Source organism: Styela clava, chromosome 12 (genome assembly GCF_964204865.1).
Source record: "Styela clava chromosome 12, kaStyClav1.hap1.2, whole genome shotgun sequence".
Taxonomy (NCBI): domain Eukaryota; kingdom Metazoa; phylum Chordata; class Ascidiacea; order Stolidobranchia; family Styelidae; genus Styela; species Styela clava.
The window spans coordinates 11,997,918-12,058,865 of record NC_135261.1 but is presented as its reverse complement, the minus strand read 5'-3'; the positions used below and the strand labels follow the sequence as shown (position 1 = coordinate 12,058,865).

General features: G+C 34.2%; 5 protein-coding genes and 1 pseudogene across 8 annotated transcripts in view; 1 reads left to right on the top strand and 5 right to left on the bottom strand.

The window, feature by feature from the left end:
• Window positions 1-2,083: 2,083 nt before the first annotated feature.
• Window positions 2,084-6,621, bottom strand: LOC120329562 (serine/threonine-protein phosphatase CPPED1-like). The gene is made up of 6 exons (XM_039396217.2): window positions 6,378-6,621; window positions 6,110-6,199; window positions 5,532-5,648; window positions 4,763-5,042; window positions 3,654-3,879; window positions 2,084-3,205 (listed from the first exon to the last, which is right to left on the bottom strand). The coding sequence occupies exons 1-6, from the start codon at window positions 6,421-6,423 to the stop codon at window positions 3,071-3,073; spliced, it is 894 nt and encodes a 297-aa protein (XP_039252151.2). The 5' UTR covers window positions 6,424-6,621; the 3' UTR covers window positions 2,084-3,070.
• Window positions 6,622-6,767: 146 nt separating this feature from the next.
• LOC120329563 (SAP domain-containing ribonucleoprotein-like) lies at window positions 6,768-8,598 on the bottom strand. The gene has a single exon (XM_039396218.2). It carries the CDS (start codon window positions 8,536-8,538, stop codon window positions 7,840-7,842), a length of 699 nt encoding a protein of 232 aa, XP_039252152.1. The 5' UTR covers window positions 8,539-8,598; the 3' UTR covers window positions 6,768-7,839.
• Window positions 8,599-14,273: 5,675 nt separating this feature from the next.
• LOC120330402 (uncharacterized) lies at window positions 14,274-20,244 on the bottom strand (annotated as a pseudogene). The gene is made up of 10 exons (XR_013479557.1): window positions 20,117-20,244; window positions 18,997-19,124; window positions 17,740-17,947; window positions 17,370-17,436; window positions 17,115-17,162; window positions 16,518-16,642; window positions 16,237-16,440; window positions 15,778-15,900; window positions 15,026-15,133; window positions 14,274-14,510 (listed from the first exon to the last, which is right to left on the bottom strand). The product of XR_013479557.1 is annotated as an uncharacterized LOC120330402 (transcript).
• Window positions 20,245-25,353: 5,109 nt separating this feature from the next.
• Window positions 25,354-49,636, bottom strand: LOC120330169 (uncharacterized). Of its 2 annotated transcripts, XM_039397024.2 has the most exons (5): window positions 49,458-49,636; window positions 29,610-30,146; window positions 29,175-29,392; window positions 28,955-29,022; window positions 25,354-27,395 (listed from the first exon to the last, which is right to left on the bottom strand). In XM_039397024.2, the coding sequence occupies exons 2-5, from the start codon at window positions 30,117-30,119 to the stop codon at window positions 25,933-25,935; spliced, it is 2,259 nt and encodes a 752-aa protein (XP_039252958.2). In that variant the 5' UTR covers window positions 30,120-30,146; window positions 49,458-49,636; the 3' UTR covers window positions 25,354-25,932. The 2 variants fall into 2 exon arrangements, with proteins under 2 accessions (XP_039252958.2, XP_039252957.2); XM_039397023.2 differs by lacking the exon at window positions 49,458-49,636 and having other exon boundaries at window positions 29,610-30,212.
• Window positions 49,637-52,929: 3,293 nt separating this feature from the next.
• On the top strand, window positions 52,930-55,541 carry LOC120329683 (uncharacterized). The gene is made up of 4 exons (XM_039396428.2): window positions 52,930-53,084; window positions 53,338-53,426; window positions 53,705-53,768; window positions 54,909-55,541. The coding sequence occupies exons 1-4, from the start codon at window positions 53,031-53,033 to the stop codon at window positions 55,014-55,016; spliced, it is 315 nt and encodes a 104-aa protein (XP_039252362.1). The 5' UTR covers window positions 52,930-53,030; the 3' UTR covers window positions 55,017-55,541.
• A 3,873-nt stretch (window positions 55,542-59,414) lies between these two features.
• LOC120330401 (transient receptor potential cation channel subfamily A member 1 homolog) overlaps window positions 59,415-60,948 on the bottom strand; it is a 3,948-nt gene continuing 2,414 nt past the window's right edge. For both annotated transcript variants that reach the window (XM_078118869.1, XM_078118870.1), the window contains exon 8: window positions 59,415-60,687. In XM_078118869.1, coding sequence (XP_077974995.1) covers window positions 60,511-60,687 — 177 coding nt within the window. In that variant the 3' untranslated portion in view covers window positions 59,415-60,510. The remainder of the gene's footprint in view (window positions 60,688-60,948) is intronic.

The window sequence follows — 60,948 nt, the reverse complement described above, 5'->3', positions numbered from 1 at the left end:
ATCAGTACGTTGCCAAGGGCTTAAAATCTGACTAATCATGGGGCTTTTGTACTTGGTAAAATTGTTGGCTTTTTTTGTGTCTTGATTTGGCTTTTTTTGATCGATCAGGGATCTGGCAACCCTGATGAGGAGTCACTTGAGCTCATCGGCTTGGTCCTGTCCGCACAAGACAATTCCTCCTCTATTTACCGTTCATAGGCCGTCATTCCCATATAGGCATCATCTTGACGTTCATGGATACAACTATTAAAATGATGTGATTTTAACAAACCTCAATCTCGACATCAGGATTAGGAAAAGGACTATTCCCAGTCGGAATAGTTTGAAAATCAAAATTGTTCTGCAAATAAATACAAATATCTACCGATGGTTTAGTAGTGTACGCTAAAATTGTATTGCGGACCGCCGCTGGCCCGTGGACCGCAGTTTGACCACCCTGAAATAGCATGTTCTCGATACTGTTGTTGCTGTATGCCGTGTATGGCGTACCGGTAGTCTACTTACTGAATTTGAATGCGTGGTTTTGTTTGCCTCGTTACATTGTTAGCGGTTAATTGCTACAGTTTGTTACGCGTAAGCCCTGTACGCCAAAATGGTGCTTAACGCTAACGTAAATTCTTTTCTATTTTTTGAACTGGAACAGATAATTAGACATACAGCGCATGAACTCTCGACAATATGATCAACGAAGCCATCTGGGATGGTTTTAAATGTTGGCCCCTAATCTAAAATCGGTGAAATTTAGAGTTGAAAAAAAATCACAGCTTTGGTCTTTGGAGGCGTCCCACTTTGAGGTCACAAAAATATGGTAACCCTAATTTTAGTAATCGGAATTATAATCTCGACTTACATTATGACAAGACATTTTAATTTTAAATGCTCGCATCGACCATGGATTGAATATTTTGAATGTAACTTATACCAGTAACTTGGAAAACCGGACACACAGGATTGAATAAAGACATACAGACAAGCTAGCTTGTGTATATCTTTTATACATTGGAGCTTCTTTGAAAAGATTTGCGTTGATCATTTGTATCAAGTGATTGAATCTGAGGGACTTCGAGGAAACAGAAATAATCGACTTAGCTGTCGGCACTGAAATGGTCGGTAAATTCATGCGAGAGAAATAATTCATAGGAACAATCGATGCTCAAGACAGCAGGATGGAAGCACCGCAATGTTGGACGTTGCAAAGACTAAAATCATTTACTCCAATTTCTACGAATTCGAACCATTTTTGTAACATTAGAAGCAACGCCCGAAACTAGTTTTCGTGTATTTATGTTTGTTGTTTACTTTTTAGCTTAATTTGTTTACAAAAAAACAGCAGCTAATCAATTAATTGATATTATTGGTATTCGCATTCCGGCACAGGCACCGTCACGTAACTTCTAAATGTTTTTGTATTGTTCACGACTTTCACTCATCAAAATTATTTACATTACAAGTAGGCTTCGCCCGTGAAATTTATTTTCTCGTGATCATGTACTCTGTTCATTAATTTAGTCTGGTGTGATTGTCGTGTTTTCACTTGTGTGGGTGAATGGGCACAGGCGCTGGTTACAGCGTTCGTTATAAACCTTTATATAGGTTTTGCCCATTTTCCCGATCTTAGGATAGGATTTACATATTTATCCCGGGGGAGAGGAAAGCCGATAAGACGGCTTATTCATATGGCGAACCACGGCCTCTCGTCCGGTTACCATTCCAAGTCGGGTATGGGATTAGTTATATTGTTTGTTTTCGGAAGCATGGACTTGGTGGTGGAGGAAGCCGTAACCGACCAGCGGTTACGTGAACCACCCAACGACGGCGAGGAGTCCAGCAATCCTCTCGCACATAACCATCCCTGCATGGGATTCGAACCTGCGAACCCACGCAGAGTAATTAGAGGTGCGGTGGCGAGCGTATTCCTAACGCTTAGCCCGTTGAGCCACACCGCCGCGCCTTTCAGTTTCTTTCTTTGATCTTTCAGTTGCCTTTGTGTGTTTTTTTACTTGTGTTGTAGACGAAAGATCGAAATAAAATTGTATAAGGATAGTATCATGTGAAACAACCAATTGAGTAACACACAATTGAATACTATTCTTCAGTATTTTCCTTTATATACAGATTTGAAAATGAAAATAAAGTACTGTAGTACATACAGAATAGATCAAGTAACTGGGAGGCCAAACACTACAAATATAATTTCGATCCAGTCATACATCATGAACAAATTAGGATATGGAAAGACATTCAACAGTTAGTTTGTAAATCGAAAAAAATGACAAAAACAATGCAATGGAAAGCATTCAATAAATGAGACTGAATTGCACTGAGAGATAATACAGAAAACCTGATTTTACATGAATTCAAATTCAAAGAGGGTACAGAAAAGCAAATTAAAGATAATTAATCTAAGCTCTTTTGATGTGAGCAAAATACCATGAAATAGGTTGAAATTTCATTGGTCAGAAGGCGGGTGGAGCAACAAACAATCACCTGGGGAGAAAACGTTTTTTTAATAGAAACCAATGTATGAGATAGTTATTTGATAAAACTATAAATATTGCAGCAAATGAGATTTGTTTTGATAAAAATGGTATTGATGAAGAAGGTATAAATGAAAACAGGTATATGCATATGCAATACACATTTTACTTTCAAATATCAATATAAGGAACAATTAATTCAGGTCACACAAATTAAGTAGCAATAAACTGCTAATGATTGTAAGTCAAAAAATAAAATGTTGACAACCGACAAAATAGTACATTCAGTACCACAGGTTATGGAGTGAAGAAAACATTTATAAAATAAGAATAGATTGAAAAAATTTCTGATAAAATATGCTTTTTCAAATAGCCAAGTTATTTTGTGGCCTTTAGTGCATGACATTTGTATGCTGACAATGCTAAAAAGTAAAAGCTTATTCAACATCTAACACCAGAAAATATTATATACCGGTACATCTAAAATTCATAATCCATATAAATTTTCAGTAATACAAACACTCAAAATCCATAATTTCTTGTCGTGACATTGAAGTCATTAAACACAAGAGTAACAGTTTATAATACAAAAATCAGTTTGTTAGAGGAATATCTTCAATGGCATAATATTTCTGTTGAATTGATTGTTGTGATACTTTGACAACACTTAATCCTGATTTGTCTTTTCCAAGTTGTGCTCCGATTGCCGAAGTAACAACACACTCAATCTGCAGACACGGTGATAGCAGTTAGGTATTATTGAAAAGTATGAACTTTCTAACATATTCAGTTAACAACTAGTCTTATGCCCTAAAAAAATGGATCAGGAATGCATCTCACAAGACTATTTGATTTGACCCTAGCCAGTGTCTTATGACAATTGTCGGCAGAGCAAAATATGGTGCCAAAACATTTACTACACAAAAGTACTCACTAAGGATGGCCAGAAAATTAGTGTAGATTCTCTTCTATATATTAATTTAACCTCAATAGCCATTATATTAGGTAATGAAGCAAAATTTATTTTCTGCCAGTAATGTTGAAAAACTGTTTTTGGACAGCCATACAATACAGATTTTACCTCATGTTTAGATAGAAGAGACGTTCATGAAAAATTTTTCTGAATGAATCCAATAATACAAAGAAAACTATGAGGCTCCATTCCAATTTATCTACCTGTTTCATTTTTCCATCAATCTCTTTTTTCCAAAATCCTCCTGCGTTTCTGTGATAGTGGCCAGAGAATACAATGCTTACACCTGCATCAGCAAATTTCTCTAATAAAGTTGATCTTAATGGTTGTGGTATGCTGAAGTATTGATTCTTCTCATCAGGATCAGAGATAAATAGTGGAATGTGCATGAAGACGACAGTGTGAGTTATATCTTGGTTAGATTTCGCTCTGGAAACAAAATAATTGTTAATAGAGTATAAAACAGTGGTTCTTGTGGTCCCATGATCCGTGGTGCCCTTTTAAAGACTCTCGTCACTTCTCGGCCCCCTCAAAATACTGTTTTGCTTTTAACATGTTTCAATCAGTTATTATATGTGACGTTTTTATATTAAATGGTTTACAATCAGATGTGAAGAAATAAATAATTTTTCTAGTTCAACACTGCCTACCCAATTTATTACACCCCACAAGAGGTAGTGTAGTGGGTATGGGATTTGAATCATACATATTCGACCTGCTACATCAACATTGTCCATAGGTCAGGTCTATACAAGTTTCCCAACCACTAGACCAGTGGTCGTCAACCACTGGGCCGCGGCCCATTGCCGGTCCGCAGTGAGGTGACACAAAACGGTCTAGGGCTTAATAACACCTCTACAATCTAACCACTAACCCTACGACTAAAAAAACATCACCCAACAGCAAACCAGACAAACACAACACATTAGTTATTGCTAAACGAACATCACGCAATACCCAGATATCGATACAGGCATTGTTACAGGCTGGTGGTAAGAAACGCGTTACGTGTATCACTGTCAACTATATCTCCGAATTGGAAACTGTTAATGACCACTAAACAAATTGAGATCTGACACAGCATCACCTTTTTTGAATATATTGTCAACGTAAATTTTCACACGCGTGTACTATATTACATAAGCTTAGTCCATTTGTATAAAGGTGGTCCGCCAAAGTTTTGATCAGGATGTACCAGTTCGTCACTTAAAACGGTTGCTTACCACTGCACTAGACCACTTCATAATAAAATCTTACATATTAGTATAAAGATTCCAACGTATACACGTAACACAAACCAAACTTCACTTACTCTTGCAATTGCTCATCCAACCATATCATTTGTTCGTTAGCAAGTTGTGGTAATTCGTCAGGTTCATAAAAATATTGACTGTTTAATGCAATATAAAATACACCTCCTGCATAGAAACTATAAAAATCATCGCCATATTGCTCTGTGTACTGTTCAATTGAAGAAGTTGTAGGTTTGTTTCCGATGTCATGATTTCCACTTATCACAAATATTGGAATTTCACACTCGGATAAAATTTTGATCATATCTTTAGTCTGTTCTGAGTTAGTCGGTTCAACACCTGGTTGAAAATATAACAAAAATAAGACAAAAGTTTTTTACTACAAAGAAATATCGGCGCTCCAGAAGCGTGTGTACCCAAATATGGAGGTAACTAATTTTGTTCGCCTACTTTACATAAAGTTGTGTAAAGAGACTGAATCCTATGGGCAGGGGGTATATTCACTTGGCTAACACAGACAGTCCCCGTACCTGAAATGGAACTAAAATGAGGAAAATCAGAATAATTTGTGTCTTTCCCCCAACCTGGTACACACACCATGGAAGTACCGAAATATCAGAGAGAGTACGCTGCTTAATTATTGGAAGCTGATTAAGAACATGCCCAACTGTACTATCTATCATATTACTAATTATCTCAGATAGACGTTTAATTCCTATCTATGTTGAATCCTCATGTAAGAGTGGTTTATGGAGTTACTTCCATTATAAAATGTTTCACATAGTACTAAAAGTGTTATTTATTTAATGCTGGGGATTGTCGGCATACCCGGATATGCGTCGATCAGATCACCACATATGAAGAAAAATTTAGGTCTTGGTGACATTTTATTGATCGCTGATATTGCATCTTTGAGAAGCTTGATCTCTGTATCCCATTTCTTGCCTGAATAAAAACATATTGCGGTGATCACTGGCAAACTAAAAAATAAACCTATTTTTTGAGCAATCAAGGATCATGTGGATTTTGTTTACTAAAAGAACCTAACTGAATGAATTATTCACTGCATTATACCAAGAAGAATATGAATTACGGTAAGTTGTATACTATGGCACATTCAGAAATAAGCATATGGTTCTATCTTCTATGGTACAACAACACTAGCAGAGGCAAGCCTTTTATTTCTTATATCGATTAATTTTTAATTTATCAAAAGAAGAGACATAGAAAGCATTGTATACCCAAATAAATTCGTTGAAGAGGTCACGTCAGAATTCATATTCTAGAATATGCATAGAGACGGGAAAGTAAAACAACTGGCAAATTACATCAGCTAATGTATTGACCCATACAACCTTATCCAAAAAGAAAATTAAGAAAAAAAAAAGAATTATTGAAAACATTACCTCCTCCACCTTTAATGAGATCTATAAATCCAAACTGTGGATCTGATCCATGTATGAACGTATATGATCCACACCATGAATCTTCGCTACCTGGAAAATTGCACATAACAATAGCAAACTGCCAATATACTATAGATTAGCAAAGTTTAAACCTTAAATGTTTTGTATGAATACCAAAAAAGCTTCAATGGTCAAATAGCAATAAAACAATATTCAATCACTTAAAATAGCTTACATATTATTGAAAAAAATGATTGTAAAATCTCACCTTTCGTGTACCCAGGTATCTGACGATTTACAGCCTTTATCAGCATTCTTCATTTGATACAATCAGTTTACTAATTTAGTTTAGTACAGTTTTGCCAGTACAATTTATTACAATATTTGGTGTTAAGTCTTATTGGATAACTAATTTTTTCAATAAGTTAAAGATTCAGACAGAATAAATTACTCATAAGCAAAACATTGAGTGAATTTCAGAATACCACATTTATGGCCCCAGCCCCTACACCACATTTATTTTTTAGTAATGTGCTCATATTTAGTCTAGTCATCTCCTGTGACTTGATACCACTCTCGCTATAATATAGGTTCTCCAATTTTCAGTTTATTTCTCCCATCATAGTTATTATTGAGTAGCCGCTATATTATTATTAAATCTAGACAAAATGGTAACAACAAAGAAATTAATCATGAATTTCAAAGTTTGATGTAAAGTTCGGTGGCGATATTCAATATATCAAGATAAAAACACATTGGATTGAAAATGAAATTCCAAAATAATTTGACCAATATTTTCAAGACTAGTGACGTAACAATCAAGCAGCCAAGTATACAGAATTATTTCCATGGATTGCAAATGATATAATAAACTGTATAATAATCTAAATTTTAGGAATAGGACTGTACAACGCCCAGAAAAAATGCGGATCGAGATTTGAATGCAGATATGTTTGAAGAAAAATGAAAATTCAAGCTGATGTAAAATTAGTTATAATTTACAACAAAGTATTCTTTATTTCAGAATATTTCCATCTAGAGAATTGTCATCTTGATGCCCCAAGTAGGTGATCAAGAATGGACACCAGTTTTTGGATACGTTAGGGAAATAGCTTCATTTTCCATTTACCATATACAAATTTATTATGCTCGAGTCATAATCAGTATTTAAAGAATTTATAGATATAAGAAATGTGATATAGTGCAACAATACCATGTTATAAATCGAATTCTGTTATATAATTTTCAATACTAAGTATAGAATGTAACATCGAGGTTGTAATGTCAAAATAACTGCTAGCGACTACTAGTATAATCACCCTGTTTGTGTGTCATTTAATAAAACAGTAAAATTGGTACCATTAAATATGCCTATTGTAAATTGTACAACTACAATGCAACAGAGGACCATGATGCATACCAATACTTTTTCCAAGGCCAAGGCCAAAGTTACAAAAACCATCACCCAACAGAACAGTTCAAAAGTTGCTATGATTGAGTAGACTAAGCAGCGGTAGTGGACATCAGAGAACTCAAATTCAATTTAAATTCAACTAATATGGTTCTCACTAGTGAGAACAATACAACATTAATAAAACACAGATTGTCTTAAACCAATTTGAACTTGTATGCAGATGAAATTAGGATACCTAGGTGTGTATCACACATACGATCAAAGGGGCCTATCAACAATGCACATGCATGGAATGAGGTAATAAGGTAACTCTGCTTCAAACAGTCAGCCCGAACCTTTCAGCCCTCTTTTTCTTTTTATCAACATCTTCACCTGTTATTGTACCAGATGTTTCAATACCAAACCTAGCTTGTCGTTTCCTCCGTTTTTCATCTTCTTCATTAGTACTTAAGGTACTGGAGACGGCACCCCCAAACCTTTCGGCCCGTTTTTTGAGTTTATCAGGGTCCGCACCAGGTGTAGTACCTATCCCTTTACCTGTTCCGAATCTTTCGGATCGTGCAGCTTTTCTTGCGTCAGCGTTCATGTCAGATACGGTGACACCAAATTTTTGTGCACGAATTTTCAGTTTATCAGCATCAGATAAGCCAGTTGGAGAATGCAAGTCTTTAATATTTTCAGTTAATGAATCCTCTTCTTCCTCTATCTTTTTGTCATTTTCAGTTTCAACGCTCTCAGTGTCATTCGGCACTTTTTCTTTAGTTTGTTCAAGAGGAGCTGATAAAACAGAATCCTCTAGTTTTTGATCATCTATTAATGATTCTTCTTCATCCTCTTTTAATATCTCATCATCCGCAACCTCTGCACCTTCATGTTCCTCCAAGTATTGTTGAAGTCGTTCAATTAGGTCGTGTTTATTGCCTCCAGTCTTCAACCCTCTCAACTGTAATTCCTTCTTTAACTCAGGAATTCTCATTTTACTGAGATCAATCACAACTTCATCTTCTGATGCCATTTTTATTATAGTTTTATTGCTTACGGTAGTTGAAATGATACTGCAAATGAAAGCAATGGTCATTATCCAAAGGTCATTATTCAGATAATACTGCTGTACTGGGTAAATATAAATAACATAACCAGCATTGCTGCAAACAATCAATTGCAAGTGAGTTCCATTTAATGAATTTATGGAAAACAATTTATTAAATGAAAGATGTCGAATCGATATTTTCAGATTTTAGAGCAGGGGTCTCCAACACGCGACCCGCAAAGCATTTTTTGCGGCCCGCGTTGTGAGATTTTTCCAGAAAAAAAAACAAAATAGTATAATGTCAACTATGAGTTTTATCGTGTTATTTAACATCAAGAGTCCGGTACAATAAACTGTTAAAAGTAAAACGAAAATATCAGCCGTTATTCCACTTTACCACGTTCATACTTTATTCTATTGTAATTAATAAATTAGTTAGTTATATACTCTATTGTAATTATTATAGTTAGTTAGTAAATTAGTTATCATTATCCTTGCGACATGGATCTGTGGCTTGAACATCTGGAAATTTTTTCATCTTCATGCACAAACTTTTCCATCTATGTTGCGTGACACAAATAATCACCATTCGAAGTTATATATTTCAGTACTTAGTGGCATAGTGATTGGTCACAGCATTTAATGCAATTAAAACAGATAAATAATTCGATTGATGAAAAAATTATATGCATGTGCCATGAAATCAATCATATCACTGTAATTTATTCCAAATTTGGCATGAATTTATTGACGTAAATATAGTGAAATGAATATGTAAATATTATCTTATAATGATCCTAAGTACAGAAGTACTGCTGTCAACCTGTCCAGAGCTGTGGGCAGTTCATTGGAAAATAACAAGGTCTGACTGTCTGAGAAGGCTAGCTCAGCTTACAGACTTAGCCTAGTTGTTGAACTAGTCTGCAATTTAGATCTAGGGTCGAAATCAAATTCCCTTGTACATCAATAAACATTTTATAATTTCAGAAAATACGGTAGCTTGAATTAATCAGATTGACATTGCAAATTCAAAAATAATAAACTTCAATAAGACTATCTGGGAATGGATTTTCTATATATTATTCCCCACTCACACTGTATTAACTTAGGCAATCTACATCTCAGCATATTGCATAAGATTGTAAAAACAAAAATATCACGGGAATGATGTATTCACCAAACCAGCGACACACTGAGGTAAGTGCTCAATCAGTCGATGCTAAACGACCCACAGACTTTTCAGACCACGAGGTGGCATAAGACGGTTTGAGTTCTGAGTTTGATTTTCATTTGCCTCGGGATTTGATTGCCCTTCTTGGTGACAATGAAGGTTGGAGATTAATATATACTACTGGTATCAGACAGTTGCAGTCAAGCTAGAATAAAGACGCCCCCGAAGCCCAAGATTTAGGTAAAATATGTTTCATGTTTTAAATAGCGCTAGCAATTTGATACGCGTAATATGACGTCCCATTTTCAGTTGCTATGACATTTACTACAGTCATGAGCCTCTTTAATTGCATTTAAATTAAATTCATTACGGGTACCTAAGACACTTGCTCGATTTGCACACGTATCACACCTGTAATAAATAAATTCCCATAATTCAAGTAAAGATTGACTTTTTGTATGACGTCGCTGACACTATTTCTTGCTTTTTACAATTTTATATTGTCACAATCCAATCCAATTTTCATACAGATGTCAGCTTAATTGTATTGTGTCGAATGTAGATTCTGGTGCTGCCATTTAAATAATCTTTTTTATTCTTAAACCCCACATCCCGCCGAAGTGGAAATCGCCATGATAGCAACCGAAAATACAACTTTCAATGGGAAAAGACATTTATGTGGCTCACCAAATGACCTGATGGCTCTACGTCAGCCTATTGCAAACCCATTATTGTGCTAAGGGCATCAAATCAGACAAATCATAGGGCTTTTGTACTTAGTAGAATTGTTAGCTTTTTTCGTCTTGATTTGTCTTTTTCCGATCACTGGGATCTGACAACGCTGTAGTCTCACTGCCCTGTTTTGGCGGTAGTTGTTGGTTATTGTTCGCAAGTCTAGCAGTTTTATGTGTTATATTAGTTAGGTTTACGTCCAGTTGTAGGGATAATTAATTGCCCGTTCTACAGGCTTATGTTATTGGTACATATAACTGCTGTAACTTTTATTGTGGAATTTTAAGTAAGCTAGAAATAGACTATAATCTGATTGATTCCTGAACCGAAATTGACGTTGTTTCTGTATATTTTAAAGCAGTGTTTCCCAACCCGAGTCCGCGGTCTCAAATGAGTCCGCGGAGCGTTTGAATGAGTCCACAACGGGCCAGAAATTCACTGCGGGCCGCAAACGTTTTTGCGAGACCTAACTATCAGCCAAGTTATGATTTATGTTAGAATTTACATAAAACATAAAAAAATAAGTTTATTCATATCACTTAATCCAGTCAATAATTTCTGGTTACTGAGTAGGGCTTGGCATATATATATTCGAATATTCAACTATTAGAATAGCAATTTTCTATTCGAAAATTCGGCAACAGGTGGCGTGACAGGTCACCTGCGCGTCGCCTAACCAAACAATTGCTAATTTTCTACGAAAACACCAGTCGGCACGCGCGTCGATAGATACGTAAGTAGTGTTTCTCGCGAGTGCGAACAACCAGAAATAATTTTTTTTCTGGTAGGTGTCAATGGTGGCAACCCAAATTTTCTAAATTGAAAAGCGGCAATACAAACTACTATAGATAACACGGAGAACACCATAAGTTTTGTTTTATGGTAGTCCGCAACCGATTGAAAACACTTTTTTACATTGCAAATCGCAAAATTTCCGGTGCCACCATAGTATACGTACAAGGGCATTTTCCCTTAGGATACTTTGCTTTACTGCCTCCACATTGGTATGTAGGCTACAGTACTGGAGCGCCGTAAGTTTTGTTTCAGATTTGTCGAATTCACAAGATCGCAAAAATTATGTATCAAAACTAAATATAATCGGGTAACATATTCTCACATTAGTATATTCGCAGATTGCCGTGGAATTTTAATGTATAATGGCCTTTTCTGTCGCACAATATCCAATCCATGACAACTACGAGAATTTAAAATGTCTTTCTATTTTAATTCAATCGTGTTCATGGTAACTCGCGGTTGCGTCCACTTACGAAAAGATGAAAGCATTTTAGGGATAAATTCGTTATTTTAGTTAAAATTCATAGAAAGGTTTCAATTGGATATTTGGGAGTAAGGTATTGAAGAAAGGAATGTGTTGAAAGGTCTGGTATTAGGAGTCGTCTTGATAAGTGTCGTCTCGTCTCTCGATGTTCTAATGTTGTCTTCATCGTTTGCTCTCCGTGTCTGTCCACAACCTTAAACTCATCTACAACGTCAAAACGTGTTTTTATTGGCTAAAATGGTGACGACGTGTTCTTTAATGGCTAAGGCATTACTTCTTTAAAAAATTCGGCCATTTTAACGAACGCTCAATTGCGGCAAATTTCCGATTATGAAATTCGTTAAAATTCCGTTGTATTTGGTTTTATTGCTTCTTCACACAGAGTACGGTTGCAAGAAATGCACCTTGAGTCCGCAAAGGTTTTCGCTAATGAGGAATAAGTCCGCGACCAAAAAGAGGTTGGGAAACGCTGTTTTAAAGTTTAATTTGTTATTGCCTGGCACAAAACGTTTTGGTAAGATTGTAATTTGGTATTCTACATCACTGGTTCTGTTGATATTTGCCTCAGTAGTGATGTCTGGATGTGTTGGTTCGATATTAATTTGTGATCAACATTATTATTGTCTGAATAATAATTACTTTGATTAACAATTTAAGCTTGCAAGAGCTCCAATACATTATTGTTTTACATGATCTGTATTCGAATATTTTTATTTAAAATCAGAAAATCGCTTCGCTATCTTCGCATCGCTATACTACACTTCATTAACTTCACACTACACCTTGTGAAAACCTCATCCAAATATCGCGAACTGTTTGTCTAGATTTTATTGCAATATATCAAATTATTTTGTACAACATTATTGATATTTGTGGCATTGGAAGACACACTGAGAGTTGCGCGTTTTCGAATAGTTTTCCACGAATCAAAGATCAGCCAGATATTTCAGTCACCCCCTTATGCGACACCTGGATTTGCCAGGATACATAAAAAAAAGTTACCCTATGATCACAGTGTAAACAAAATGGTCAAGAGCCTCTATGACCCACAAAAGTCCTACACAATTAAATGTTTAAGTTGTTCAATGTACTGTATTACTATAAAAATCAGCATTATTCCATTCTATTTAACATTGTGTTGTGAAAATGAAATATCTTTCTCTCGTGCTACGAGGCCGCACTTTTCCCGCTGTTGACCAACTAAAAAATATCAACGTTGGCTCGCTGGTGCAATTTTCCCTCCATGCTCGTCAATTTCTGTTTTGACTTAGTCTTCCGCCCCCTCTTATTTCGGCTCCGACCCTATTGTTTTCTTTTTTTCTCCCTTGTTTTTGGCTCAAATTTTTTTTTTGACTTCCTCTCTCACTTGTTTTGGCTGCGACCCTATTTTTTTTCGTTTGTCTCTTGTTTTTGGCTGCGGCCTTGTACTTTTGTAGTCATTTTTATCGTTTCACTTTTTCCTTTCGGCAAGGCGGCTCATGGTGCTACTCGTCAGGAATACGCTCGCCATCGCACCTCTGATTAGTCTGCGTGGGTTTGCAGATTCGAATCCCATGCAGGGATGGTTATGTGCGAGAGGATTGCTCGACTTCTCGCCGACGTAGGGTGGTTCACGTAACCGACCAGCCACCATCAAGTCCATGCTCCCGAAAACAAATAACTAACTAGTCCCGTACCCGACATGAAATGATACCCGAGCGAGAGGCCGTGGTTCACCTCAGTTCTTCAGACTTCTTTCTAGCGGTTTTGCCTGACTGCATCTCTCTATAACTCCGTCTACGCTGCGGGATGATTTTCTGCGTTCCACAGAATGTGTATCCCTGTTCGAAAGGCACATTATGAAGCGGATCTGGCCCAATACGAATGGCGTTCAGCAATTATTTAATTGTACAATACAATTATTCATTATCTCAATGTTATAAAACTAACAATGATACAAGTTGTTTCTTGTCAGACGGCACTTACTTTTCGCAAAATTATTGGCTTGCGTTGGCTTGAATTTGAACACGGGCAGGCGAGGATACCTCTACTTTCTACGTGGAACTGAAACAGCCGAACATGTGGACGGTCTGAAAGAATGTACGACAACGCGAGTTGATCAATATTTCGATACGACGAAAAGCCATAAAATGTAATGGAACACTTTAGTAATGAAATCTGTGAGCCAACCCGATGTAAAATCTCTGTCAGCTGTAATGAGCATCAGAAGTATCACAAGAAAAGTAATCAAATCTGTTTGTTCGGACTGATATTTTCCCAAAAAGTACATTGAAAATGGGTGTAGCATTGATTCCAAAGTGAATAAATTCAATTTTGGTTATATTGTGCTTGGGGCAATTTTTATCATTTCTTCAAGGCTCTTCACATATAAATATATACTTTTAAGAATATCAGCTTAAAGAATATAAACTGCCTGTCTGAGGAAGTATGATTTTGGTCAGACGAAACGTTACAGAAATATATTTGAGTTAGTGTGCAGCAGGACTCTTGAATTGCATAAACATGTATGTGCCCATGAAATTGAATTTTTATTCCACAAATTTAAACTACTGCCAACTTTTCTACGATTAAATAATTTATACTATGGCAATGAATTAAAATGCTAACATACGTTAAAATTTAATTGTAATTTCTAGTATAATTGTCGAAAGTATGAATCAACGTCATCTAAAAAGTGCTACGATTTCCAATTTTAAGTGACTCTACTACTTTTCCAAGTTTACTTGCTAACACCATGTATTTGCTTTTTAAATCATCCATGTCAAGGTAGTATCCCTGAAAATAGAATATAAAACTGAGACAAGGCATTCAAAAAACAAACATTAGGTTTGAATCTTCGTCACAATTTCAAAAGCATAACTGTACGTTCAACCCTAATTTATTAGCTTGTCTGAGACTGGATTTCATCAAAGGTTGAAAGTGATTAAATCTAAAATGTTTTAAAAAGTCCACCGATGTTGGGTAACCAAATTTTCCGAGATGTTATTAATTTTTATGCTTGTTGCAATGTTTAAGAAAGTATATGTCTGTTTATACCTGAGAAGTTTACATATATTTATAAAAAAAAGTGTGCATTTGTTGTAGGCGATTGAGTATTCCACATCGATCAAACTAATGAAAAATTATTTAACAAAAACTGATCAGCTAATGACAAAAATGACGACGGTGCTGTTTGATACCCTCTACAAACCATGTACCTAACAAAGCTAATTTTTTTTAAAAAAAAGTTCAGAAAAAGTTGTATTACGTGTAACGATATTCCACTATTTTATTGCTGTTGACGTACTTACATGAAGATTTCTGTCTCCATCTTCTACTGAGGTGAAAGCCTCACGTGCGTGCGCCATTCGACGGTTGTTCATGACCAGCATATCTCCTTTCTGCATTCGAAAGATAAACTAGAAAATAAAAATTTTCCATTTATCTTGGTCGTTTTTATGATAATAGCTACAAAAAAAGCAACTTTTTCTTTTCTTAACAACAACAAGAAGAATTTATCAAAACGATTCATCTATAATATATATTTATAATGTGGCATAAGGTATAGCCAACATGAATATATATATAATTGAATTTTTTTTTTAAAAAGTTTAAAATTATAAAATTTATGCACACACAACTTCGCGTTCGCGTTCAAGAAAAGTCTGTTGTAGTTGAAATGAATATATAGTTCCCCAGCGCTTGAAATTTCAAGATGAAAAATCGGTTTTAAATTCATGTTTGTGAAAATTTTTAATTTTTTTTGTTAATTCTGTATTACCCGAAGGTGCTGAAAAAACGATTACTTATTTAATTTCTTTCTTCAGTTTTAAAAACCCTACGAAGCTTGATATTTTGATTTGAATGTTCAGAAAAGGGATTTCAATGTAAATTGTCAATCATTAAGGTTCTTAATGTTATTTGTATTGTAATTGCTTATTATCGTTCGACCTTGACGTTTTAAAATTGTCTCAATCTCCTCAGACCTCCTAGCTAGATAGTAATCTTGAACTATTTTGAAAAAATATTTGGTGTATCCCCCGCATAGATTTGTGTATTTTACCTGATTCTCCGCATTGTGAACGATTTTCATAAAAGCTTTATGTGCTCGATAATAGGCATCGACATCACATTCTTTTATTTGCAGAGTTGTCTCAAAAGATGGATGCCAATTTACAGCAACTATCTGAATAAAAACTTAAATTTGTACGAAAGGGTACGAAGCACTCAGAAGCAGCCACTTACTGATGCCACAATCAAATCTTACGTTGGGCGAGATAAATCATAGTCTTTTGATATATATTTTACACAACTATCAAGCCAAGTTCTTATAAAAGGAAGGCATATGCCTATTTTGTAAATCAGCAATTATACTAAGCTAGTTGTATATAAATGTGCAGTGGTCGTGTATTAGAGATATTACGTTACTGTGCTTATCAAATAATGTTGGAATAATTCCCCACTATGTGTATGAGCATCACAGAGGCAGATGTATCCTTGGAAAATGAGTACATAATGTTACCTCGTCAAAGTAATCTAGTTCAATATGTCTTTTTGTATTCTTGAACCAAAGTGGTACTTTTCGATTCATATCGATTGTGTCATTTCCACCTGGAACTCGACATAAGGTTTCAAAATGGCTCCTGGCTCGGTTTTTCTAAGAATTTCGGCACATCCGAATAAATCAACTATTTTGCTTTCACCTCCAATAACTTCTTTGTCAAATCTATAAAATTACATTAATTTTTTAACATGTATACAATAAGACGACGTGGTTAATGATGTATGTACTATGTAGCCTACCTGAGTGCATGAAGAACTTGGACGCCAGGAGCAGATTCATACCACATCAAATCTTGGTGGCAGGGAAGTGCAACAGATGTATAAGCTATATTACAGGGCTTCACCACGCTACGAACGTCAAAGGTCTAATGTAAATATAAAAATATATACGGTATTAGAATATTTCTTATTGTAACATTGAGCCTCGAAATGCTAATTCAAACCGATAATAAATTCCACAAACATACAGACTCGGTTCATCGTACAAATAATATTTAACCCCCTAGAAGACTCTCAAAATTCGGTACGTTCAAGTTTTCTAATCCCAATTTTTTTTTCTATCTCCATATATTACTTGAATTTTACCTCGTTTGAACAGGTTTTTAGCACAACCGCCATGTTTCGGGCTAATATTTGAATTCTCTCCTACATGAATGGGTTGACCAGTCTACTTTTGTGACTAGATTTTTAAATTTGAATTTTCATGGTAAAAAAGGTTATTGTTATTTCCTAAAATGCTGTGCCAATTTATATTGATCGCTGTTTTGTTATCTAATTGGAATCCATCACGTGAGTCTAATTCAAGTAGAGCATGTATATAAAAAAAAATGATCATACCTCCCCATAGGGTGTCGACCTTATATGACTAAAAGTCTTGCCGAATTCCTGAAAAGGTAATTTCAGATGATAAATTTTGCGAGGTGAAGCACAATAATATATATATATATATACTAAGTGATTTTTAGTAGTAAATCCTGTAATGGAAGGTAATGCTAAGGGCAAACGTGGCAAATATTCAGAATTTCACAAAGATATATCGAGATATAGATGCTTACTTTAAAATATTCAATCGTTTTGAAAAACTCACCAAACCCTTTTTTTACTTATTGGAACATTTCGAACTACACAATATCCATACTTCATGAATTTTTCCAGAAAGCTGAGCAATAATCAGAGAATTTAGTGTCATATTCTAGAAGCGTTGGAGAAACCTTCTCCTTTACAGATTAATGATAATAGTAAAAAAAATTATCGTGAGGACTAATTCATGGACATGCCTTCATATGCATGCCTCCAGCACGGGCTTCCAACAGTTTTACTATAGTTTAGCCGATATTACCGTGGTCATATTAGCTAGTGTTTATATATATATATATATATAGTACCATTGAACTCTTGTTTTTTATAGCAACAGAAAAGTTTTTTGGAGCAGACATGATAATGTTGAATTTGGTATATATACCTGAATAATCCTTCTTCTGTTAACGTACTATCATAGTCAGCGTATGGAACTGAGCTTGTAGAAGGGTGAGGCATGACGACCCTACGTTTTGATAAATCATTTTTGATACAAGCATCACAATTGCAATTCGATAATAAATATCCAAGAGATATTTTAGTCACGTGATTGGGGTACACATCCTTCGTAATTTTGCAATGCAGTTCTTCATCTGCGATATAAAATATAGACTGAATATTTTACAAATCTCGGCCTGGGGAAAGTGATTTACTGACCTCGTATAAATCTTGTTTTTACATTTTTCTCATTATTGACTCTACTTAATCAATAGGTTTACGGAATTTTCTATTCAGTAATTTATGTGTGGTTACTGGTTTACTCGAAGACACAAACGATCATTAAATGCAATGCAACGTTACGATTATTTGACTACATTTTAGTTGAGTGATGAACTTGAGAAAAAAAATTTGGCGTTATGAAATTCAAGAATATTTTACATTTATCAGTGTCTGATATATATATATTGTTTTGTACGCAGATTCGGTTTAATAATACTATGATCCATCTTACAGCGGAAATCAATATTCATCAAGTTTATCAGGTATTGAGCTACCGAATCGGAATTTGATTTGTTGTAAACGCGCTTTCCCCACCATGGCTATTTCAAATCAAACAATCAAATCGTTTTTATTAAACACCCATGCCAACGGGCACAATAAAATGAAAGCAAAATTGAAAATATATACATATTCATGCCTTTGCCCAGAATGGACAGTATAACCGCAAAATGACCATTCGGCCTATTTGTGAGCGGCTACCTTGCAATAGCTGTATTACATAAAATTTATGAATCAAAGTTACCACAACACAAGTAAACGCTTTTATGCGAAAACAGCATAGCCTCGAGGTGGCCCTACAAGGCAATAAGTTGCCATGCTTTTTTTCAGAATTATGGATACCTCTCTATATTATTTTGATGCAATGCTGTTCTAGCTAGATGTTTTCGAACAAGAATTCAGAAAGAAAGTTGAACATTGTTTAATGTACTTATAATAGATTTAACTGTGGATCAATAGAGAAGTACTCATACTGATATATGACTGAAATATCCCGTGAAATACTTTCTTTATCAATTAATTTCTTCGTCTCAGTGTTCTGTAATTTTCACTATCATTGAGGTCCTAATTATTCTCCAATAATTAGTAGAATGATTCAGTCCGACAATGAAGAATGTAGGTTTAATTAAAAAATGATATTAACCTGATACTATTGCACTTTCTATTATAATATTGTCTTCAAAATCTGCCCTGTCTAACGGATACATTCCTGAGAATTCCGGTCTGCATTTGTCACACATACAATTGAATCGAAGCCATTTGCTGCTGCATCTGGATAGATAGTAAAAAGCGTTGATAAGTATGCAGTTTTCTAAATGTTTTAAGATAGTGTTTTACGTTTTATGTTGCTATGAATCACTTTGTGAATATACGGTTCTTTTATTTTTCTAAAGCAATAGAGGCCTCCTGTTAAAACGAGGGCTTCTTTTCAAATTATTTTTTTGTTTCTTCTGTATTTTTTTTATTGAAAAACCCATTTTATTACGGTGAAACTATGCGCCAAATTGACTTCTTAACAGTTTCACACACTGTGGGAAGAATAATCTCAAATAGGTATGAAAAAAAATTATGCCTCGATTTCCACTCTCACCGCGTTCTTTTATCGCCAAGTTAGCACCTACATCAAAGTCATAAAAACCATGTTTTAAAACAAATATTTTTGAACAAATCTCCTCTATGCATGTTCCATAAACTCCAGTTTAAAATAGCAATAATAAGAAAATTTTCAGAAAGAATAAATTTATATAGATGGCATAGCGGTGGTGTTTACATGGATGGAAAAACCGCAAAGCAGTAAATTAGATAGCGATGGCAGACCGCCGACCCATCGATCTTCCGCAAAAAAATATTAATCAATCAAATAATTAATAACTCGCTATTATGCGACACATTCATTCAAAATTAATAGGCTTCTGGTCCGAGATATGATGATTGTACATGCTATTAGGAGAAGATTCAACCTCGCTTTCGTGATATATCGAGTAACATACGAAAGTGTCTAACAGGCAGACAAAAACTTATCAACATACTTACCGATCAAGATCGATAAGTAAATATTGTAGCCCAATATAGGGTATAGGGTAATACTTGGTAAGTTGAATATTTTAGTTAATGATTTGCTGCTGTGGTGCACCATACTTGGAACAACCAATTAGTGCAATTTTGTGACGAGTGAATGTAGGTATCTGTCGAAATTTGGCCTCTAACATATATATATATTCATCATTTCAACATAGGTGACATCACATTTATTTTGTACTTACCTTCGTTTGTGTACATTTCCCCAATGAATAGTCAAACTAAGGCCATCCTCAGCAACGTCAATACCTTTTATGAGTATTTCTGGCATTGCAAAAACACCAAATCTTATCAAGCAATGCTCAAACTCTGTAAACTTGATAAAAAATTCGAAGAAATATCAATTACGGAAAAAAAACATATATATATAAACGTATCAAAGGTTTTTGACTCTCACCCAAGTATCTAACATGTAACTTTTTAAAGTGGTTTTATAGGCAATGAATACTGCTATAAACTATACGCAGTAGTTCAAAGTTCGTATAATAACTTGTAGATCTGGATTCAAAATCCTATCAGCCAGTGACCGTATCTTTAAATGTCTCGGTCACTATTGAATTGTTTCATTAATATCGGTGTTGTGATTGTGAACTAAATATAACTTTCTTTACCGGACAAAAATATTTAGAATATAATTCACCTTGGCTACAACTTATAATATTGCATACTTGTGTGTGGCCTACCCTAAAGGTATTGAAACAAACAATGACTTTCAGACTGAAGCCATCTCATTTACCTATTTCTTTAGCGTATGTCGTATTTAAACATGATAGCTTGCACATCAGCAAACACATTCACGATTGGTATATAATAATATATAGTGGTAAATCAGTGAAATCGCAATGAAACTCCGTCAAATATGAACGAATAACCAATGAACTTCGTCTTTAAATGATGAATACAGATGGATACGCGATAGCTTTAAACAAATATTTGAAAAGTTTTTTTGCGGTTAATGATAGCTTGCGAACATCGAACTTTGTACCGCGTTTAGTCCAATAGGTTTCACGAGACAGCATGTGACATGATGAATATTATATGAAGGTGGACGTTTCACGGTATAGTCCGTTTATTTTAGGTTTTCTTGTTCTGTGAAGGTGTTTTGTCAAACGGTAGCCTATCTATGAATATTCTTTCTTATTTGACAATCCGCGTGGCATCTTACTTGCAGCGTACTTACATACGAAATATAATGAAACAGGCATTACAAACCCACTTTTCTCAGAATTACTGAAAAATCAGCCATTGGGCTGGATTCCAGATATGTCATCAGGATCCGTAAAAAATATTTTAACATGCAATTGTACTGCCGGCATGTGTTTTGCCTTTGGTGGTATACGAGCCAAGTAACCGGCTTATTATGGTAACTTTTATATCCTTAACAAATATCGGAGTCATTTAAATTGTGCTTGTTTTTAAATTGGTTCTTGTTTTACTACTTTGTATTTGATTTTCAAGTCACCCATGGCAACGCAGTGCCACTGTAACGCCAAAAATATAAACATCTCAATTTTAGGGCTCAGCTATAGGCTACTTAACATGCTCTCCGTAGACGGCAACCAATCGGTCGTATCGCTTGGAGTTTCGTCTATTGATACTCATTGTGTGTATTGATAATCACGCAAAGTTTGCACAACGTGAGCATGGTAATAAGGATACAGCCACGAGTAACAATTCGGGCCAAATCCTTTAACTTAACTGAATAGTGCTTCAACATACAAAATACCCCAGGTTAGGTTTACTAGGATAGGAGGACAGGATTTACATATTTATTCCCGGGGAGAGGAAATCCGATAAAACGATTTAATCATATGCTGAACCATGGCCTCTTGTCCAGTTACCAGTCCATGTCGGGTATATGGGATTAGTTAGCCAGTTATTTGATGTCAGATGCACGGACTTGATGGTAGAGGAAGCCGTAACCGACCAGCAGTTACGTGACCACCCTATAGCAGCGAGGATTACAGCAATCCTCTAGCACAAAATTTACCCTAAATGAATTTGAACGTGCTAACATACGCAAGGTAATCAATCGGAGGTGCGTGTAAAAATATGAGATTAACTGCCTAATTGTATTTAGTTTTGATACGTATTTTTGCGATCTTGCGAACTCGTTATCGCTGTTATAAAAATCTCAAGATCAGATATAATTAAAATCGAGTGCAATTTAATTAAGTACAATGAAACTACATATAAAGTTTACCAAAAATGCATATTCATCGCCTCGAATCGCCTTGCTTTATTAATTTAATTGTATCCAATTTCTTCTGCAGTTGCACAGACAAAATAAAAATCACGTATTTTTGCCCTTTTGCGAATTCGACAAAACTGAGCTGTACTTGCAACACTGACTCCGTTCAATCGCAATGCTGCCACTCATTATTTTTAAGATAAAATCGTTAGAAAATCCGTATATCTGTTATAAAATCTCACGGAGTGAAATTTATTTTGGTACAATAAAAGCGTACAAAGAGAAGCGTTTTTAATCTGTCGCAGGCTACGTACAACAAAACTTATATTGTTTACAGTTTTATTTTTAGTATTTCATATTGCCGTATTTCAATCAATCTTTATTTATCTTTAGCATCTCGCCGCCGATGTGTGTATAATAACTCTCAATGGAATCACAATTCTGTAGGATCACAAAAATAAAGTAATTATCATCGTTATCGTGGCACAAATTTGTGATTTAGGGACAATAAACACCAACGTAAAAACGTTTACGTCCTGAATAACGCGTCACGCAAGAACTGACCCTGCTAGAAATGGTTCTCTACCAGTATCTTTAGTCGTCTATACATACAGTTATGAAATCACGACTTGTTTCCTAACCATGAGATGCCGAGCTGGAGTAAATAAATGCAAATAATTTTGAAGTGCATAATATCTTGAGTAGAAGAGTTGCAAGGTTCACGACAATGCGCTTTTGTTTTCGAAAATAAACCTTGAGGTAAACCAAATCACAAGGTCATCAAAGTAAGTTGTTATTGAATAATCAATGCTCGTATGTGTACTTTCTAAGGCAGGCTGTAAACAAATTAACTGAATGGTGTCTATTAGCTTTCAATTACTTTTATTCAATAATTACATTTTCGAGGATTTGAGGTATGATATTATCTTCTTTTTCACTCCTGAGGGACTAATTTACTCCAGAATATATACTGAACACGCTATTTTATTTTTTCCATGGAAACAGTGATCTAATGATAATATATATATGTAATTGCATATAATATAATACACCATACTAATGGTGTTAGTGTCCTCACGCATAGGTGATTTTTCAGGATTTTAGCGCTATGATTAATGAAAGTTGTTATATCTAAATTAGAAATATATTGTAATTTTCAAATTAAAAAAATCTTTAAAATAAATATTGATTTATGGATTTGAGAAAAATTGCTTTTATCGAGATGATATATTTCCGTTTTGCCATTAACAGTATTTTTATATGTTCTTATTCAAGTAGGACTATGGGTTGAATAAATGCATCTGTCTACGTCAAAAATGGACTGCTGATTTGACTTGCGGGCCACATTGGTTGGCTTGCGGGCCACGCGACATTTATCAGCACATTTGCGTTTTATTTTAAATGTGTGCATGGGTTTACTTATTCTTAAATTTTGTGAATCCTCTTCTAACTATCTCCAAACCCCTGATCTGTGGTTTTCCAACTAAAGTCAATATGGCATATCTTCCATGTGCCTTTCTTTATTTTGAATGTTACGCAACGTAATATAAAATTTTAAAAGCTATTGAACCGTGAATGTCGTATCAACTAATATAAAACTATGGAGCAGAACAAACGTTATATCAAAAGAGTGAAATTGAATACAGTATATCTGAATTTTTTCAGTGCGGGGTTTTAACTACCTCCAAACAGTATAATCGAGAAGTCGGAAAAACTAGATCCCGCACGACAAAAGAAAATGAATTCTATTGCGTCTCCAAATTGTCAGAGGTGTTACAAATGATTGTAGATAAGAAACCTTTTTCACTTATGGTTGATTGGAAACTACCGTTAGTCACTGTGGTAAAGCTGTATGAATCTAACAGTATTGCATCCGATACTTATCGAATTATATTTCTATATTTGTTTTATTATTTGTTAGAGGCTTTCGCGAGACGCTTATAAATTCTTCGCGCGTCGCAGTTCGTCCGACCCTGTTATAAGTTAATACTGACCAAAAATGCAACTGCCAAATGACAAAATAGGCCCAATCAATATGGCGGACATTCTGTATCTGTTTACAAGTTTAGCACAATCAGATAAACATGAGATGTGTGATGGCCACGGGTCGTTGTCGAATTTTTACGTCACAATCATAACAACTTACCACGACGTCGCGCGCGTCGTGCTGATATTCACAATAAACACAGAATATCAAGATTGAAACAAATAACACGATTATCCAGTATCTATTGGGAAAGAAATAACCAGAATTTCCGGATGGAAACGCGAACAGCACACAAAAAAAACACACGCCGTTACACGGTACCATCGCCGATATTCCCCACCACCTTCATACGAGAACAGATTAGATCAACATACAAACAATTTTCATTTATGTTGAAGAAATATCAAATCGTCACTGATCGTTCAGCATTTCTATTGGTAACTTATGTTAATTTTAGTATATGCAAACTCATAGTTTCGGACAAAACCACAGTTTCGAAACATTCTTGACACTTATTTTCTCTCTCTTATTACTTATATTAATCCTTAAGTCGTGGAATAATTAAATTTTTACTTATTGATATGTCACGATTAATGACGAGCAGTTTTATTGTACACTATTCGCTGAGATGCCAATGTGCCAAATTGTGTTGATGCCGATCACAAGTATGACCTCATTATCTCCATATTTCTAAACAGCTTAGTAACTAATGGTCCCTTAGGCACGACTGAGTAGATTTGATTTTAATATCCTCATTAATTACAATAATGCAGGAGAAACAAACTTTTTGGAATGTTGAACTCTTTATCGCAATGACTTCTTTTCAGCTTTTTCGTTGTAAATACTTGTTTTTCATGATGTTGTTGTTTTGGAAAGTTGTGACAATATCTAGTTTCGTAGTTCCTGAATTTCTGTGCCTGAGAAAACTCGTATCTGCATGTCATGACAAACATCACGCCTAATATTGTCATTGTAATTTCATATCGAATCCATGGTTGACAAACAATAAATATTGTCAAATAAATTATATATTTTCATCTCTGCCATCGATACCCGGGCCGTACCAGCTTAACTGGTTATTTAGAAATGGTCTTTATGTGATATCAATTGTTCTACGTTGTTATTATTTTACAAACTATATTTTTCTTCAAGCTATATTAACTGATAATTTTTATTCAAATTGTTAGATTGATATCTGTTGTTTTAACTACAGGTGTTCGCGTTTGAACCGAGAGCTTCACAAATACATTTTTATTTTAGTATTTATTAACTTTACAAAATGCTGTGCATTGCACGATTAAGGTTATTACTACACTTCATCGATAAACACTGAAATAAAATTAAAAAAAAATACCATTAGAGTGAGATAAAAAGAAAAATAAGAAAATAAACAATATTCAGGAAAAGAAAAAATATGATTGATTTTTTTTGCACCAATGATCGCACTAGTTGGAACAAGCTGTGGATAATGTTGAAAATAGGAGATTGGAATGTGTAGAATGTAAGGAACAGATGAAATGCAATATTTTATTTTGTCAAGCAAATCATTTTTTAAAAATAAAGAAATCACATAAATAATTGTAGAAAAGAAACAAACAATGCCTTATTTAAAATAAAACATGGCAATAAGAATATCGAAAATTAAAGTATAGGAATGAAATTCGAAGACCTTCTGGACAGTATTTTTATATAAAAATATACAAATCTTTAAACGCATTACCAAACAAAAAATAACGTAAAGTACCATGATTCAATACATAATGATTGCTTAATAATTGCACCTGTTGAAATACATCTTACGAAGAAGTCGTCACCTTGAGACATCAAACACTGCTTGGACGACCTGAGTCATCGCTTTCGGGATCGCTAACATCCATTTGGTGGCATTCGCGGGTAATTATATTATCTTCACTTGAGCATTGGCCCCTTTGAACAGCAGGAGGTTTTCCTTCATCTTCAAACACTTTGTTGTATTGATGATGAGGCGATTTTAGGGCGTCGGTTTTCGAAAAACCCGAACTTTCGATACCCGCAGCACGCAAATACTTCCGTTTTCGTTTGTGGTAATCCACATAAGTATCATTAATAAGGGTGTGTTTCTGCGTATTAAGTGGTGTTTCGTTCGTTGATGATACGTGTTGTGCGCCCGGGGCTTCAGATTTACAAATTGTGTCTGATTCTGGAACTAGAATGGAAGAAAATTTCGTAGATTGGACGTCGAAATGCAATTTATTTTCCACATCTAAACCGTGTTGCTGGAGTTTATCATTTGGTTTACATACGAGGTTCAAAGGCTTGGATGCTTGATTAATGTCATCTTCTCCCGTCATATGCAGCCCGTAGCTGCTTATATCAATCACTCCCCCCAATAAATCTTTGGAATTGCTGAAATTTAGTGTGGATGGATTTCTTTGAAATAGCGTTTGTGCATATCGCTTGTCGATTAACGGCGGAGGACACAAATTTTGAGTTGAACAAGCCATAAAATTGGTCTCTGCCTTTGAATCGTATTTTTGACTCTGAAGTTGACGTATCGCGTAGTCGTACTGAGTAGTCGATGGCATAACCTTGTTGTAAAAACCCGACAAATTGTTCAGGTGTCCCAAGGCACCGACTGATTCTATCATAGGATATCCAAAGTATCCATGATGAAAAATCGGTAAAGCTAACGTGGGAGCATACGCGGTTGTCAAATTCTGATTTAGTCCATTGATTTGGGGAAACGACATTGCGGATTCGACGCCCAGGCAGTTTGCTTGCTTATTTTTGGGTAATTGTTCCTCGATGTAATCCGAACTTCGGAATGGCTTTTGAAACATTTTTGCCGAATTAGAGTAGTTCAATTTTGGTGATAGTTTCTTTCCAACAACAGAAGTTGTTTCCATAAAGTTTGTACTAACAGGAATGAAACTATTTGCAACATTTCTCGTTGGGTCAAATTCATGTTTTGGTAGAAACATGGTATCGGCAGTGTTAGATGGCATAAATGGTGATGGTATCCATCCAGTCATTTCCGAATTCAGGCGTGCATATTTTTGTGAATAAAAATTGCTGCCAGAACTTCTTTTGTTGCCGTTTAGAGTCTCTGTTCTACCCATCGTAACTTGTTTTTCATTGATGAAGGTTTCTTCAACAATATTTGGGATGACGTTTCTGTGTTCAAGTAATTCACCGCTTGATGTGTTGGTCCAAGGATATTGTCGCTTTCTTTTATGTTGTGCAACTAACAATCTGCGGACGTTATGCTGGATTGTAGAGTCGTCATGTAACGTGGCACTGTTACACTCTGAAACAAAAATTATGGGTTTGAATTACCATCAGCAGAGTCTATAATTTAATGCAAATATTGATTTACGTTGAATAAAACGCTTGTTTCTTTATACTTTTATGTATAATTGTAATAACAATTTAGTTATTACCTTGTCGTTAAATATACCGCATTGCTTGACTGGATTCCTATTCGGATGAGGGTGTGCAACCTCAACTAAACTAAACTTGGAATTAGTCACCAAGTCAGTTACAAAAATCGTAAACAGAATGAAGGTTGAACTTGCGGTTTCCGTTAGAAGAAAAATATTTCAGATATGCGTAAACAAATCTTGAACAATGTAAAGATTATAGAGAAGCAAAATTTGAATTGTCCATTTTGGGTTACGTCATGATCATGGCCCGTGACTCAGACCTGTTGTTGTGGAGGCGGGAATTCCATATATTGAAGGCTCGTTAAAGAATAAATTGGAGAAATTTAAAAGAAAAAGAAGTTCTGTGACACCATTCCACGTGTTATCATGCGATCTTGTTATGTGTTATTTAAAAAAAGACTTCTATTCTTGACGTCTCATAGAACGTTCACGATAAAATAATGGTTTTGAGGTCGTTCGAATTTAGCATTGTGATATCGAAAATTGTCTCATTATTCGATATTATTGCACGCCATTATTTCAATAGGAAAAATAATCTGGTTTGCACCAATATCATTTTCACGCCGAACAACTTGACATTGAAATAATTTTCGCTCCTAAGGTTACTTCAGATACTCTTATCTTAAAAATTACGCAATAAGATCATATGACAGAAACGTATAGGTTAGTATGTTCGTATTTCATTGACGCTTCGATTTACGCATTTATCACTGTTAGGATATATAATGTCATAATTTTAATGTTTGATTGTTCTAAAATTGTCGGATTCACTTTGATTTTCACAGACAATTTTCTATTCCAACACTTACAATCGGAAACGTATTGATTTCAAGTGGATCAAGTTTTTACCCAACTCGATGACGCCGTTGAATTTGAAACGCAATAAGTAAATTGTCTATTATACCAATCTGCGCTTTCTTTGAAGATTAGTTCGAAAATAATGGCTTCAATTTATTTGGTAATTTTGGCGATGCTTGAACTTAGAAAATCTAGGTCATTATATGGCATGAAATTTAACCGCAATGGAATCTACTATTCCGCAAGTCATGACTTTCGTGACTAAATTTTATTCGCCATAAAATGGAAAAACCTCAAGCAATGTCGTAAAGTATATTTACTTGCATCGTCGAGTATAAGTTAACTGGTTAGAACGTGCAAGAAGATTAATGTTACTGCCTCTTAAAATTTTTCATTTGACAGAAAGATTTATTACCGTTAGGAATGGAAGTACCTATTCATAATTTATGCACAACATAACGTCAAGCGCGATTCAACGTAATTTCGAAGCACATACTCAATACTTAGTCAAAAGGGTTTTGAAATTACCAAAACTTCTAATTAACTAGTTCAAGTATTTTTATACATTTTACAACAAAAACTGAAATTTGACGTAAGTTTTTGAAACTGAATACATCAGACTCACTTGGTCTGCTGGTCTCCTCTGTTTCTTGGCAGATCGAATCTTCTTTCGTATTAGTGTTTATTTTAAGCCTGTAAAGTATAATAGGTATATAGTTCTCTGAAATTTATATATTAATCTGATATCATTAGTTCCAAAAAGCATATTACGCTACGACGTTCTCCATCTGAATATTGATAAAAACACGTAATTATGAGTCAAAAGCACGGAAGTAGACACTCACGGTTGCAAAGTGGTTGTCCTTATTCCTTCAGTAGTCCACGTGACATCTGTTGATGTGGGTGGTACATTTTGAACATGTATGCCACCATGCCGTTTTGAGTTGTCCTCTTTCAAATCTTTAGTTTTGGCAAAATTGTGAATTTTTTCAGATACAAGTGGCGAACGCCAATCAGGTTGCTCGAGTAGTACTTCTGAGCAGAATTCAATAATAGTTGGTATCTGAAAAAAAAGATTGTGTAATAGTTTATATCCTAATTTTTTTTCGACCCCAAACTTAGACTTTATGCGGCTTTAGACTAAAACAAAATAATGTGCTTCTTAAATTTCAAATACGGTTATAATTTATTTGTAGTTATGCCGTTTTTATTCGTATGGACTGATTTTTACTTTATCGTGACATATTTGTAATCTAATCAAATAACTAATTGAATTTTACCTGAAGCAGGCATCCAACAAACAAAATTTCGTTTACGTTTTCGGCTTTCAATGAAAGTTTTGAGCCGTACATGTACTCCAGAATGGGACTGAGTTCTTCCGAGTTGATACCGGGCAAATGTATTGTAGTATGGTTTTGTCCTTTTACTTTACTTGGTTTATGTTGGTCATATTTAATTAGTTTATCACTTTCGTCCGTTGATTTGGTATCATTTCCACACAAGAGCTTGTTTTTTGCCTCATCTTCAAAATATTGACGGAAAAACTCACTAAATGATTTCAAGACAGTTTTGTGACCAAAATGCTTAATTCCCTTTGTCAGCAGAATTACTTCACAGTTTTCAGAGCCATTTTCTCTTCTTTGCTGGTTCATCAATCGAAATATATATTTCTCCGTATCTTGTGGTTTCATTGTGTATTGCTTCTGTGATGTGGATCCAGTCATTGCTCTAGACTTTCTCTTTAAAAGATTGGAATCCAAAATTTTGATGTCTTTCCAAATTTTCTTCATAACATTTTTGAATATATAGACTCTGATCTGTAATATAAATCAATATACTCAAAATATTATCAATTTTCAGAACAACCTCCAACCCTACGCCCTCGTGTTACTAACTCAACGTGTTTAAGTTGATCTTTATATGTGAACGACACATATATTATTGGCTAGAATATATTGGATTTATACGCCTTCTTTCTGAAGACAGATGCTTTTGATAGTAAAAGGTGAAGTGTAGTATAATAACAAATGCGCGGTTGTTCGCCTTTTACTATCAGCTTCCGCTCTCTCTCGTTTCAAACGCATGTAGAAAATCAGGTTCCAAAAATAAACGATAGCGATGCGAAACCTGCGTGACTTGTCACACTGGATTTCAGAAATTGAATTTTTGCGATTTTTATGATCCCATTATATTAACACATTAGAAAACCTGATATGAAAAAATTAATATCGTCCTTCTATTTAGTTTTTTTCGGTGTATGGTGACTTTTCTTACCTAAAAATAAATTTAGCGGTATGAATAAATCTCATAACATTGAAATAAAAAATGTTACGTATTTTTTTTTATATAGGAATATATAAATCATACTCTAAGTTCAGTCGAACGCTTCTGAAGGTCATACCAATGTCGTTGTATTATTTAATATTTCCCGGTTGGTACTTTTTGCGCCTTGAGTTTATTGACTTGCCTAGTAATTTTTTCTGAAAATCTGGTCCAGTACGACTGTAACGTAATCAGCCATTGCAAATGGGAAAATATGAACTTGCCATTCGTCATAGCTTATCTTATTTATCACGTCCAGAATGGTTAGGGTATATTTTCACAGACGAAGTGATACGAGAACCCAACTTGATATGATCTCTGATATCTCTACATTAATCACATTTTTATATTGAAAATAATCATACAACGATCATCAACTTTTCGGTATAGGAAGCGCTAGTGTGTACATGAATTAGTCTTGTGCACTTATACAGCATTGTTGTTGTTCTGCAATTGTTTTCTATTGAAAATGACTTTCCACCGAGATATCACGTACAAATTTACGAAAAAAATGAAGTATTTGCCGATTTTTTCACTACAGCATAACATCCTTAAACTGTTTATCGTAATATCTCCGCCAACTTTAAAGTTTTGTAGATCAATTAATCCGAATGGAGTTATTTGCATAAAATGCCTTAAATTTTCATCGATATGATCTGCAGGAAAAACATCACGCTCTTATGAGTAATGTTGGTACCATCCTTATGACTCACGTCACGTCTGATAAATATATATTCTACAGAAAAAAATTGTTCCTTTGAGTAGCTTATTTCGCAAAAAAAAATATCCTGCGTAGCATTCTTTCCATAATGTCGTTCAGTGCGAGGTACGCCTTGTTCAATGAATGCAAACTTGAATAAATAATTTTTTTTAATCTTATGCTGGTTTTTGGATCGCTGTTCTTGTCAACAAGCGACAATTTGATTTAAGTTCTGATGCTGTTGGAATATTTTTTGATGTTTTTATTATTATCGGGTACCTGTAATAGTCCAAATTATTCTTCAGACTTGGTATGTTAGGCACTGATTTTTTGAAGACGTTGTAACTTAAGACGGCCTCGTTGTGACATCTGAAGAATGTTGGTCATCCGGTTTTTAGCCATATAATTTGTTCAACTGTATATTTGACAACTAGCCAACTGACGAGTAAAACGTCATTTGATACCGAATATTTTATCACGACTATAAAGTTTCTTATCAATTTTTTTTCGTAGGAAAGCTGTTGGATAAAAATTCAAGCGTATTCAAAAAAGGTTTCATTGCACACATAATCACCCAAAATTAATCTGTTGCAACGTCAATTGTCGTTTGCGGCGTGATCCGGTTAAATGAAGACCAATTTAATACCTCCTCCATACATTAGTCACACTTCCTTCTCGTGATACAGATATTTGTAAAGTGTTTCGCAATTTAATGATATTTCTATGAAAAAAATAGCCGGAATATGACATTCAAAACATGTATGATTCAGCCGATGTTATTGCCATTTCTTGCACAATATACCACCGTATATATGACGCGACAAATTATTTATATGGTGCAATACTCATCTTTTTAGAACATGTTTATTGCTTTCCCATATACTGTTTTTTATATCTGTATCATGTATTCAACGTATTCAACTTGAACTAGTTCATTAGACGAACGGTGAGAATGCAACATTAACTGTGCGAGTACTATATCATAATCATTTAATCAACAAAATACAAAAAGTGACGTAACAATGCTCTCTTAAGTCTCTTTTCGCATCCGTTTTTGCGTTTTTGAACTCTATTCGTTAGTTTTCAGTTGTGTTTCGGAAATTTAAATATAAATCAGATAATTCAAGGATCATTCTGTCTTCCTAGGAGTTTTAATTTAATTGCAGTAATGAAAAATTAGTGTAGAAAAAGATGTGATAGACTAGGCTAAAATTCTTTAACGGTATTTAAAAAAAAAAGATTATTGTATGCGATGAAATATAATGATGGTTTAAAACACGTAATCTATTTTACAGGCGCCAACTCGCGAAACTACTCCTAAAATGAGCCCCGAAAATTCTTCAATGGTATAGGTATAGGAAGAATGTTTTGGGGGGGTCAAAGGTCGGGGAAAGGCTCATATTCTTATGCCCGTGGACACACGTATTCTCATATTTCAACATACGTGTTGAAATTTTATTAGTTCCACCTCATTCTGTTTTATGCGAAACGAAGTATCCGAGTTGAAGTATTGTATTTGTTGCTAATTTTATACTCTTCTAGTAGTTTCATAATAGATCACTGAAAGTGTCAGCAAAATAAAACGTTACTCTTCAACGGGTTGAAAGTTTACGATAAGTATTTTCTCGACAATAGCGGAAGACAAAGATGCTTAGACAAGAAACACATCAACAAAACAACCTTGTCGATTTCCACCATTTTGATAAGCGTATTAAGTAAATATTATTATTAATCGCAAAGCCGTCATAGGTCGATTTTGTTTTCCGCTTGATTTTTCGACTTTGGTCTGCTGGATCAAATAAAATGTTGTTATTGCATAGAAATATCAAGGTTTCATGCGTAGGTCGTCCTTTATTTTGATGCATTTGCGATGCTGCTGACAATGTGTTTGTACATGATTGATATGAAATTTGAAAATTCAGCAAAGTATCTTCTCCTCTTCAGTTTATAATGTAGTATTATTATATTGTCACAAATAGTAAGCGAAAACTTTTACTGATAATTAATTTTTTTAACATTTTTCGGTTATTTCTTTAAATTCCTATTTATTCCCAATGAGTGTATAGAATTTACCCACTCAACTGTGACATCCAATATTAACGAAGTTGGGAATATATTAAGATTCTCGAGTGATACGTAAACTGAACATAACGCGAATTCATTAACTAAAAACTACTGTTCGGGGGTCATAAAAAATGAGTTTTCTTTAACTAAATTGATGAAAATTTCGATGTATTCGATCCAGACTGGTGTTTGAATCTTCCTGTTTTGGCCATAATTTTCAAAGCTTTGCAAAAGAATTAAATGTATTGATCAAAATGATGCGGTATTACCAAGCTTAGAATATTACCTGCAGTAAAAACGTTTGAGAAAAACTTCTTTTCGGACACTTCTTTGTGGGTACTTTCATCTCTTCAAGTAATTTTTAAAAAGAGGCGAACGCGGTAAGTAGGCCACTTTATTTTAAATTCATTAATCAAGTTAGGTAAACCTATTTCAGTAGAAAATTCAAGCAATTGCATCATATCTGAACAAAAACGATCTTGGAATATTTGTCAATTTTTAAGAAAGACAGAGAAAAATATTACTTAAAACTTTAATATATTCTTCATTCTACTTATCGGGGTATGATTACATGATAACCTAATTTTTCATTAGTCAAAATTTAAAAAAAATCCTTGACATGTCATTAAATAATATAAAATATTGTATTCTTTATTTTAATTATTCAATTAAAACCACAGGATTCCCTCATAATTGCTATATTTTGGATAGATGGATTTTTATTTTAATATGCATGCTAAGAAAATATTACTTTTATATTCTTACAAACATTTGACATAATCCCATACGACACAAAGTAGTTTTTAGCTCAATTTTAATTTGTTAATACATTGCGGAAATATTATTGAATTCATATATCATTTTATATAACATTCATGGCAACTATAAACCCGTCATTAAAACCTTTATACATCTATGTTTTTTTATATTAACAAAAGTTTCAACTATATATAAACACGATTTTCCATGACACGCGCATGCAATATCGCAGATAGTTAACTTATATAACAATTATTTGTCAGTCATAAGACATCTTACGTAAGTACTCTTTGTTACATTGAATGAATTTGACCTTATTGGTTGTGCAACGCTATTAACTAAAGCGAAGTCATGTAGGTACAATTATGTGAGTCATTATAATTTATATACAAATAGCGATGCAGTTACGACACATTCATGAACATAAAGGAAATGATTTTGATAGAACTTCATAAACTAAAGCTGGAGTCATGATGAGGGTATTTTTTATACTTTTTTAAACCTTAGGCTTGGCATGGTTTGTTTTGTAGCAGTTGTTGGGATTTTTAGGTTGCTACTAAATGTAGATTCATATAATGAGAAATTTAGACGGAGCACGTGTTGAATTTCAACAATTTGGAATTTTTGGCTCTGTTATTTATTGCAGTCGCATGAGATCCGCCAGATAATTTTCTACATATTTTTAAAATATTCTGGTGTACTTTTTTAAATGAATAGTCGGTGGTGCATTGGTAAAAGCGCCTGGAATCGTAATAAAATATATTTCACTAATCAAATACAAACTTAAATTCAGTTAGCATATTTTGATTCTCTTTTTCTCCTATAAAATAAGCATTTGTGCTCATCGACTTAGTTTAGTACAGCGCAATATTAAATATAATTTGTGCTCTTATTTCCTTGAGTTCACGATACTTATTTGACTTACAATTAGCTGTAATTAATGTACAGAACTAGCTATTGTGGTTTAATAAGGAGAAAATAATTAATCTGTATTTACCGCTTGACCCTTATGTTGACAAAATTTAATAGGTCAATAATAAGAACTCAAAGTATTTAAATAACCGTAGCAAACGTTACAATGCAAGATTTTTGTTGACAATAAAATCGAGAAGAACTTCTAAAACTTAATGCGACACATTAAAGTGAAAACAAGGGTCTAATATAAACTCACACAATTCAAATAGTTTTTCATTATTACGATATAAAAATTATTTCATTAATTTTAACATATATATATATATATATATGTTTGAAGTGATGAATAACGAACAGCGTTCCGAAAATACGAGTCACGCGTATAACATTTCAATGTTTGTTTTGTAGTAACTTATAACACGCCATTTTGTATTCATGTTGCCTGCGCAAATTCAAAACAATTCTTCTAAAGAGCGGTAGAGAAATAGAGAATACAAAATGAATGCTGTTTCGTGGTAAAAGGTATTGCATTTTATTGTTCAAGTAGAGCGGTGAGCACGTGGCGACGGTCATGCGCACCAAGGTCGCCCGTTGTAAGTGGCTAAAGTATAAAATTATATGTTTCAAGTTTGAATTTCCGCATAGCAGTAGAGTAGTTTTATTCAACATTTATTGTTACAAATCGTGCTATGATAATTTGATTTGAAGTTCTATATCTAGACAAACGTGCTCGATAACCCGCTACTTTTCCTAGTAATTAATATTAAATGATTGCGATAATAACACAGCAATAACAGCCATTCAATATTGCAAAGGTAGGCAGTTTGGTGTGTTTATCTTTGCCAATCGCCGAAGTTGTTTTTCATGAATTGGCCAACAAGTATTTCAGTACACTATCCTTGGACTATGCTTGGTTTCATTTCAATAAATAAATTTCTAACCAGAAAACTTCGGTGTATATATTTAAATCCTTGGTATGTCGAATTATACAACCGCGCCTTTCGAATTTATTTAAAGTAATTTACTCTTATTTATAAACCAGTTTAAGGAGACCTTTTTGAAATATGTTCTTAAATACCTAATACACCATACGTAATATATATATATATATATATCTACATCTGCAATGATAATACAACCATGCAACCCACAGGTTGGGAATTTTCAGATTTTATTTTTCAATTAAAAATAACGAACTATAAATGTATATCGGTCCGGTGACTGTCATTAGTCCAAACGGTCAATTTCCCAGTGTACTGTGGTTTGGGCCTTGGGTATTAGCAATTTTAGCATTGGATTATTATTTAGATTGTAAATGAAACCAAAAGCGTGGCCATTTTTTCTTAAAGGAAAGTTATGCTTTCCATTGATTCCTTTATAGAAATAAAATTCCATCGCTTCGAAACGAATTCTACTATCGTTTTGAGGGCTAATGTTTTTATATATAATTCTAATAATTTAACTAATAATTTTAAAGGCGGGGTTCTCGTAGATTGATCTTCGGCATTCGAGAGATTACTTCACGTAGATTCTGAAAAATAAGTGTAATTTACAAAATCTTAAATACAAAAACGAACATTTTCAAATTTTCAACAAAATCCCTAGCTACAGTAAACATGATGACGATATAATGAATCGTCATAGAAAATTCATTAGCAAAACCAATCACACTGGCACAGAATGCGTAACATTTCGGTTATAAAAATATCCGAACCCGCCAATTATTTGACACCAGAGCAACACACACAATACTTCCAATCCAATACTAGTTACGCTGAAGTTTTACACGAATTTTATGTAAGCCTGTATTTTAATGTGATGGGTCTGTTATATAATGATGAACAGAATCGCATAGTTTAATATAAACAATTCGAGATTCAAGTGTCAAAGGTGAACACGAGAATGAACTATTAACTTGAACTATGACTAAATCACGATATTTATAAATCTTTCAAGAAAATTATCTCGGTGTCATGTATGTCTTGACCACATATTTTGAACTCAGCTATATTTCTTCGTTAGTTTGATAGAATTTAGTAGATTGATTCTTTACGAAAATTTGGACATTGTGTGAACATTTCCATGCTATTTTTAGTTGCGATACATAGGAATTTTATTACAAAATTAAAACTAAGAGATACCTATTCGTTAAAGGCGAAATTAATATCAATTAAAATCAATCTGATGTTTATGGGATTTACTGACAAAGAATGTGCTCGACAAGCCCACAAAAAGTGATCTAATGACCTTTGTACACATCTGATCTTTGTCCCATCCGCGTTTGGGGCGTGTGCATGTTCAAAGAATAATATGGACCAATGATATTTGAGGGCGTGGCTGCGATTGGAAACGCCTCACAAAGGAATAGAAAACTACAAATATTGGTTATTATCACTGATTACTCGGGTAACAAACTTGTTTGATCGGTTGTGTGGTTATCATACATGCACATTGGAGTGTCATTTTCGCTAAGACATCATTATCCTCTACTAAGTAGAAAGGTTCGAATAAGTGATATCCAAGGGATAAAAATGTAAATCTTATATTTGGTAATACCACTAAGAAAAGCTGGCATTTCGTTCCAGCACTTGAAAAACTCGAATAATATAAAACTACAAAAGAGCGATGCTGTTATAAATGGACACCAAGTCCAAAACATATAAGTAGTATCAAAGCATTTACAGTACCCGTAGTCTGCCAGCGGATCATTGAGATGTGATCACGGACCCACGGCACGCAATTTTTAATTCTGATGACGTAATCACACAAATGACTAGCCCACAAATATTTTTGAAAAAAATAAAAGTAATAGCCTTCTGGCGGCAATTACAAGGGGGGTCGCGAAGGTCTTGCAAAACAGTAAAAAATAATACAAAGCTTCAGGTTAAATATTGTCAATAGATCGCAAAAAAGTCTGGAATGGTCTGCCTCCGAGAGATTTCCACTAGCTGTCGTTAGACCGCAGATATTTATGGCAAGTTAACCATTGTGACGTCACACGAACCCGTCAGCATTTCCGCGCGCCGCAATGCGGAAAACACGCGGGCTTCGAAGCAATGCTGTGGAACGCCAGTAATTCGATACCAAGTGGTTTATTGCAGGATAGGCTTGTAGTCGGGTATGGTAAGTCGTTTTAATGTGAAGATTATCATACATCCTGCTGTAACGTTATAATTCGGTATTTTATTTATCATGGCGAAGAATCGACAATATGAAAATGAAGTTATTTAATATGAAAGCGGCTTTTCAGCTCTTGTTCATATAAAAACAAAGGCACGAAATCGAATGAAAGTCGAGGATGATATGAGATAAGCTTTGTCAAAAACTAAACCACGAATTACGCAGTTTGCTATAGCGTAATAGCGCCATAACCACGGCAAGAGCTGTCATCGGTTCGTTCGTGGCAGAAGTTGTCATGAAGTGGTAAGAAATGCGCCTCCAATTTGCCGCTTATTTCATTGATAAGTATAGAAAGTGAGGCAGGGGGTCGCGAGGTATGTGTAAACCACCAAAGGGGGTCGCGAGCCAAGAAAGGTTGGGAACTACTGAGTAGTTGAAGGGAAGCTATTTTTCCCAACAACAGCATAATAACAAAACGATCCATAGGTACATTTCATGTCCAATAGCACTATTCATATAAACTTTGCTCCCGACTACTACATAGTAAATTACAATGCAAGTTGATCTAGAGTCAGCCTACAGCTAACACATTGTACAACCTCGATACCTTGATGCTTAGGAAGTTCTCTACAACGTACAGCATAAGTCAATGCCACCTTTTTAACTAGAAGGTAGATCGCGAAATGTGTAATTTTGACGAAGTGACCATGGTGACCATCTCGTGTGTGTATTTTGCGTTCGTCGCCAACCTTCACTTATTTCAAGTCCAATGCGACGACCGTTGTTCAATAGAAATCAATTCAACAGAATCAATAGAAATATGTAAAAATCAAATGTCATATAGAAACAATAAAAATCGGAATTTATTGTCATTATGAAAAACAATATTTGGCTCTATCCAATTCGTTTATATCGCCTCCACTTTTATCAACTGTGCCAAAACGTGAAAAAGTCGAGTTAATTATCCCTTTGGTGTATATTAATCAAATAACATTTGCCGCCAAAGAAGATCGTGATAATAATTATTTTGAAATACTTGATCAAATCTTACTGAATTGAAAACAAAACCAATGGTAAAAACGAACATATTAGAACCCAGGTCGCAGTCACTTTCCAGTTTACACTGTTCGATAATATCAAAATCAGACGTTTTACAAAGTATAATGGCCTCTTTTTATGAATTACTGTTGACTTACCAGTAATTTAATTTTTATAAGTGTTGTGCAAAGACTGTCATATTGTTTGGTGATAGGCATTTTTTCGACGTGAAAAGTGTATTTTATACTTTATATATAACAGTAAAATTATAAAAAGACTTTTCAAATAATTTCGTGACTCTTTCAGATTTTTGAATTTTTCAAAAATACATAACTAATGGCCCTTGGCGAACGATTAAGGTCGAATGAGCTAAAACGTGGTTCACAATTCGTAATAAAGAAACCGCAAGTAAGATAAGAGGGTATTAGGTTATGGATTCGTATTACCAGTTTGCAAGAAGTATTTTCGTTAGAATATGTATCATTTTTTTCCGTCTGCAATACAATTTCCAACCAATCAAACAAGGAAAAATTACTGCATTTCAGATTTTGTTTTGCGGCTTGAATAAATGGAGTCATGATTAGAAAGTATAATCCTCACTTATAACGCGCATTGATAGTAAAAATATTCTAATCCTCATTTCAAATGGCGTTCAGATTTTGGAAGTCGACTGAAATCTCAAAATTAAAAATAAAATATTTTTACTGCTATCATGCGATTTATGATATCAGAAAAATAGAAATGAATGTAAACTATTTTTCTGTATCTATACCACTTACATAGTTTTCGATTTGCACCAAAAAAATGCTGGAAAACAATGACATCACTTAACACTATTTAAAACAAACAAAACATGAATCACGAACGCCCACAGACGGAAATCACCGTTCCAAAGTCGAAATCGATTGTAAAAACAATGCCAATCATGTCGAATGATTACTATGCTATTCAAGAACGGTTTTTGTTAACAGAATACAATGAAAAATTTGTAGTTCAAAGTTTAAAATTTTTGCGGAAAAATTGCTAAACACACTGTACAAAATAATTTTAATTTTCCATGTCTTGACGAAATTTTGACTCGCCTTTTCGACGGTGTTGCAAAGAGATTTTCGCTGTCCGAATTTCTTAGGGTATTTTACAAAAATTGGATCTTACTTATTTTGGGTACAATTTGAATACGATTATTTTTTTTGCAGTGCATAACTGTAATCTAAAAATCCTTATAAAGCCAGGCGAAAGTGTATTTTTTTTGTCCCAAAATAAAATTTTTGTTATTGGCTCATTTTTTCCCGCTTGTTGGTATCACTTCCCTACTGGAACAAATCTGAAAAAAATACTAACACAAACCAGTTTCTCGAGTTTCTTATCTATTATCTTATATCGTTTATCTGTTAATTTAATTTGTTGGAATGCGCAAATTAAATTCCATAAATATGAAAAAAATGATTAAAGACAAAGCGCCATCCCTTATCACGCCCGGGGCATTTAAACTGCAAAAAATTTTAACCAACTGTGTTTTTGGAAGTTGTTTTGTCGAAACAAAAAGATAACTTTTACCAACTAGATCTGACATCGTTATCGCAAGATTTAAAAAATTATAACGTAAGATTATTGCTGCAAAATTTCTCTTGTGTCATTCTCAGTCGATTGCTAAATGAAATCCAATGACATATTACAATTAGCCTATAAAGCTGATTAATAGACAATGGATCTCAAGTCTATGATGTTGCCTAACTCTAACTTATATGAAGTTTGTTTTCTTCAATTCCATATTTTTAAATAATAGGATTTCAGAAAATAGCTTAAAATAGCACTAACCACTGGCACAACCATTATCTACGAACTAATCAATTTTTAATGTCGCTTCCTGATACTCGTTTACGCAAATTTTAGTCAACATCATCATGAAATTAGGCTATGAAGCTGAATAATAAACAATGGACCTCAAGTGTATGATGATCGAAATACATATGCAACAAAAGTTGCAAAAAATTATTTTTATTTTTATTGTTTAATTTTGGTCAAAATAAAATCAGTCACAATTTGTATTTTTTTTCAAACTACGCTTTGTAAATTTTAGAAGAATTCATAACAATTAATACTCATTTTTTTTCGAAACTTGTAAAGATTAATAGTTATAACTTTAAAAAATATAGGATCCAAAAACATGCTCAAAGCTGGATGTCAATGATTTACAAATCGTCATCCGAAAGGTTGCTTAATCATGATCAAGAATGCCATAAGCTACTACGCTGTAAAATTAGCTGAGATTGAACCAACCCAGTCAATTTTTGTAGCTAAGTAGCTGTTTTAAACATCTTAGTTTTATGCTTGCAGGGGTTGTATTAACTCACCAATGTAACTTTTCTCCGCGGTCTCTATTAAATATTTAACGTTTAAATAAAATCGATATTTTCATCGAACTTCAATTCTGTGTCGCGGGTTTAATAAAGCTATTACGATGCCGACGCTGCTACCAAAAGCTACTACGCTGTTCAAATTAACTGAGATTAAAACAGCCCAGTAAATTGTTGTAGCTAGTAAAGATGTCAACATTTTATCTTGAATCAAGCTCTTTTAAACATCTTAGTTTTATGCTCGCAGGGGTTGCAATAACTCACCCATGTAACTTTTATACGCGGTCTCTCCTGAACATTTAACGCCTAAATAAAATCAATTTTTTTAGATCGTACTTCAATTTTGTTTCGCGGGTTTATAAATTTTGATCGCATGTCTGAAATGTGTATTACTTTTAGATAAAAACCTTACAAGTTATGACAATTATTTATGAATACCCAAGGGCCGCATTGGAGGGCTTTGAGTAGGCGCATGCGGCCTGCATGTTTGACCATGCTGAAGACGAGAAACATGCTGTGGTTTGTACGCTTATGCTTGCGATGTCAAAATACAAATGATACATTATGTATCGTCCTCTGAGGCTTACGAGCCCCACATCCAGTAATACTATTTGATTAATCAACCGTAATAGTGGTAAATTTGTTGCAAGCTTACGTGAAAAGTCAAATCAAGTAAGTGTATTTCGGCTTGAAAGGGTAGAAATGGCATCAGGTAAGACTTTCTAAAAATAACATTACTTCAAAAATAGTTATTGTTTAAAAGATGTGCAAGAAAACTATTCTATTTTTTTTTACAATAATAAATTTTTATGTTGTTGGACAGCTTTGAGCAAACTTGCGCTAAAAGAACATAAACCAATTTCTTGAAAGAAGTTTCGGGTTTGAAATATTTTGAATTTCATATTATGTTGACGATGCATTGATATTCATTCGCCTCATTCGTAAAATATTATTAAAAAGCGTCAAATTTTTTTCGTAAAATTTTATTATTGTTATTTTACATATACATATATTTTCTTTTTATATAATAGCATTGCATATTTGACACTGCCAAAAAAATTTTATTGTAAAAAGCATTTACATCCGTATTAATAATTCCATGCTATTCACCTACTTTGGTCTTTAAAAACATATAATACACTTGCGATATTTCAAACAGAGGAAAATTCATCTGAAGCAGGGGTCGGGAACCTTTTTGGTCAAGGGAGCCATAAAATATACTTATTTTCAATTGCATTTCCGTGCGAGCCATATAAGATTTATTCTCTTAATCAGGCCTGAAATGCTTACTCAAAAGTCAACACATACAATACCAATATACTTTCTAATTTGACTTCTGATGCTGCATGTTGTCGCTGCGGGCCTTCAACGGTTGCTCACATGCAGCCTGTGATGTCACAAAAATGTTCCAAAATCCCCTTGTTTTGTCACAATGCCTGTCTGGTAATTTTCTTACATAACTTAGGCATACGCTGGGCGCGCGTTCTCAAACGCATTGGGAATTTTCTGCCAAATTAGGCTATAAAAGAGTTTGAAATCGCGTAACAATAGTAAGCTTAGTCTTAGAATAATAGTTTTTTCTGAGAGCCTTATGCCGTCACCAAAAGAGCCATATATGGCTCGCGAGCCATAGGTTCCCGACCCCTGATCTAAAGGTTGAAATATTTCTCCGACTGAGCGAGATCTTATTTCCACAGAAAAGGGAAACGTTCATCCGATAACAAAATCACAACAAATATACACTATTACTGCAGGAATTTTGACAATTTAACTATTTTTAAAAACATAAAACATTTCTAGATTAAAAGGGAAGTAAAACCATCAAATCATTATTTCCATAATTTAGGGTTTCAATATATTCACTTAGGTAATTAAAAACTTTGTTAATTAGAATTTGTTACCACATATATAATATGAAATAGTCAAAAATTGAATAATAATGTTTTTATTAGATAAAATAATTATATATATAATCGTTGTTTTGTCCTATCAACTTTAAACATATTTCGAAACGTCTTGCGCCAAAGAGACCAATATTTTTTCCCTGCGTTAATAGGCCATTTATGACTGCAAATTTATGTACTATTTCAAGCCAAAGATATTATTTCCATAGAATTTTCATAATTTCAAAGAATTGATGGAATCTATTTCCATATCATTGCACTGTTCGAAACATAAAAAAACTTTATAAACCTAAATTTTCATTCACTTACTCTAACACATGTTGATAAACACCGACGACAGACAACGGGACAAAATGGCGATTCTTATTTTAATGAAACTATACCGTAAACAGCATAGCGGTTGGAAATTCGCGGAATACAGCGGCATTAGAATGGTTTCCATTTTACCATTACCGATAAAAAGTGGTGGATTATGAATTTACAAGAAAATGAATTAAAAAGCGTTTTTTATCTAAATCTAAATCTATAATCGACAAATTTATCGCAATAATAATACCCATTGCATTGCATGAAATACTTAATCTGTTTATAATTTTTATACCAGTTCAATATCAATTAACACAGAAAATTTAATATATATATTGCAACGTGTGAAACAGATTAATACTAACCGATTATCAAGTTTCTGGAAACTCAGGAAACATAAACATTTGCAAGTTAAATTTATCGAACAAAAAAATGAGACGAAATAGAAGAAAAGGTATTGACTAATACTTTTGAACTCATAGTTTTTCGTAGTTTGATTTAACCATAATGCGGAATATCATGCAGGTATTCTGAACAGCTTTGTGAAAAAATTTCACAGCCGGCTGAGAAGTGAATATCAGGCGGAAAATTATAGGCTGGAAGTAGGATTGATCAAACCAATAATGATTGTCTGAATCACAGTGAGGTATTACTAATATTGATTCGCTATTCCCAACATTTAGCTTTTTTACGGTGCGTATTACAGGACCGCTTACAACTTGTATTTGACTAAATTGTATCAGGCAAATTTATGATTTTTTACCGGAGCTAAATATAGTTCCGTACGCTGAAAATGCTCTCTCTACTACATATAGTTGATGCTCAAATTGACACAGAAATCCCTGAGTGATTTCCAACTAAATTCAATTTATTGTAGTCCTCGTAAAAATTATAAAACTAGCATTATAAAACTGTTATTGCCACGCATCAAAGACAACGGAAAGAAATCGGTTTCTACATAAAAAGCAAACGATACACTTCTCAGTTCGCCGTTTTTTTCCCATAAAATTAATGATAACGATCATAAATTTGATTCGGTGAGCAAAATATCTTACAATGGCATTTCATCTATTATGCATTTATGGGCTGTTACTGTTATCCATATAAATAGAGCAGAAAATTTTAAAAATTCATGAGGTAAAGCGCCAATAGCCGTGAAAAACATTGATAAATATCGGCTTCGCGAATTAATATTTTTCATCCATCTTATGCATAATGTTATAAAAATTGGACACTATTTTACTACCTGTGGTATGTGCAATTTATTCATTTTAATTAACAAATCGGGATATCCGTATCTATTTTATTGATAAGATCTCAAAAAATGAATATAATGAATGAATTTCCTAAATTAAACATTTTCGTTGATTTTACATCTCTGAATAGAATTATTTGCGCCATCTTGTGTGATCTTACTGAAGTGATTTCGAAAACGATTTACTGAATATTTGGAAAACTTGCAAACGTATTTACTCATTGAGACTTCAATTTAATATTTACAAGTAAATGGCCATATTGCTCCATCTTGTGTGAGCGCAGAGTTCTGTGCTTTCAGACTGCCAGAAGTGTTGTTTTTTACACGTTGTTCCAATTCAGGTTTATTCAACACGTTGAGTTTAAAATTTTTGCGATCGCTCGCAGCTTTATATTCTATTTGAGTTCCTCTAATTTTTAGTAAAAACGGAAGAAAACGCAACAAATTTAAAAATATTTGCACCTCTTTTTAATTTACGAAAACTCGCAAAACCATGACTTTTATATATAGGGTTATTGCCATCCGGCTTGTCCATGGGACATATTTTTCTGTCTCATTCCCATTTCATAACAATTATGTGCTGTCCCATCCCATGCGACGTTTCCCATGGACAAGCCTGGGTATTTCACTATGTATGAATGTATAAAAATACTGTTTGTAATTTTGATTCACGAAATTCAATGCGATTTTTTCTTCTCTGACGTGAATGATTCGGAAAGTTTGTCATGTCAGCTAATGTTAAAAATGGAATTTTTTATAATAACCTGGTGTATTATAAGAATGTGAATACTAATTTGCTAACGTTCGCATTTCTATAAAATTGGCAAATATGAAATATTCAATATGAGTTTTATTATTGGGTATCACGGTTTAAAATCCGCATGTAAAATTATAAATTTGCTCGCTCTCAAACTACACGACGTGCAACGTTGCGGGTTCACGTTACCTCACTTTTCATATACAATCCGCGGTTGCTATATAATTTTACCTTTTTTGCTAAATACGGTTACTTACTGCTGATAACGCACATGACCAGGATAAAGCCGATGGGGTACCATGGTCGTATTTTGATGGGGTATAGTACAATGAGAAATAAATAAGATGTATATATATATGACTAAATATGGCAATGTATATAAGACAACTAATCGAAATGATGAAACGACATACTAAGAATATGCATTCTATTTACTCACATGTGATTCACACATCATATTACATTACCCCCAATCACCGATCTCTTCAGCAAACTTTGTGCTCATCTATGGCCTTAACGTGCCGTTACTGATGTGTAAATTTCGTGGCCATATATTTTCATTCGTTACTACAAATATTTTTTAAATAAATGTTGGGGAGTATGAATCTTTGTTCTATAGTATGTTTTGAAGATCAGCACCGACGGATAATCTCAATAAAAATGGGGATCTTATTATGGTTGTCAAATAATTTTATAGACTTAGGAGTTTAGTTCAAGACTCTCACGAATGACCGAGCATTTTGCGTAATAAATATTTTTTACAGTAATGAGATGTTATATAATAAATAATCCGATAAGTTGCGCAACACGGCACGCATTTCACGCAAACGACGCTATTTGACGCCACGCAGTGCGTCACAATCACGCCCAAGGCAAAACGTGAACCACAGGGTCCATGAGCACGTTGCGGTATATCGGTGTCTACTATATAAGTGTCTTCTTGATACTATGTTGTAGAAATAATAAATATAGATCTATTTGGCTAATCACTAAGAATTCAGCATGTACATTTCGTCGAATGTCAGTGCAAAATTTAAGGAACGTTATATTTGCTTGTGAGCTCGTATAGCTTCTATCAAATTTGCATTTAATACCCTAGCAAAATATATACATATTATTATGACGATGTGATATTGAAAATACGAAACCGTATTTGCGCGGTTATTTTGGTTTGGTTTAAAACGTGCTCCGATGATATCTTATCTTCGTATACCAGTTTTTCAAATCAATGTACAGATAAATATGTCTTGGAATGCATTTCTATAATCTCCAATGGGAAAGGTCAAACGGAAATTCATTCTTTTGTACTTCTTTCTAGGTAATTGCTCCTATTTGTTACTGGTCATTTCAAAAATGCCTATAAAATGCACAAATGGACATTCCTTAGTATATTGTAAACACTTTTGTATAACATTGAAGACTATGCGTCTTCTGACTGATTTCGTTGTTTGCATTGTCGGCCAGTAAATGCCGAAATAGTCCATCATCGTCTTGTACATGTACAGTACTACTTTAGCAGGTTGGAGGATCGCATTGTCATAATATACAAGAAAATATACTCATGGTTGCCATATGTTATGACGATACACACACGGAAGCCATTGAAACCAGTGACATTTGATCAATACAAGTCAGCAAAGATCGTTTCAAGAGATATTGAACCAGTTCAAATCAATATGAAATATAACAAAGAGAGGGCAGTAGGTTTCAAAAATTCAAAGTTCTTAGGAAAAAAGTTTGAAAAGTTGTGGGACACCATACTGTCTGGAAGCACTGGCCCTCAAAAGGGACGTTTCACCAAGAGAGTAATATATAATAGCATTCTTAAAATAAATCAATTTTGGAAAATTCTGTGCAATAAAAAAATTCCCATTCGAAACAAGAGAGAGAGATGATCGAATATATGGACACAAAATAGTACGGGTATGCAATTAGTCACAGTAGACCAGTGCTCTTCAACAGGGGTTCCGCGGAACCCTAAGCTTCCGCAACACATGCAGTGGGGTTCCGTGAGTTTATAAGGTTCCTTAGGGGTTCCGCATTTTTTTTTTCGTTTTTTTTTAAGGGGAAATCATTTCTTGGTTCAGCATGTTGATGCGTCATTATAAATATTTTTAGACCACCGTGTCTCATTCAAACTACAAGTAGGCCAATTCGTTAAATAGGTGGTTTAGTCACAGTGCAGAGAAATATTTTCGGTTGTTGCGTCACTTTAGTCATTGTTATGCAACTAACAAAAAAAGGACGCCATTGTCGCACCATAGTTACATGTTGTTCAGCTTTTGTTGGAATATAGTAAAAATAGTGTGCAACCCGACTTTTTAATACCTTCAAAAACATGGGAAGGAATATTTTTAGATTTCTTTCCACAAAGAGGTTACAGCAATTGCAAAAGAAGCATTGAAAATTCTGTGTCAATTTCTTAATACCTATTTGTGTGAATCAGCATTTTCTGCTTTAACAACTAATAAAAACAAAAAGAATTGTGCAAAGAGTGTAGACATAAGTATGAGAATTGCATTGAGCGCCGTGAAGCCACGATTCAAGAAGATTGCAAAGGAAATGCAAGAACAACCTAGTCATTGAATTTCACACTTGTTACCTTCTTTCTGTTTCGTTGTTGAAATAGAAATATTTGAATTACAAATATTTCGTGTTACGAGTATTTCGTGTTTTTTTTTCAATTTTGTTAATTGGGGTTCCATAAAAAACGAAAAATTATATCAGGGGTTCCGCAATATCAAAAAGGTTGAAAAGCACTGCAGTAGACTACTGTTGCCTACCGCAAACTTCGCGACTTTGCCTGATCATTGAAGCGAATGCGGAACCGCTACATGGTGCGCAATTTTTAATTTTGATGGCGTCCTCGACCCTAAGTCGTCATACCACGTTGCCAACCCCTATCACTAATGACCTATTGCCACACACTGTATTCCTCGATCTATATATACTTGCCATTCCGATTATTAACATCAGATTCATCTTCTATTTTTCATATTCTCAAAAAATTCAAATTTAAGTTACGCTAAATTAATACAATTATGAGTTCTGCCTATCACACATACATATACATTTCAGGGAACCCAAATATCGGGGTTGCTATCTATAACGTCATTTATCTTTGCTCTACCTTTATGCAGTCATTTTTGAATTTTAGCCAACACACAGTTATAATATGCCGAAGCCCAGGAAAATTAATTACTTTAGTTAAGAGTTTAACTCTGGAGTGTAAATTATGTTACGCGGTTTATTTTAAGGCACGCAAACTGAAACAGAATTAGTCTACGTCATTATTCTTCACCCTTAAACGTTTCTATTTATGACCAGTAGAGCTGCCTATAATTTTAATATGTACGCAAAGGGCAATACTTATTGCTTTTGTTGGGTTGAGATTTAGTCAATTTAAATCTATTTTGCGTTGAGATAGTTAAATCAGAAATGATAACCTTGAAAATTGTAAGTTTATCTGTCTTTGAAAGAATTGACCAAGCGGGGAAACAAATATAATGCTTGCGTAAAGTACAATTGTTAATGATAGATTTTAACTGGTTTAGTGGGATCTGCAGGAGCAGTTTCCCAGCAATATGAAAAGAATGCCTTTGAAATTAACGCGATAAACCTGTTCTCTCACCTTTAAATTTTCCTGTCCGTTTCGTAATTGCTTCAATAACGAAGTTCTTCAATGTCGTGACTATAGTGTCTATTTTTCTCGATTTGTAATTCCCGTACTGCACTTTATCGTGATTGTTACGATAGTCTGAATTCGTAATATTGGGCAGGCTTATATTGTCGCATTAGCCAAATTATACTGAGCGAGAATTTGACAAATCGAAAACAACACGCGCTGTATTTGTCGGTATCGGTTACATAAATAAAGGTTGGTGCTGAGAAAAGTAAGATCAATATATAGTAGGAGAACTGGTTGGGTCAGTACTTCCACGTATATTTACTTCTTATTTTGCAAGATGCACTTAAAATATTTCGTAATGATTTTGGTTGATTGTGACGCTACGATGGTATCCATGGATTTCTCGTTCAACCGGAAAGTTCACTTACGGCTTTAAGAGTTTGAAAAATGGCAAATATATTGCCATCGGCAGTATTCTACAATAAAATTGTACTTGAGCGTCTTCTCAGACCCCAATGCACACGGCTGACGCAATATTGTAACTAAAAAAAAATTGCACAGTTAACTTAAGTTATTGTTATGGCCACGATGAAATAAGACATGCGAATGACGAGAATTACTTTGAAGTAGTATGAAACGGGTCCTTCATGGAAAGTAACGTCGTATCGTGTAACGTAAACCAATAAAATATCTGGAGAGTCACGCTTTCAGGGCCTGATATCGGTGTTTTTGATAATATAGCTCCAAGGAATGTTTTAACGCGTTATTGCTGTTGGAAAATATTTATCGTTCGCAGTTAATGGCTTTTCTTTGTGTACAGTTTGAAAGGCATTTATGACACATTTCATAATTATTTATTTTCATAAAACAGTTTCGAATATATATTGTATATTGCCTCGAGTTATTTTGGGTAGCACAAACAAATATCAATACAGATTTAATCAATTGTAATGTGATGTTTTCTAAACAATTATCAAAGTAATCTGACCGCAAGTTTGATAGTTTCTTTGGCAATAAACATATGTACCATACATGTATACCATAAACTGATTGTAGTACGATATAAATATTATCACGAATTTCACACATATTTAAACAAAACTCATCATTGGCGCATGACAAGGATATTATCTACATGTAATATATATTAGGAACGAAAGCAATGGGAAATGTGTATTAGGAAATGTGAATTTGAATGTAAAATATTTTAATCAAATTGAGCTAGGCGCTTAATTTAGGTTTCAAATATCCAGACCTTTTCTTATTATTATTTGTTTAACTCCTGGTTGATACTTACGAGTTCATACTCGGCAGATGGTAGCATTATTTCTTACGATTTTGTTCATCATTGATATTATGTGATAGGATTAGGGTTCTTGAAATTGCCTCAATTTTCCATGGGACTTAAACTTGCTTGACTAAATGTTACCATTTTATTACCATTTTTGGAGTTATAAGTGCTATTGTTTTAAATATAATATAAAATATATTTTTTTTCATTTTGTATGTTATTTGCTGTATCACATCCGAGAGCTGTTGTAGCATATTGGTTCTTCACAATCCTTTAACTTTAAATATTCCGTGAACACTGTACGTAAAGAAATGTGTGGTCGAATATTAAATAACGGATTTAGGCCTAAATAAACATATGTCAATTGGTTGGCGGTTTATTTTCTCAGTAAATAGAACAGAAGAAGAAATATATATTGTTTTTTGCTAACGGGCCACTCACTATTTAAAAGAATAAAATCAATCACGTAATGAAATGTTAAATAAATAGGCAATTGCAGAAGCACCAAATTCGACAACGTTCCAATCAACTTGTTAATAAAGAGAAAACATTATCCAGAATCGTATCTGGGATATAACACAAATATTTTAATAAATGTATTTATATAAAATGTATTTCTTCTACCTATGGATAAAAATGAATGATAAAAATATTTAATTTTATCATACTTTGTGAAATATATGCTATAAAATTTAAAGACTCGCAAACAACATAAATTTTCAAATTACGTTCAAAATTACGCAAAACTTTTCTCAGGTGGCACGAGAAAAAAGTAAATTATATTACCACACAAACATTCCGCCAGGTGATGAACCTGAGTCGTTTGGTTTTCGTGTTTTTTTAAATTGTCACAATGTATTGGTTCGTAAATACTTATCCTTGAGCATTGAGCGTGTATTTTTTGTAAGTTTATCAGTCTTATCTCTATTTTCTTTGAGAAAACGAGACGGCAAATCATATGAATGTATAGATTTTATATAGTTAATTAATACAAAAAATAACCTAACTAAGTAGTCGTGTAGGACTGGACATTTTAGAATATCTGATGATTCCAGAACCGAATCGAATATTTTTTATCAATCCAATCTCGAGTAATTAAAAGGTAAGTATTTGTATGTTTTTTTTTACTGTAATGGGCTCTCCAGATGAATAAATAACTGGAAATACGTAATCTATCACTGAGACAGGTGGCTGAGTGTCCACACAAAATTAAAAACATGTTTCATCGGAAATTCACTCGAAAGAAAAGAGTCATATGTCAGAATTACATTTTAAAAAGAAGGCTTAAATGAAAAAATATGATAGATTCACCTCGATCTTTGGGTGGGCAAAAAACACATGACGGCAGTGATTCGAAATTCTCCGACTTGGGGAATGAACCGATTCGAATAATTTACTATTCGATTCGAAATCTCCAGCCCTATCGTCGGGTTCATATCATATTTTTTCTTGGTCTCTGCGAGAGATCAAAACAAGACTGAAATTATTATAAACTAAGACAGAAATTTTGTGACAGTATAAAGCAGCAATATTTTGTTTGAAAATGCGTGGCCCCAATACGCTTCTTTCGCTCAGCACAAATATTTATTCAAGAATAGAAAAGAACCCCCTCTTTCAGGAGATACCTGTGTTTGGTGAGAAGTTTGGTATAAATGCAAAATATAAAGAACCCAGTGCTAGATGATGAGAATGGATTGCTACACTATTAACCACCGGTTTAACCCATAGGAGCTTATCTTGCACTGTCAGCAACGTTAGGCCAATTCACCAGCTATAAATCATCTGGTTTCAGAAATGCAGAATTTATTGCCCAATTTAGATGTTTCGCGTATATACCTAGTTTCCTACCGTCAAACATACCTGTTCTATTTCGTGCTTGCCAATGTTATTCCATAATGTTTAGTATGCTTACCGGCGGAACCGTAAATAAGGCGCTATAAGAGAGAGATTTTACGTATTCTCTCTCGCACATTGTTGACCGTGTTCAAACTACGTCATAAGCAAACAGCGCGTCATCTTCGTTTACTGTTTCGCGTTACGTCATCGCTCACGCTATGAATTTCCCATTGAGTACGCTTCGCGAGTCACGTACGCTAGCCCTATAAATTGATGACAATTAGAATATATGGAAATGAATAACTCGCGATACACTAGGTGATGCACGTAGTCATTTTTTTACCATATATATATAGTACGCGGTTCATATTGCCTGCCTCACACAGACTGCTTCCCTCACTCTATTCCATAATCGAGCATTCTTGGATTGTTTTGTTGTGTTTATCAAAATGTCGGCAACATGGTTTGGGCGGGCTCTGCGGACACTAAAAACGCACCCTGACGTGAGTATATTATTTAAGATATATTAATTAATTAATATATAATTAAGTTTTCATTAGTTCAAATCAATAGTGGAATGAAAGATTGAAAAACCTTTCCATACAGCTATAATAATCATCGCTATTGAATATTAGCCAGTATGATACTTTATTAAAAATCTCTTTCTCAGCCATTTTTTAATGCCAAAACAGAGCAGTCATCAAATTGCAAAGAAGGTATCAATAAAATTATTCTTGACATGTTCGTTATAAACAGGTTATTCCACTCTGGGGAGCATGTGTGTATGCCGGATGCCTCGGACTATCTGCGCTCGCGTACACATCGCTCAAGAAAACTGATATTGTGTAAGCATATTTCATTTTCTCGTAATTTTCACCATGTATTTACTATGGAACTACCATAAGTAAATTTTCAACGACATTTTCCTGTCAACGGCTTAGTATTTATGTATCATTCTCAACTGCTTTATAAAATTTTATGCATTTACATGCATAAAAAGTTTTGAAATTGTGTTCAGTGCTAACGTTGAAACCGCATTGATCAATGAAGAAATATATTACATAGTCGATATTGACATTGGGAAGTATTGAATATTAAAACGTATTAAATATTAATTTGAAAGGTGGAATAAGTGGAGTAAATTACCACCAGATGAACGCCTGGATTGGACGAAACCGTCTCAAAAGGTAAAACCAAATGTTTACTTTGATAGAGATCAAATTTAACCTGCGATTATCGACGATATTGGCTACATATAATTGAATTTGAATCAAAATACAAAATAATTTTATTGATAACGAACATTTTATTGAAAATGTCTTGCTATTGACCGTGGACATCTCTGGGTAATATTATATGGTACAACATTACTCCAGGAAATCCCTTTTCGCATTCTATGATCACAACCATTGAGGTACAAGTGGTACATTTTTTGCTAATACAGCATTGCCAAGGTTGTCAATGTTTAACAAATTTGGTTGGAACGTCAACAGTACGGGCTTTTAAAGGTTCATAGCGAGATAGATTTGCTCAACTATGTAAACCTGGAATAAATAAGCTCATATTTGTCTACTGATAGAAAATATTTTCTACAACATTGAATGTTGAATATTTGCGTTAGTGACTATTGATAATACTTCAAGGTTACCTCGCTTAACCTACGCACTCATTTCATGACTGGAAACCGTTAACCGCTGACTTACTTCCTTCCTTGTATTGGTTTAGGTATAGCAGGTAACGAAGCGTAAAAGAGATATGCAGTTACAAACTGCAAATAGAAATTTCTACCTTCCAATCGATTCAAAATTTCGTTGAGCTAACCAAACATGGCAAATGTACCGATTCCTGATTGAAAAATCAACCGTACTATTCACGCTAGATTGAAATAATTAGTATATATATATATATATATGGTTACTATTGAGGATATTTACATATTTTTTTTTATGATAGCACTGATATAACACGTAGAAAATAAGCAATGAAACTTCAACGAGTGTTGAACATCAGCCGTGGTTTAATCGGTTACAAAGGTTCACGTATCTGAAATCCAAAAAATTCGAGCAATTTCTAAAAAGAAGTGAATTATGGATGAGCTACTTTGAACGCAAGTTCAATTTATGTCTAGCCTGAAGGAATATTGATCGGTTTTGAAATCATATTGTTGTTCTTTTTTAAAACCGAAGTCCAAGCGGAAGTCCAACGTTAAAGTTTAACGCGATATTGTTTAGCCAATGTTTTTGTCATTATTTTCTATTTTTTGTTGTAAAATAACAATAATATTTAAGAAACCTTTTCACAAAATGTTAAACTTGATTAATTTTTAGATTCTTCTGACGAATAGCACTCAATACGCTGGTTACCAAGCAAGGGATCCAGCTATTCAACAACTGCATGATCTCATTTACGCAGATGGTGAATACTACAAAAGATAAATTTATTTTACGTAACATTGTGAAACGTTTCTTTGTTTGCACGTGAACCATGAAAATTTCTCTTTCTTATGAAATGCTTATATGTATATTCACAACAGACATCTGTACATGTAAGGCAAAATCTCATATGTTGTGCCCTATGCATACAATAGAAATTAATAAGGTACCGGAAAAAAACACATTGTTGTGTTGATTTGATCTGGTGTAAATAAATATTATTTTCAAGTGATCAAGTATCAACGCTTAAACGTATTTATGTAACTGTTCGATTAGTATCCTTCAATTATTTTAAACATCAATATATTTTTTAGCATTGCTCCATTTATGTTATAATCTATATTACTCATGCCAGGTATGACAAATTATTTATTAATCATAAGCTATTCATATTTGCGCTGTCTACGCTATTTGCAATCAATAATATTTCTCGCCGCATGGTGGAGCTTTTGTTACGCACTTTTACTTTCTTGCAACAGTCACCGTGTTTTGCTATATTTTTCCAAAATAAAATAATTTCTTCAATTATTTTTTATTGACTGTATTGGTTAAGCTGCAAGTAGGTAGTCATCAGACTGTAGAAACTATTGTGTGGCGTTGCAGCACGAGGAATCTCCTGAGGGTCATACAGACATGATGAGCACACTTATTTGTGAAAAGGCACCACTGCAGTTTGTTGAACTTACTTAGAATCTTTGACTGCGTAAAACTGCTCCTGGTCAGTTGTTTCGCTCTGCGAAACTTTGAAAAAAAAAATGGGAATAAAGTAAACATTTTTGAAACACAATCAGTTGATGCCTAAGTTTTTTTTTTCACTCTTGTCAGATACAAAATAGTACAAAGTTTTCTGTTCAAGCCTATCCGACGAGCAAGCCTCAGACTACTGGGGCTTAAGTTTCATTATTATCACCACAGTGCGGAATTTGACACCAGACAGAAATGATATTTTAGGTGCTACATTTGAATTATATCAAGTGATATGATGTTAAATTTAGATTATGTTAAACTATAAAGAGCAATAAAATCTTAACGATATTTCACAGCTAAACTCTATTAAGCTGAAGATATAATAAGAGCCATACTCTATGGCGAAATATATGAAGTTGCAGATATTTTGTATACTAAAACTCAATCAGAGTAACAATCACCAGAAGGCTCCATCATTTTGAAAATACTCGGTCAAGTCAACAAAAGCTGTTATTTATGAGAAAGCCAATCGTTCCAAACAAATGTTTTCTTGTTTGCATTTCGACATTGGTTTCTTCTAACAATTTGTTCAAAAAGAATTGTTTTATTGTTTTAAAACAATTGTTTCAAATAAAGATTTTTTTGCCTGTTTCGTTCATAATGGCTGTACTATTTGATTTTTTTGTATTAAATAGGTTGAAGAAAAATGAATGTAAAAACATTCCAAGCTCTTCTCATTTGCAATAAATCCTTCAAAACGCCACAAATATCGATAGAGGCTCATACCCACCTTCCCAAGCTGTAGTTCATTGGTTTGCGCAGTAAGAAGCGGTTCCATTACATTTGAACCCACGTACATTTGAACCCATGACAATTGCACCTGTATGCTATTGCACGTGTGGAATTTTTTTTGTTTCACGGATAGTTAAACCCATACTAACCCTAACCCATGGGTTTTAGCACCCGCATATAGATTGAACCCGTGGATGTACGCATGGGTTCAAATGTACATGGGTTCAAATGTACGCTCACCGTAAGAAGCAACCGATAAGCCATTACGTAAACGACCGTGCTACGACGAAACCACCTTGCGAAAATTGGAATGCGATCGAATAAATGAGTTTGTATCACTTCAACCCTAAAAACAATGTATGCTAAGCATAATTTTCCCGAACAATATTAACCGTAATAATGCCTTCATTTTATGAGAAAAATGCCAACACATGAACTCGAAATTCATATTAAGGCGAAATTCATTAGTTGTGGCGTCTTTGCATCAGACGACTCTTACAATTAGCATAGGCTATAGCAGCGTTTCCCAACTTTTTTTGGTCGCGGACTATTTTCTGACTGGCGAAAACCTTTGCGGACTCAAGGTGCGTTTATTGCAATCGTAATATGTGTGAAGAAGCAATAACACTAAACAACAGAATTTTAACGAATTTCAAAATCGGAAATTCGCCGCAATTACGCATTCGTTGAAAGAGCCGACTTTTTATTGTTCAATGGCCTTTTCTGTCGCACAATATTCAGCTCATGACAATAACGAGAAATTTACATGTCTTTCTATTTCAATTTAATTATGTTTGTGGTAACTCGCGCTTGCGTCGACTTACAAGATGAATGCATTATATTTTTGAAATGCCACGGCAATCTGCGAACATCTTAATGTGAGAATATATTGCCCGACTATTACCTATTGGTATTGATCGGTGAGTATGTTTATAGTTATTTGTCTGTTCGTTTGTTTGTTTGTTTGTCTGTTAGATACAAGCGATATCTCATGAAAACGAGGTTGAATCTGCTCCAAATGTGCATGTGCATTCGTCATATCTCGGACCAGAAGCCTATAGATTTTGGATGAATTATGTCGTATATTTAGCGTTATTATTTAATTAGCGATGGGACACGCGGTGTCACTATAGAGTCAGATCGAATAAATCGAAACCGCAGTTTCTGTTTTGGGGATCCCCTAACCTAGTTTTGATACAAATTTTTTGTGATCTTGCGAATTTGTTATCGCCGTTAAAAAATACTACTATCTGCTATAAATTTCCAAAAATTACAACTTGATTTTGTACCTAATAAGGAGCTCCCGAAGTATGTGCACCAAGATGGCGCATCTTGGTATGTGTACCAAGTTGGGGTTCAGGTTGTGTGCCATTTTGGTTCACATACTTCGCGAGCGCCCTTATTAAAATATATATTTAAATTATATATATATTAGTAAATCAAAATTCATATTCATCGCCTTGCTTTATTATTAATTTATTTGTGATCATTTTAATCTGCGGATATGTTGACGAAATAAAAGCAATCTTATTCAGAAAATATCATGACAATCCGTGGACACAAAAATGCGTCATAAAGTGCCCGATTATATATTTTTTTGATTCGTACTTTTGTGAATTCGACATATCTGAGCTGTTCGTACAACACTCAAGGCGCGAAAGTACTGTACGTACCAATGTGGAGGCAGTAAAGCAAAGAATCCTAAGGGAAAATGCCCTGGTACCTATACTACGATACAGCGCCCAAAATTTTACGATTGCGTTTTTATTCGGTCGCGGACCATCATAAAACAAAACTTATGTTCTCAGTTTTATCTTTAGTATTGTGTAATGCCGCTTTTTAATTTGGAAAATTTGGGTTGCCACCATTGACACCAACAAAAAAAAATTTAATTACTTGTTGTTCGAACTCTCAAGACACACCACTTAGATATATATCGAAGCGTGTGCAGAATCAGCAAGTGAGTTGTGAAATCCAATCATTTGATGAAGTCACGCGCAAGTGACCTGTCGCGACACCTATTGCCAAATTTTCGAATATTAAATTACTATTCTAATACCTTGTTTCCATAAAAATTAGACCCGAATTTTAAAAATGATTTTGATATCAGGCCTCCCCTTCAAAAAAAGACCTAGTCAACAACGCAAAATTTTTTTCAACTTAGTTGATAGTGAGAGATCTCTCCTACACGTTTAAATGATTTTTAATCTATGTTTTGCAGTTATTTTGAATAAAAACGTGTTATTTAAAAGTAAATGGATGAGTTTTCATATTTTGCATATTTGAAAATATCGTATTTCTCCACTTTGTACTTTTGTTTTTGATAAATGAAAGTATATATATAAGACATCGCACAAAAATAAGCCCTAGTGTTATTATTCAGAAGAAAATTGAAATAAGACCCAGTTTTATTATCGGGGAAACACGCTAGTTGAATATTCGAATACATGCCCATCCCTACTCAGTAATCAGTAATTATTGACTCGATTAATGCTATATGATTAAACTTGCTTTTTAAGTTTTATGTAAATTCTAACGTAAATGGTAACTTGGCCGATAGTTAAGGTTCACCCGCAGTGAATTTCTGGCTCGTTGCGGACTCATTCAAACGTTTTCTTGAACTCATTTGAAACCGCGGACTCGGGTTGGGAAACACTGGGCTATAGGCTACGCTAGGGTGTTTCATCGTTTATATCAGTACATTGCCGCCGATGTAAGCATATTCTTCATTATCGCAACCTCCTCGTTTTGCCGAAGGCTGCCCTTGATCTAATTGCTTTTGTAGTAGGCTAGTGAGCTAAGTTTCATGATTTTCTTACTCAAAACGTCTCTCCAATATCTTGGATAAACATTCCGTTTAAAATCTTATGACTTCGGTGAAAATACAAACGTGGCGATAAATGCACGCAATAGAAATAAAAGTCAAAATAAGAAATTTTACTTACATTTTCGAAATTAAAATTCCGGCTGCGTGTGCAGCTGCCAGAATGCAACGTTTTGGCGTAGTTTCACGGAGATAGAAGGTGTATCCCAGTGAAAAATACAGGAATAAATTGATTTAAAACAAGCCCTTCTTTTTTCGATTTTAGAAAATGAAATGCGGGAAGGTGTGAGATTTTATGATTATCCAGTAAATATAAAATAATAAACACAGCCATTAGATATTTATATATTAACATTTGTCGTACAGACATATACGGGAGTGTTTGCTGTCACGAGCATCAGAATAGGCACAAAAATCAAACGACTTTGTAAAATAATAAAATACACACAAGAAAATCATAGTAGTTATTTACTAAATTCTTTTACTCCCAGTAAGAGAAATATGTCAAAAACAGTTTCATCCAAAAACAGATCATTCTTGTAAATTTCTTGATTGTCAGGAGGAAATATTTATGCTCTTATATACACAGGTATTATTAATTTACTTTTACGAGAAAAACTTCTAGAAAACTTGAAAAACCATTTTCTCACATACATTTCTGTACGAGTAATTTTTTGTATGTAATTAAAAGAAATTGGAAATCACGAAAAGAAGTATTCCTCTTTTTACTTATTATACACGCATGCATGATAGATGATAATCAATAGACGCAAACTATGTCTAAAATATATTGTTTCAAATCAAGTTTTATATACTTGGCAAAGCTTATCTACTATATTGCGGTCCATTGTCTATATCAGCGTTTCTCCAACTGTGTCCCGCGGAACACTGCTGTTTCGTGAGTGTTCCGCAGAAAAGCAATCCAAAATGGGACTGAATTTGTTATGGTTATGGCGATCTCGGTCGTACTTCGGCGACTCTGGATTGAAATTTGTCTCCTAATAGACAAAAGAGGCCTTGCTATCTAAACAGGCGGACGGGCCTCGTGCCAGTTTTTGAAACCATCTACCAATTTCACCGTCTAATTTTTGGTGTTCCGTTAGGCGAGATGAAAAAGCTTAGATGATCCATGGCAACAAAAAGTTCGAGAAACGCTGGTCTATATTATACGCAACATACTGGACGTAAACGCATTTAAACGTCAAGATCATCGTCGTCACCATCGTAATCGAATTCATTATATTCCATGTTAATTTTAACCATTGATTCAATGCTTTGAGTTCTTTTATTGATATCATGTAGTCGCATGCGCAACGCTTGGACGTCAGCTTTGACATTTTGTACTTTCTCTTCAATTCGCTTTCCGTCATCCTGTTTCAAGAAAATAATTTAGGCATTCAAATGCTCACTCGTAATTTTAGATGACACAATGCGATAGCGAACAAAAACATATATCGTACTCATATCATAAACTAGTCATATAGGCTCCCCTTTCAAAACTACAATTACACACTGATTTGTGAGTTTTCAATTTATCATTAAAAAAATCTTTTATTTATCTATTATAAATCTGCATAATAATCTTATTATTAATTTGATGGTCATGGCTCGAAGTGGGGATGGTATAACATA

Excerpts from the sequence above, each read along its gene's own strand:
- LOC120329562 (XM_039396217.2), bottom strand. The coding sequence starts at position 6,423 with ATGCTGATAAAGGCTGTAAATCGTCAGATACCTGGGTACACGAAAG. Across the intron at positions 3,880-4,762 it reads TTGGATGAGCAATTGCAAGA|AGCGAAATCTAACCAAGATA; the intron begins GTAAGTGAAGTT and ends TTTTGTTTCCAG. Across the intron at positions 3,206-3,653 it reads TTGATGGAAAAATGAAACAG|ATTGAGTGTGTTGTTACTTC; the intron begins GTAGATAAATTG and ends CCGTGTCTGCAG.
- LOC120329563 (XM_039396218.2), bottom strand. The coding sequence starts at position 8,538 with ATGGCATCAGAAGATGAAGTTGTGATTGATCTCAGTAAAATGAGAATT.
- LOC120330169 (XM_039397024.2), bottom strand. The coding sequence starts at position 30,119 with ATGAAGAAAATTTGGAAAGACATCAAAATTTTGGATTCCAATCTTTTA. Across the intron at positions 29,023-29,174 it reads AGGACAACCACTTTGCAACC|GCTTAAAATAAACACTAATA; the intron begins GTGAGTGTCTAC and ends TATACTTTACAG. Across the intron at positions 27,396-28,954 it reads AGAGGAGACCAGCAGACCAA|AGTGTAACAGTGCCACGTTA; the intron begins GTGAGTCTGATG and ends TTTTTGTTTCAG.
- LOC120329683 (XM_039396428.2), top strand. The coding sequence starts at position 53,031 with ATGTCGGCAACATGGTTTGGGCGGGCTCTGCGGACACTAAAAACGCAC. Across the intron at positions 53,427-53,704 it reads CTCAAGAAAACTGATATTGT|GTGGAATAAGTGGAGTAAAT; the intron begins GTAAGCATATTT and ends TTAATTTGAAAG. Across the intron at positions 53,769-54,908 it reads GGACGAAACCGTCTCAAAAG|ATTCTTCTGACGAATAGCAC; the intron begins GTAAAACCAAAT and ends ATTAATTTTTAG.